The following is a 58,426-nucleotide window of genomic DNA, read 5'->3' on the forward strand; positions in this document are numbered from 1 at the left end:
TTACTCACGATATGGGTTTGTCTATTTGCTCAAACACAAATCCGAGACCTTTAACGTATTTAAGGTCTTTAGGGCTTTAGTGGAAAAGCAAACTGGCAAAATGATCAAAACCCTTCGATCTGATCGAGGTGGTGAGTATATGTCTGGAGAGTTCGATGAATTTCTTAAAGAAGAAGGTATCGCTTCTCAGCTTACCGCACCTGGCACACCTCAACAAAACGGAGTGTCAGAGAGAAGAAACCGAACTCTTATGGAGATGGTTAGATCGATGATGAGTTACTCATCACTCCCGCTTTCCTTTTGGGGATATGCCCTCGAAACAGCCGCCTACATTCTGAACCAAGTTTCGTCTAAAACGGTTCCTGGTACTCCTTATGAGAGATGGACTGGCCGTAAAGTGAATCTTGGCCGCATCCGAATTTGGGGTTGCCCTGCACACGTGCTGAGGCAAAAGACTAGCAAGTTGGCTAGTAGGTCAAAATTGTGCCTGTTTGTAGGATATCCGAAGGAAACCAAAGGTTTTACTTTCTATAGTCCCGAGGACGATAAGACTTTCGTTAGCACGAATGCTCGTTTCCTCGAGGAGGACTTTATGAAAGATGCGAATCCTAGAAGCAAAATTGTGCTTGAAGAAAAGTTGGGTGAGGAAGCTTCTACCTCATCTGTAAGAACTGTTCTTACCCCAACTGAAACACAACCTAACTCATCAGAATCTCGTCAAGTAGTACTTAGACGTAGTGGGAGGGCTACCCAAAAGCCTGACAGGTACATGTCTTATGGAGACTCTCTTGTAGCCGTCTCCGACATGGATGACCCTGTTTCCTATAGCCAAGCGATGGCTTGTTCTGAATCAAACCTTTGGCTTGACGCCATGAAAGTTGAAATGCACTCGATGTATGTCAACAAAGTCTGGAAACTTGTAGACCTTCCTGAAGGGATTAAACCCGTAGGGTGTAAGTGGATATACAAGAAGAAAAGGGGTCCTGATGGGAACGTCGAGACGTTCAAAGCACGACTTGTGGCAAAGGGTTATACCCAACAAGAAGGGATTGACTATGAAGAAACCTTTTCGCCAGTCGCGATGCTTAAATCCATCCGCATACTCCTATCCATAGCTGCAGCTCTCGACTATGAGATCTGGCAAATGGATGTCAAGACAGCCTTTCTGAATGGCAATCTTGACGAGCGCATTTACATGGCTCAACCAGACGGTTTCGTGGATAAAGGTCAAGAGACCAAGGTTTGTGAGTTGCTTAAATCCATTTATGGACTAAAGCAAGCATCTAGGTCATGGAATATTAGATTCGATGAAACTGTAAAGAGCTTTGGCTTTGAACAGTCAATAGATGAGCCTTGTGTTTACAAGTTAATACACGAAGGCAAAGTTGTGTTTCTGGTACTATATGTCGATGATATACTACTCATTGGTAATGACGTGGGTAAGTTATCTGAGGTTAAGGTCTGGCTGGCAAAGCAATTCGATATGAAGGATCTAGGAGAAGCCGCGTACATTCTGGGAATCCAAATCTTTCGAGATAGGAAAAACCGGACCCTGTCGCTCTCTCAAGCATCTTATATTGATAAGGTGATGGATCGCTTCTCGATGCAAGACTGCAAGAGGGGTCAAACACCCTTTAGGCATGGAGTTTCACTCTCTAAGGACCAGTCTCCCAAGACTGCACAAGAGATTGAAGACATGAGGAAGATTCCTTACGCCTCTGCCGTAGGAAGCCTCATGTATGCTATGCTTTGCACTAGACCTGATATATGTTTCGCCGTTGGCGTAGTTAGCCGTTTCCAATCCAACCCTGGACCCGAGCACTGGATTGTTGTTAAGCATGTTCTTAAGTATCTTCGAAGAACTAGGAACTTGATGCTTACATACTCAGGTACTGACCTGACTGTGACGGGATATACCGACTCCGATTTTCAAACGGATAAGGATTCCAGGAAATCCACTTCGGGATCTGTGTTCATCCTTAATGGTGGAGCTGTTGTGTGGAGAAGTATTAAGCAATCTTGCATTGCTGACTCCACAATGGAAGCAGAATATGTGGCTGCTTGTGAAGCATCCAAATAGGCTATATGGCTTAGAAAATTCCTTAAGTATTTGGAAGTTGTTCCAAACGTCGACAAGCCCATGACCCTTTATTGTGATAATAGTGGGGCTGTCGCTAACTCAAAGGAACCTAGAAGCCATAAGCGCTCTAAGCATATTGAGAGGAAATACCATTTGATTCGAGAGATCGCGCAACGCGGAGACGTGGAGGTGAAGTAGATCTCTGGTAGATCTATTCACCAAGGCCCTAGCGAACATGGTCTTCGACCAACATCGTGAGGGATTAGGCATGAAGGACTACACACACCTTCTTTGAGTCAAGTGGGAGTTTGTTGTCAATGGTGCCCACAAGAAGAGTTGTAGTCTTTATTTTGAATATTTGATGTAATAAAGTCTCATGAAGACTCTTGCTTGTAATTGCCTATTCATTCATTAATAAAGTTGAAACGTTCATTCAATCTTCCTTATCTGAAGCTTTATGATAAAACCATAGTCTTTTAGTCCATAAACAAACTTAACAACTTACGAAGAGACAAATGTAGATTTGCATGAACAAACTCTTCGTAGTTTGCTTAAAACGATATATTCGCAATCTTAGGGTCAAAGGACTATTGACCTCAGTATGATTGTTAGAAGAATCTATGATGTCTGGTTATGAGGCATTGAGAGTTGGGGACTCTATAGTTCTTCTAGGTATCTTCCGAAGGTACTGAATTGACCAGTGCACTTCTAGAGACAATATAAGAACAAACCATTTAACCTCTTATGTCTCGAAGTCACTATGTATGAATTGCATCATGCTTACCTTAATCCTGAAATGAGACATGTCATTTCACACCTTAGTATTCTCATTTGAGAAAGTCAAAGTTCGGACTCACTATGTGATTCCGAACAAGGCCTATTGGTGAAGTACTAAGTTGTGAGTCTGTCATGAGTAACTTTGTGAACTTCTCATAGATATGGAATTCATGTACAAGATTGCTGAAATGCAATGTATGTCACCTCATGCTTTGTTCCTTGGAGTGTGAATAAATGAACTGGCCAGTGTCCAAATTGAGTCCTGACTCTTTTGGATGAAACAATGTGACTTGTTAGCTCCTCGTCAATACATTGTTTCTAACTTATTCACAAGCGACAAAGGAGTTGAGGAAATAACAGCTAGAAGGGTAAAATGGTAATTTAGTAAATCCCGACTAGCTGATGACATTCATGAAGGGTAAACATAGATAATATTCAGTGGATCCGCTCATTATAATTAGGTCGAATTCTTGAGTAGAAAACAAATTCATTTGAACCGAGAGATTTTCAGTGTCAGCTCTTTAGTGGAGTCAGTTGGCATTAAGCTAAACTTGGAAAAGGTTTGTGAACTTTTGAGTCCAAGTGTTTAGCTCAAGCTTTGTTCATTTGGGTCCATGAGGTCACTGTCACGAATCACATCGATAGGAATAGTTAAACTGGAAGCTAAGTCAAAACAAGAACGAAAATAGTTAAAATGGTATTTTTGTCTTTTGAGACAAAGGACGAAATGAATGTCAATAAATTTTTTGACAAGTTCATTTGATGACTTAATGTCACTCGGCCATAACTTGTTTATTGGGCCTTGTGAATTAATTTCATTTCATAAAATTCTTATTGGGCCTTTTTCATGTTGTCATGAACAAATGGAAAAGCTTCTAGAAGCCCATTCTAGAAGGACATAGGCGCCCAACATACCCAACCAAGAGAGAATATTTTGTGCATAAATGTATCAAGATACTTGCCAAAAGAAAAAGAGGAAACAAATTTGCATGAGGATGCTATATGGAATTCGGCCAAGAGAGAGACAAGGCAAGGCATGGAACAAAATAGGAAACTATTCCAAGACTTAATGAAGTCTATTTTGGCCGAGCTTCTCAAGGAAAAGAAAGAGGAAATTGGCTCATTTTATAGAAGAGGAAACTACCTTATTGAAGGTGAGACCTCTCCTATAAATAGGAGCCTCATTCTTCTCATTTTAATTCATCCAAGTTTAAGAGATTTGAGAGACTCTCTCTCTAGAACTTTGGCCGAAAATCCTCTCTCTCTCTCTCTAGTTTATTTTCGATTATTTCTTGTCTTGGCACCTAGGTCCTCACTCGACCTAGTGTTTAGCTCTGCGACTTCGAGACTTGTTCTCAAGTCGTAGTGTTTAAAAGTGCCCACTCACTGATTCCTTCTTTTCGAGTGATTTAGTGATAGAAACTTTCGTGGTTGCTCGAGTTGCCGAGGAAAGAAAGAGAGACGTGCTGCGAGGGGAGACGAGCGTTGCAACTTTCCAAAAGCTTCTACAAGGTTCAAGCTTCAAGAAAGGTTAGTAACTTTAATAGCTCATATTAGTTTTTATTTACATGTACATGCTCTTGTCTAGGTTAGTAAAAACTAGTTTTACTTAAAAAGAAAATTTTTAAAATTCCGCCGCTTAACGAAGCGTTAAACTTTTTCTTAAACCCTAGATCGATTCCAACAAATGCGAGGTTCAAGTGTAACTCGCGAGCGCGCTAAGGTGAGCCTAGATAAGCATCAGTACAGATTACACAAAATATGGGAAATATAAGCGTAATCAACGTAGTCTCGACATATTAATGAACCTCGATACTACTTCCCCTTTTTGCCTGAAGACATGCTTGACAAAACGGAAGACAAGGAAAGCCAAAGTCTAAGACAAAAGGAAAGAGTACAAAGCAAGCCAACCAATAAAAAGACAAACCAGCTCATCACCTCCAATACAGAGCAGCAAACATGTCTCAGAACTCATCAGAACCGACGGAAGACTCGTCTGCAGAATCAACAGTGGCTGAGATCGATGCAGAGGCGGTTCCAGCACGTGTAGGGGCAGCGGAAGTGGATGGTGGTGCTGGTGCCGATATTCCTCCTTATTTTCGTTTTTTTTTTCTTTTTTTTTTCTTCTTTTTTTTCTTTTTCTTTTTTTCCTTTCTTTTCTTTTTTTTTTTTGTTTTTTTTTTTCTCCTTTTTTTTCTTTTTTTTTGGGTAAGGGAAATAGCTCACAAATGTGATGACTCAAGATTCGATAACACATAGACCCAAGGCGGATCTAGGTGATTTTCAGTGTGCCTACACCGATGATTTTCCTTTTGACCCCGTCACCAAAGGTAACATGGCGACTAGGACAAGTCTCGATATTCTTCAAAAGATCCTTTTGACCGGTCATATGGCGGGAGCAGTCACTATCAAAGTACCAATCTTCGGTCGTCATAGCTCTGAGTGAAGTGTAAGCGACATTGCATCGGATGTCTGGTTCACGAACTCTCCAAATCTTGTCGGGAGGGGCAACGGTCTTTTTCTGACTCTGAGACTGCTTCTTCAAATCTTTTTGGAGTCGATAGCACCAAGGTCTGATGTGGCCAGACTTTAGGCAGTAATGACAAACCCGACGTCGCTGATTGCGTCTCGTCACATGAGGTGTTTCAGCATATTCTGTGACATCAGCCTCCTCTGGTTTTTTGCTGCCTTTTACAAACGTGGTTATGGAACCAGGTTGTCAAGCATCATAGCCAATGCCGTGATGATTTCCTGCATCTTTCCCCAAGCAAAGAATATCATCAAGATTGGATGTTTCTGAATTGAGCATACGAATATTTCTTTTAAGAGCATTAAATTCAGAGAGAAGCTTATCTTGCTGTGTCTTTTCTGACTGGAGTGATCGTTGAAGAGAGGCAACGGTTGAGGCAAGCACTTCTTTTTCCTTAGAGATGACAGTAACCTTTGTGCGAAGGTTTTCATTCAGCCGTATGACTTCTGTCCATCGACTAAATAGTTCACGATAGGCTTGTGAGACAGACTCCAATGAGATTTCAACATCACTCTCACTGGAAAAAGCATTGTCATAGAATTTTTCAGAGACATTTTCTGTGACATCCTGATGAGACTGAGGATCGGTCGCTTCCTGAGTGGTGAATGCAAGGAGGTTGTTGGGACTATCTTCATCATCTGACTCTTCATCACTCCAAGTAGTATTGTAGCTCTTATTGTTCTTCTTGAGCGTATTTGCACATTCTGCCTGTATGTGACCGAACCCTTCGCATTCTCTGCACTGTATCCCCTAGGATTTGCCTCTCTGGTCAAAAGATGTCTCAGCAGCCTTTGGTTTTCTCTGAGGATTTAGAGCCCGGTTGTTGTTGTGGAATTTGTCTGGGGCAGATTATGTGACATTCCCGCTTGAATTGTGGTTGAGCTTCTTCATGTACTTCCCAAACTTCCCGAAGTTCTTTGCCAGCAAGTCAATGCTTTTAGCCATATCATCATCGTCGGAGGGTGCAAGGTCTCCATGGACATCCGCTTTCAAGGCGATTCCCTTCATTTTGGGCTCCGGATCAATCGTCATCTCAAAGGTTCAGAGAGAACCCATGAGTTCTTCAAGTTTCATGTTTCTTATGTCTTTGGCCTCCTCAATAGCAGTGACTTTGTAGATGAATCGTTTGGGCAGCGATCGCAAAACTTTCCTGACAAGTTTCTCCTCGGGAATTTTCTCACCAAGGGCAAACGATTCATTAGCCAGATCACAAAGACGAGAATTGAACTCATTCATAGTTTCACTTTCTTCCATTCTAAGATTTTCAAACTTGGTGGTCAAAAGTTGAAGTCTCGACATACGTACCGTATCGGTTCCTTCATGGTGGACTTGAAGGATTGTCCATGCGTCTTTGGCAACCACGCATGTGTGGATGAGTTTGAAGGTGTTGGCATCCACAGCGGAGAAGATGGCGTTGAGTGCTTTCGAGTTGGAGTTAGCAAGCCTCTCTTCATCAAGAGACCAACGTTCTTCAGGCTTGAGAGTCGAGCTTCCATCAGCTTCCTTAGTGGTCGGATGAGTCCATCCCGTGAGAATCACTTTCCAAGCCTTTTCATCCAAGGACTTCAGAAACGCCTTCATACGCGCCTTCCAATAGGAGTAGTTGCTGCCGTCAAGTAATGGAGGTCGGCTAATCGACACACCTTCCCTCATGAAATCCATCTCGAATACCAGATCAGTAAACACCACGGATCACACTCAAGGTGAGGAGTGAACCGCTCTTATACCAATTGAAATTACGTGATCTGTGCGTATGTCACAGAATATCTTATGACGGATTCTGTGACAAACACCAAAATTCGAGTGATCAAAACAGAGAAACCTGTAAGTGCGAGAATATAAAGAACACAGAGATTGGTGACCCAGTTCGGCAATCCATGCGTACGTCTGGGGGGCCTTAGCCCGGTGGAAAGCAATCTACTATGATAACGTGGTACAACAAGGTTTTACACTAAACGACTCCCTCGCTAGCTACCCAACCTACGTCTATCCTCTTCAACAGCAACTTAGGCTCCCCCTAAGCACGAGATCCCCTCGATTCTCACAGAAGCTCTCTCCCGAGACTTCTAACAGTGTTTCCCGATAAAAACAAAGGAAAAACCTAACCTCTTGCTTCTAATACAATCACCCGTATATATGCAACAAAGCAGAGGTAACTGACACCTTAAGAGCTTGAACACAGGTCGTTCAATGCTCAGCTAAAACACACAAAATAAAGCTCTCAAACAAGTGTTTCCAAAAGGGTCAAGTAGGTGTGTGAAAGGAGGACGCCTCATATAGTCTTCAAAGCGAATTAGGGCGTGTGATTCAGTTGCTGGCATCAGGGATATCATATCTTCAGATCCCTGGAAAATCTCGCGGATATTTGATGATTTCGAGAAATTCGCAGAATATGTCGCAACAAAATCTGCAACAAATCAAATATTCTCTGCCGCGTGAAGGCTCCACATCAGCAACAAATATCCTCCTTTTATGAGCAATTTTGCCAATTAAACATCGCCAATAAATGCAAAGTAGTTGCATCAACACATATACTCAATCCAAGAAAAATATAAACTATATATATGCCCAATCCGAAAAATTTGATTGTATTTTTTCTTTTATATTTAAATTTTTATTATTATTGAAAGGCCCAAAAATATTATTTCGCCTAGAGCCACTAATGAGTTTGGGCCGACCCTGTTAACGAGCCCCCGCCACCACATTACTCCATTCGATTTGTATTAGATAGGTGGCTCGGTGCGCAGAGTGTCCTGCCCATCTCTTTCCGACACTTTATCCTCTCATAAAAGTATCCTCCATCGATGGAGTTGCTGGAATTGTAGCCGTTGCCCATTTCTGCTCTGAGAAACCCATCGTACGATCATCTGATTGGGAATACAAGTACTTCAATCCCGTCCAGACTCATGTCATCATTGTCCTTTACAACTAGGACGGCAATGTCTTGGTCGCCGCACTGATGGGGAGAGTGGGAAGACTGTCTGTGCAGAGTTTGTTGTTCTGAGGAATCTCCAAAAGGGCTGTGATAGCATCCGAGTGGTGTATATCACACCTGTCGAGATCCACATCCACGGCGTGGATCTGGCCAACTTCGAGGCTATCGTCCAGCTCATCACGAATGTGCTGCAGATGATGTTCCGTCAAAACCGGGCAAATGCGTGATCCTCTTCCACACTCACCGCAAAGAGTACTACATGAAGTTATGTACGGGGAATTCCCAATGGAGAGCCTTTTCCACCGCTACTTGAAAATGGCTTTCCATCGAGTGCTTCAGCTCGTCCCTGACCTCCAAGACGAGGCGTACAAGGTGGCAGTGGCAGTGGCAGTGAGCTCCTTGACATCGCCGACTTCTAGAGGCGTACGAGGTGGCAGTGGGCCCGGGGGACGCGGTGACCCTGGAGCGGCCCGCGGAGGAAGGGTGGTGGGCGACACAAAGGCCAACTCGCAGCTCGTTATCAAGAGGCTCGCTCTGCACAAAAAGTCCAAGGTGAAGGTTGAGTACTTCAGGACGCACTCAGAGTCGGGGACCAATGCCTACACATTGTGCTTCATGTGTAAGCCTATCTGGGATGCGATCAGAAGTACACCTTCATGGTTGACGTCAAAGAGGACGGTGAATGAACGGACGACATGAGTTATTATTATGCTGTTTCTTTCTGGGAATTACTGTTTGTTTTGTTTTAACTTTAACCTACATGGATGTTTACTCATATGCTAGTTGCAATACCATCGTTCGGAAGTTGACATTTACTCACATCAAGTACTCACCGCAGAAATACATTCATTCGACATTAGTGTGTTTCTTGTTCTTTTGAATTTGTGTTGTGCTGAAATATGTGAGAAATATTTAATCGAGAGATAGGCTGGTAAAAAACTCCGGAGTTCTGAAAATTTTCAATCTTTTTTTCTTTTCTTTTTTCACTACCATTGTTCTTTACAAAGAAATATACATCAACACCACACAATCAGGGGCTTGACAAAAAAAAAAAAAAAAAAAAAATCATGTGAAGAAGATGCTACAAATATGCGAAAGCATATCTCATGTCATTTTATAATGATATTACTGTTAGAGAGTTGATCACTCAAGAAAGACGATAGCTCTAGTAGGTGCAAGAGAACTTTATATCTTTAATCTAACATTATTATATTGCCAACAATTTATTCTATAAATAAGTTGCATCGTCATTTATAATCCTTCGGACTTTGACTTTCACTTTGCTTTCAGCTTCACTTTTCTCTTGGCTTCATCCAAGTCTGCATAGTAATTTTTATTCTGGTAAAGAAGTAATTCTAAAAAATAACCTCATTCTTCATCCATCCCAGCATATTCGAAACAATGATTCTCCATAACAATCATTATGATCAGTTGTTGGTGTAATTGAGTGACGTTCATCATCATCAGAAACTGATGTTGTTTTGATCGGCGATTTGGAATCATTCGTTTCGGAACCTAGTATTTTTTAACAAAGATAAATTCGTTTTTTCATAATAAAAAAAAAATGAGAGAATAAATTGGTATATGAATTTTGCGATTTCAGAAGCGAACATTATACTTCATCCTTGTCAACAATATTGTAAGTGTTATTAGTTGAGGGTATTTTGAGAATTTCAAATCTGTCTGTTAGCCTTAATATTTTTTTTATAAATACCATATGCGCCGATGTTTTATTGTAGAGCACAAGAGAGTTGAAACATTGTTTTTCTCCTGATTTGGGTTTTCAATGAGAATCTGCAGCGACAAAGTGAACGTACATTTCTCATTAAAAGTGAATCACTATAAATTCGTGTGTGATAATTTTATTTTTTGTGAATTTTATCTTTTATTTTATGTTGGATTTGTGTGTCGAATCTTAACAAATACGCCATTTGCATGTAAACCTGATAAGTTTCAAATTGGTAACTGTTTTCTACATCCGAACTAGAAATATGTCTTCTGAAATGAAGGTAACGGCCTTCATATATTTCTTCTTGTCAATAATACGTCATTTTCTTGTAAAGCCGATAGGTTCAATATTTTAATTATTATAAAGATCGATATGTATCGGTTTCAAATTGGAAACCTTTTTCCTTCACAACTATAACTTTTTTCAGCCATTATCAAATGACAATGGCTTTCTGACCTGATCTAGACTCGTTGGATGTCTCATGCTTAACCAATTCAATTTTCGAAGTGTCCATTTTGTCTTTAATAACTATTAACCATACTAGATTTCAATAAATGTTAACATGATTTCAATAGTTGTTAACCAGATTTCAATATACCAATATTTTGAACTAGATTTCAATATTTGTTAACCAAATTAAAAAATTGTTGACCAAATTTCAAAAATGGTAAACCAGATTTTAATAGTTGTTGACCAGATTTTAATAATTGTTAACCAAATTCCAATGATTGTTGACCATATTTCAAACACAATGGTATTTTTGTCCGGAGAAAAGAGAAATGATTACTGACAAAATGTTTTGAAAACATGATTGATCTATGAAAAGTGACGCACGTTTTTAGGCTAGTTATGTAATTCTCCCTATATTAGATAAGGTCAGGGCCCATGTGATTAGATTATTATCAATTTTTTTGCAGTTACGTGATCAATTATTGCGTATTTGTGTAAAAGCTCGAGTGATAGAAGTTCCCCGAGTTTTGTTAGAAATTCTATGCAAATAACTACACGTCAATTATTGTTGTGATAATTATTTAATAACTTACATGATTATAAGATTTACTTTAATTTAATTCATGTAAGACCCTACTCATGATGGATAAGATCTTGTGTGTACGTGAGTCGAGTAGACAGATAAGATCTTGTGTGTACGTGAGTAAAATTGTCATTTATAGTCTATGATCGGAGAGGGAGAGAGAGAGAGGGTTGAGCTTTTTCAAATTTATTTATTACTTTAAACATTTTAAAACCAAGAAGGCATATAAAACTTATTAAAAAATAGGGTTTATAAAAAGACAAGGGTATCCTCTTAATTTACTACATTTTAATCGCAGTGTGTAATAGCTAGATGACAATTTAATTGGAATTTTGACGAAATTTTTTGACAAACAGACGGAAAAAAAAGTTGGATCTAACGCGAAGAGATGAAAATGTAGTTTTAAAATTTTCGAGTCACTTGTTAAATATATTATAGTTGATGGGGCAAATACATGATTAATACTATAAAATTATATTTTTGTTGATCTTTGTCATAATTGCACGGCGGCATAAAGAATAACATGGAAACCGCACTTGGATGAAATCCAATGATATATGTTTAGCCCGTGGTGCAAATGAAAAGCCATCTATACAAAATAGGTAATTGAAATTTCGTTAGCCCTCGTGTCTTATAATTGCATTTTTACATATTAATTGTCTTCACATGATCGCCAAAGGACGAACTAACAAATCCATATAGTTTACAACAATTATTTTGATTTTTTTTGTTTGTTTGAAAATATACAATTATTTTGAATTACCAACTTGTATAGGTGCAAATAACCATAACTCTATAACTGTTATAAAAACTATCATTTTTTTTTAAATGATGCGACACATTTTTTAAGAGGAAAAATTTATATAATATTTTCTAAGATGATCGATCTTTTTTTTTTTTTTTTTAATATACAAATAACGTGGAGTATTCTTAAAGTATTCAAAAATACAAATATAGAACATCTTTGAACGCAACGCAAAAGAGATCTATGTTTACATTAGATCTAACATTAAATATGTGTGTTTGCTCAATATGTGCTTATTTCGACACGAAAAAGAACAATAGGCGCACTATGTTTCGGACATGTTTTTAGCTCATTAAAATACCAATAATGAGTAGGATCCAAACAAATACGGCTCGGACTATGAAGAAAAAAAAACAGTTCTTCAAAGTACATAGATCAAATTCGAACATAATCTCCTAAAAATCTAAAGGGACTGTATAAACAATTAATCCGTAAGACGCCAGAATCTTTGGTCTTGCTAATTCTAAGTAGATTTTATAATTTTAGATCGATTTTTTTTTGGGAGCTGTTAAATCACCATATCAATTGAACTAAACAGCCACCATATTAAGTGGTGTGATATAAATATCTCCCAAAAAATATAAGTGGACCTTAATAAACATATGTATTACAAAAGTAGCGGCGTTTGAGAACCGGCAATGCAATTTCAACGATTAACTGACCGGTTCGCGTGTGAGATCAAGAAAAATTTATGGTTCCCAGTTATCGCAACCTCCTTACAGAATTAAAGTTTGCACAATTCATGAACCACTTTTTTTTAGCATCTCTATCGTTAAAAAGAATATGTTTTAACTAATAAAATGGGGACTTTAAGCCCAATTGCATCGTTATGTGAATCTTTACATTGATCTGCGATATTTATAGGGTAATTAGGTCATTAGCTTGATAACCAACCGTTCTTTTAAAAAAATAGTTAAAGTTTTATTTTATTAAAAAAAAAAAACACACCAGACCCGCAATTATTTTGTGTTTATTGTTATTTTTGCCAATTGCCACTGGCCAGTTTTGTTTGTTAAATTAGAAAATTTCCTTAAAATAAAAATTTCTTTGTATCTATAGAATATGAGTTCCAATGCAATGGTACCATAAGCGATAACCTCGATCTTTGTCATCTATCCCATACTAATTTGCTCACAGCAAAAAGGAAAGTAAAATTGCAATTTTTTTCCTATTTATTTATTACTAGTACAATCGCAATTTTCTTTCCTTTCTATTTTTATTATTTTATAGAAATCCCTCACAATTATTTAATTTGTTCTTATTATATTTTGGTTTTGTGGGCCAGTGGGATATGCATGGGGTCGGTGAATCTATACAGTGTACACAATATTAAAGATCTTTACTAATAATAAATTGTCACAACACGAAACTAAACGCATCAAAAAACTCAAAAAGGGCGTCCCTTTTAATTTTATTTTGAAATTTGCTTATAAATAAATACCATCTAGGCTTCGTTTTTTCCATACACATTTCTGACTCACTTTTCTCTACTCGTCAACCCTCGCTCTCTCCGCCTCCTTCAAGCAGCCAAACAACCCCCCAAAACCCTTGTCACTCATCTCTTCAAAGCTCTACTCTTGTAAGTTATCGTACGATCTGTGCTACATGATTTGATCGTTGTTTGCCATCTTTCTTTGATCGATCCTTTTTTTTTTTTTTTACTATATTGGATTTTGTGAAGAACTCACAAGGTTTATCACACTTTTCCTTCTTTCTAGTGTTTTCAGTTTTCACTATTCGTATATTCCCTTTGTCTAATCTTGTTGTTTTGTTCAATCTGCATTTTTAGATTGTTACCATGATGTACCCATTTGCTGTGTGTATGTTTGTTTTTAGTCTTATCATCAGTTTAACGATTTTTGGACTTTTATTTTCCGTTAAATTGTTTTGTCCCTCGACTGTATAAGATTCTTTCTACCATACAGTATTTTGCTGTTGGTATTCAGATATCAGATTACCTCAACCTTTTAGTTAACTTAAACGAAATCTTATGTTATCAATGGAGCCTCGAGTGAAGAGCAGAGAGCCATGAGCTTGCATCTTCTCATAGTGCTCCAGAGATCAATTAGCCATTATGTATGTCACAGAATGTAATTTTCAATGCCGTTTTGTTTTACATATTATAAGGCTAAACACATGTGACATAACCCATTACATCTTGTGTCTATGCGAATCAGTTGGTCATAAACTGAATCATAATTTTTCAAGTTGAAATTGAATCATCTTGCAAGTCCTCAGTTTGAAATAATAATTATAAAAAGTCTTTCAATATGGTATTGATACCTTATATTATAAAGCCAATCACATAACTTGAGAGGGTATAAAAAATAATATGTCGAATGTTCTATATATATATATACATCAACCAGGTGCCAAAAATGTCAACCATGTCTGCGGTCTCGGGCGCGAGCGCTTGCTTATTCAACAAAGCCGCGGCGGCGCGGTGCCAGCTCAGCAGCTCCATGGTGAAGTTCCCGTCATCTCTGCGGTGGGCGAAGAGCGTGTCGAGGTCGTTCGGGGTGAAATCAACGGCGGGCTTGAGGGCTTCGATGATGGCGTCGTACAAGATAAAGCTGATTGGGGAGAACGGGGAGGAGAACGAGTTCGAGTGCGCGGACGATTGCTACATCTTGGACGAGGCGGAGAACGCCGGGATCGATCTTCCGTACTCGTGCCGGGCCGGGGCGTGCTCGACCTGCGCCGGCAAGATCAAGCCCGGCTCCGGCGGCTCCGTCGACCAATCCGACGGCTCCTTCCTCGACGACGGACAGATGGAGGAAGGCTACTTGCTCACCTGCGTCTCCTACCCCACCTCCGACTGCGTCATCTACACCCACAAAGAGGGAGAACTTTACTGACCAAAATGCCCTTCCTAAACATATATCACATATGCCTGTGTCTTTGTTTTCTTTTGCCCGGATCCGAGTTGTGTTGCTTCAACAAGTTTTAGTCTTTGTATCATGCATTTCAATGCGGGATTTCGATTTCCAATCCTAGTGTTTTGTCTACAGTTTCGAGTATTATTGCAGAATTGAGTGGCGTAGCTAGGGAACTTGCAATATTGCATGGATGTGTGTGAATGTATTTATCATCGAGTATGGTTGCCTATCCCATTTGGATTTCAACTTGTGTTTTCCATGAAAAGAGAGGATATAATTTGAGTTTTCAAAGGAACTGTTTTCTAGACAGGTTATATTATGTTATTAATATCCGTTGCAGAGGTAACCAATCTTTCTCAATCTTCATTTGCGCGGTGTTGGGCCATTTGGAGTGCCATGGTTTGGGATGGTAAGAAGATGGATGGGATCACGACCTTGAGTAGCGGTTGTCGGCGCAGAAGCAACAAAAAGGTCAGCCCTGCCATATGGAGCTTTTAAGGTTATTGAACTTGCGGCGATGTTTCATGGCAACTATGGGTTTAGATACGGAATCGTGGTTTGGGAGTGGGACCATCTTCTTGAGGCCGTTACTCCCTTAAGATTGAGAAGGCCCCGGGGATTCGAGAAGCTTTGAGTTGGAAGAAGTGCCATGCCTGGACAAATGTAGTAGCTCAGCCAAGCTACTTGGCATCCCAATTTAATGGTGTCTTCTTTTGGCATAAGTGTTTTAAATTTTATTGAACGGTCTGCGAACTCGGTTGCTCGGACTAGAGCAAGCGCATCCAGCTTCTTCTCAGCCTCTTAAAGTTTCAAATGTAATACTCATCTCCCAACTATAATATTACTTTCATTTTGATGAATATTATAGTATAAATTCATGAGTAAATTGTGTATGTATTTTAAATATATTACTCATATTTTTTCTAAAATAAAATAATATTAAAATAAATATTAAAAACTGCAATATATCAAAATTAGAATTTACGTTCTTCATGTGTAATAATCACATGTTACAAAAACTAAAAGGGGAATTGCCGTAATTACTACCAACTCAATAACAATTTCCAATAATCCACCAAACAATAATTTTGGTCAAATATACCACTTGCCTCTACGTGTAAAACCCTGAATACCCTTAAAAAAAAATTATTCTTTACATTTCATCATTTAATTCCTTCTCCCTCTCTTCCTAACGTCTGATACATCTCCAAAATCTCGTCACTCAAACTCACCCAAAATCAAAACCCTTCTTCTTCTTTGAACCACGATCGAAATCCTTGCCCAAACATTTCAGCGAACGAAACCCTTTTTCTTCTCTACGAATCTCTTCTCCCTGCCCGGATTCTACTTGGTTAGTTTCAGCGAATCTCTTTGCCAAAGACTCAACTTAGTTAGTTTTAATGTTTTTTCTTACCATTTATTTCATTTTTGTGTATGTTTATTTTGGGTATGTTTAAATTTGGGGCAAAAATAAGGTTTTCGTGATTCTGGATAATCTTTGAAGTTGTTCAGCGAAGTTCGTAAGTTTCGTCAGATGTCAACAGTTGACGTCAACAGTTGACATCAATTGTTGACATCTTATGTCAACAGTTGATGTCATCTGTTGACATATATTGTTGATGTATAGTGTCTACAGTTGACATCAACTATTGACGTCAACTATTGACATCAGATGTCAACAATTACTAACTTTGGATTTCTTCTTGATTTGTACGCAATGATGGCAGAAATTTATTGAGGACGTCACTGTAATGGAGAGTTGGCTGAAGTTTGGATTGTTGAAGAAGAAAGATGAGGAAATGCGTTGGTACAAGCCACTAGAAGATAAATTGTCATAGGGATGGAATTTCACAGAAATTGAAATCAAATTGAAGACATTTTACTATGAACTCTGGACCGAAGAAGAATGGCTTGGCGATCAGGTACGACAGTCAATTCTACTTTTGTTTTTAATGGTTTTGACGTCAATTGTTGACATTGATGTCAACAGTGGACGTCAATTGTTGACATTGTTGTCAATTGTTGACATTGATGTCAACTGTTGACGTCAATTGTTGACATCAATGTCAACAGTTGACGTCAACAGTTGACATCAATTGTTGACATCAATGTCAACTGTTGACATCTGTGATTTTTGAGCTCTCTGTTTGTTGATATTAATCCCTCATTTTTTTTGGCAGCATGTTGATATCATTGTACCTCTGGAAGAAGAGAATAACTGGCAAATTGCAAAAATTGTTCACAATTCACTTATTGCCTTCTAATGTATCAAGTTTGGCTGAATTGCAATGACAAGGACAAGTTTGATTGGACAAAGCAGTCTCGGATCTACGATTACATCATCGCGACAACCAAGTCCTTGACCCATTGCTCTATTCATGCGTTTGATAGTTTGGGTATTGAAGACACCAGTTCAGCCCGGTTCACAATTTCCACGTCGTTCACCATGCCACAGCAGAGCAATGGGTACGTATATAGCTATTATTTAATATTACCATATTTATATACTAAAGAAGATGTCTAATCCCAATTTTTTTTTAAAAAAAAGTGGTGATTGTGGTATTTTTGTCATTAAGACCATGGAGTTTATGTCTCATGGCTTAGATATGCAAGATGTCAAACAAGAGGAGATGTACATGCACCGTGAAAAGTTCACGATCGACTTATATCGGCACGGGGCAGTGAAGTTAGTGACCCATGTTGGATCGGACATGGAGATTTATGACAATTAGGAAACAATGTAAATAATAGATAGCAATGTGTTTCACGTACTACTTTTATCTTAATCTTTTGGTATGCTTTTGATAGCAATGTTGTTCACGTACTACTCATATCTTAATCTTTTGCTATGCTTTTGATAGCATGTTTAATGAATATCAACAATATATCAAGGGGATCAATCTGTAGTTGTTTTTTAATGGTTTTGACGTCAATTGTTGACATCAATGTCAACAGTTGACGTTAATTGTTGATACCAATGTCAACAGTTGACATTAATTGTTGACATCTGTGATTTATGAGCTCTCTGTTTATTGACATTGATGTCAACAATTGACGTCAACTGTTGACATTGATATCAACAGTTGACGTGATCAATTGTTGACATTGATGCTATTGACATTGATGTCGATTGTTGACATTGATATCAACAGTTGACGTCAATTGTTGACATTGATGCTGTTGACATTGATGTCAACAGTTGACGTCAATTGTTGACATCAACAGTTGAGGTCAACAAATAGTCTGTACAAAAGAGATTCTCTTTAACAAAAGTAGTTTGAACAAAAAGCATAATGAATTAAATAAATAGACTCTTAAACAAAAGTAGTATGAACAAAGCATAATAAATTAAAAAAAAAAGTAGTCTGAACAATGTATAAACAAGTAGTCATCCAATCCTAATGTAGAACGAATTGCCGATTCATGAGTTGGGACCGAATCACACCCCTCCTCGAGCATTGATGGCATAAGGGGATTTGACGGCATTTTGGTATTGAACAAAGCTAGCGAAGTTCACTTCAGACGGCACCATAATTCCGAAAGATCATTTCTCATGATACCGATCAGGTTCAACCCAAGTACCATTGTGCTTGAATAATAAATAAATTTCCGTCATCACTGTACAAATCAAGAAGAAATCAAAAGTTAGTAATTGTTGACATCAGTTGACATCAGATGTCAACAGTTGACGTCAACAGTTGATGTCAACTGTTGACATTATACATCAACAATATATGTCAACAGATGACATCAACTGTTGACATAAGATGTCAACAATTGATGTCAACTGTTGACATCTGACGAAACTTACGAACTTCGCTGAACAACTTCAAAAATTACCCAGAATCACGAAAACCTTATTTTTGCCACAAATTTAAACATACCCAGAATAAACATAAGCAAAAACGAAATAAATGGTAAGAAAAAAACATTAAAACTAACCAAGTAGAGTCTTTGTAAAGAGATTCGCTGAAACTAACCAAGTAGAATCCGGGCAAGGAGATGAGATTCGTGGAGAAGGAGAAGAGATTCGTGGAGAAGAAAAAGGGTTTCGTTCGCTGAAATGTTTGGGCAAAGATTTCGATCGTGGTTCAAAGAAGAAGAAGGGTTTTGATTTTGGGTGAGTTTGAGTGACGAGATTTTGGAGAGGTATCGAGACGTTAGGGAGAGAAAGAGAAGGAATTAAATGATAAAATGTAAATAAATTTTTTTAAGGGTATTTAGGGTTTTACACACAGAGGCAAGTGGTATATTTGGCCAAAATTATTGTTTGGTGGATTATTAGAAATAGTTATTGAGTTGGTGGTAGTTATGGCAATTCCTCAAACTAAAACTTTTAAGTCCTGTTTGTTTGTCCACTTGAAAAGGCTTTTTGACTTTTCAAACTCTAATACTAAAAAAACAAAATGAAAAGTCAGTTTTTGATATTTGTTTTCAACGGTATCACTTACAAATATTTGAAGTTGTATTTTAAATCAAAAGAATTAGAATATACAAAAAAAGTGTTTTGCATATCTCTCTCTCTCTATCTCTCTCTCTCCTTCCTCATCTTTTTTTTTTCCTTAGTTCACCATCTTCCTCACCTACTTTAATCTTTCTTCTTTCCTTTCCATGCGACCTCATCTCACACTCTCACCCCTCATCGCTCTCTCCTTCTGTGCTCTCACACTCACAGCTCTCTCGCGGCGCTCGACCCTCTCCGATCTCCAATAGGCGCTCTCACTATCTCCGATGTCCTTCTCAGCATGGCCCTCTCGATCTCTCTGGTAGGCTATCTTTCTTTGCGATTTATTTATGAAATTTGAGAAGAAGAAAAAGTAGTCTGAGAAATATGTTCTATTTATATTCTAGGGTTTGTAGTATAGATTTCTGGTATTTGTGATTAAATTTGTGTGCGATTTGTTTGCTAATTTGTATTTGTGTGTTTGCTTATTTGTGGGATATATTTGTTTATTTGCAGAAGGGGGAGATTCAGCGGCAGATTCACGAATATTGCATGAGTTATTATTGGCTAAAAATATAATTTTTTTAATACCACAAGAGGGACAATACTATGTAGTGGATATCAGATATCCTAACGAGAGTACCGCATCGCACGTTATCACCTATCTGAGTTAAAAAAAATATTCAAATGAGTAGACGAGAAGAAGTTTTTAATTACAGGCACTCATCGTTACGCAACATAATAGATAGATGTTTTGACATAATTAAAGCCCGGTTCCCCATTCTAAACCACCTGTCATGTTATCCGTTACATACAAAAGTTCGTATAATTATGGCATGTTTTATGTTACATAATTTAATAAAAATGTTTGCAAACGAAGACCGTTTTACAAGATGGAATCAAGATGTTCCTATTGAGGATGTTGAAGGTGAAGGTTCTGAAAGACTCGGAGGTCAATGTGCGTCAGAAGTTCGTGGACCGCTGTACACAGTCGCAACAACACAAGCTCGACGTTTACATATGAAGTTTAGAGATTACATGGAGTCATTATTCTTGATGTTTATGATGTAAGTAAATGATTGTATATAATTTAGACTAGAATGTCATATTTATGTATTGTGTAGTTATATATATATATATATATATATATATATATATATATATATATATATATTTGATGTTTTAAAAATATTTTTTTTAGTTAAATAATAGAATTATGTACTAAACAGTTATTCTGTTTTTTTTTCATTTTTTGAATAAAAAATATGAAATCTATACCATATAGTTATTTGTAAACAACTGTAAAAATTTATTACACTACAATTACAAAAAAACAGAAAACTGTTTAAATTAACTATTAAACAGGCCTTTAGTTTTTTAAATTTAAATTATCTAATGTTTCGAGGAAAAAAAACTAATTATGCAAAAATTCTAAAATATGGTTACAAAAATTAAATTACATTAAACATTATATTAATGTTGTGGATAATTTGTAAGGATTATATTTACAATATTAATATAGTATTAAAAAAACACTTGAACATTGATACAAAATACTCACCAAACACAAAATATAAGTCATGATAAAATTTTAGGAAATCACTACAGATTTAAAGCACAATTACTACGAAATTGGGCCAATAGGAAATTTTTACAAAGACACAAACTAATTAATGACTTATTATGTCGGATTTCGACAAACCGTGGTCATTTAGCAAAAAAAAAAAAAAGTGCAAAATGTAATTGTTTCTTTATAAATCTCCAATTTTTAGTGTAATGAAAAAAAAAAAATTAAGTATATATAGACATATGTTGTTGGCAAAAAAATACTTGGCTACAAATATGTTGGTATATTTGCAGGACTAGGAAGTGCCGAATATAGCAATAGTTCATGCCGAATTATTTCTAGAATAGACAAAAGTAGTTCTAGAGTGAAAATTAAGTAAATTATATGAGGGTGTCGATTTGAGAAAATCGATGAGAGGTGCAGAATAAATGGAAAACTTTTAAAACTTATTGGTAATTTCTTTTACTTATTAAAAAATTCTTCATTAAGAAAATAGACAACTTAAACGTTTGATATTGCTTAATAGTCAACGTTCAGTAAATTTTAGGTAAATAGCCATTTTCATGTATTTACAGACGTATATCTTAGATAAATAGTCACCTCCATATATTAGGCCACGTCATTATTTACGACTATTTACTTAAGATTTACCAAACGTTGGCTATTTAGCAAAGTCAAACGCTTAAGTGGGCTATTTTCCTAATTTTCTATTAAAACTTTAAGTTCGAGGTTATGAAGCTCATAACGGAAAAATTACAAAAAAAAAGATGTTTTCGTGTTTAATGCAGAAAACATGAATTCAAAACAATTTTAATTATAAAACACGGATAGCTCGATTTAGCTCTCTAAAAAGTCTAACTAGTCATAGATGAGGTGTGGCCAACAAAACAAACATAAGACATGATCAAATAACGAGATTAAAAATCACTTGCATAAGAAAGGCAATTTGCTCAACCTATCCTGATCATCTTCAATGTCTCTCGAGACTTCTGCTTTAAGGCCCACACTTCTGTTTCTTCTCGTGGGGTCCTTGTCATTCGGATGCATCTCAAAAGTTATGAGAATGACCTCATGAGATCATCAAGACTCATGTTTTTCACCTCATGAGCTTCTTCTATACCAGTCACTTTTATAGCAAATGATCTGGAAGAGATCTCATCACTATTCTGACAAGATTTTCATCTTTCATAGCCCCTCCCTCCCAAAGCAAAAGACTCATTAGACATATATCTTATAATCTAGCATTAAACTCAGAAATAGTTTCATCATCCTTCATTTTCATACTCAAGCATCTGCATGCGAGAAGTTCAGACCTTGTCAGTTCCCTCATAAGCAACCCAAAGAATGTTCCGAGCTTCCTTAGCAATCTCACAATTGAAGATTAGCTTGAATATATTCTCATAAACAATAGAGAATAAGGCATTGATGGCTTTGAATTTTTCCATAGCATCATTATGTACTCTTTAGACCACTTGTCTTCAGGCTTAGGACTAGTTACACTATTCTCATAAATAACCACAGGAGCACTACAAACTTTCACAACATCGTTCCAAGCTCTCTCATCAAACGCCTTGAGAAAATCTTTCATCTTGTCCTAGCCATAGTAAATTAGGCCCCTTCAGAAGTGGAGGTTAGCCAATGCTCTCTACTTACTTCATGTTCATCTCAAACAAAATTATTACTAGAGAAACGGGATCACACTCTGTAAGTTAAGTGTCTCGCTCAAATACCAATTGAATTTACTAAATGTGTTATGAGATGGTTATTTAACTATTGATTATGACAACTACTTAAACAACTAATTGTTTATGCACGATCAAATAAACAAACAATTAAACAATAAGAAAGCAGTAAATGACACAGAAAATTGTTAACCCTTCAGTGACAATACACCTAGTCAGGGGGAATGATACGTCCAATGGTGAAAAGCAATCCAGTAATAATCAATCAAAGGTATAAGGACTGAAGCTTGCAGACTCCCTCTCAGATTACCATCTCCTCAACTCTCAGATGAATTGCAATCTAATATAGGTCCATTAGGTAATAACCAACTTAAATGTTTGATACTGCTAAATATCCAACGTTTCGTAAATGTTAGGTAAATAACCCCTGAATTTTATTTAAGAGCGTAATTTTACAAGAATACCCATTATATCATTCCCGCCCAAACCAATTTTGGTTTAATGTTAAATTAAAAAAAAACTAATAACCAAATCAATCGGTATAGATTGCGCAAATCGATGATATTAATTTAACAAATCAATAATCACACGCAATACCTATTTCGACTTCATTACATTTAAAGAAAAAAAAGGAAGCACGAAGGCGATCGAAGACATGTTTTTTTTCTCCGACGATCGAGCAGAGTTTTAGATACGACAAACATCTTCAGTCGCCGAAAAGAACATCACAGGTAAACAATAACCTAGGTTTTGGTATTTACTATGTTTTCAATGAAACTTATTTTTCAAAAGATTTGAATATTGATAAAAATAGGAATAGGGTTATTGGTATTGTTGATTTTTTTGTTAATCGGACTTATTTGTTAATCAATTCTTATCCTAGTTAATTGGTAATGAAGATTTTTGTATTATCTATTATTCAAAATACCGATTCATAATTTTTTTTTACCCAAAAACCGATATTATGACAAAAATAAAATTCTAAATTTTGAGGAGTTCGTGTAAATCTAGTTTCGGAATAAATGGATAAGCCAGTGCTTGTAACCGATTAAACTTGGAATTGATGTGTAAATAATTTTAAAACAGAATTTTTGATTTGAATGACAGTTTGCATATGAAATTGTTTAAACTTGTCAAAAAATTTGAATGCATGTTTATCTGATGATGTTAATATGTAATAGTTAATATGGGTAAATCAATAGTTGAAAACATGTGAAAATTGTAAAAGAATTTTTTAAATAAACCGATATAGTGTTTCATTTAAAAAATCTATTAATTGGGTGTTTTTTTATCGAAACTTTATTTACATCTATTTACAGATAAATTAAGTGTTTGTTTATGTTAATAGGTTTCATTAAGATGAAAAGAACCAAGACTGCCGCAGAAAAAATAAGGCACTAACAAAAACAACAATTATAGAAAAAAGAGGTAATTCACTGGATTATAAGTTTTTTACTTGAAGTGTTTTGGTTGATTCAAATGTATTTACAATAATTGATAACAATTTAAGTATCATAGGACGCCACCTTAGCAACACGAAATATTGTTCGATCGTGAAAGGAAAACAACGACAAAGGTTATGAAATTACAGCGATTGCACCGAAGGTAAATGTTCAATAAAATTCCTATTAAAATAGTGTTCAACTAATATTTACTATTATTTACTATCTTTACATTATCAATGCAGCTTGATGAGCTCATAATACCAAAGAGACCGTGGGATACTCAACAAAGAATCATTGTGCATTCACAATTTGACGTGATGTTCTTGCTTAAGAGTGGTCTTACAACCGACGCGCAAAAAGAATTGTTCAACAAGGGTTCGTTTGGGAAGTTTCAACACTTCCCAGGCTCAACTTATCCGAAAAAGTTGATACATCTCAATGTATTGTCTCAAACATACGCAGAGGACCTTAATGAAATTCTATTCAATATCGGGGGAAGGTTTTCGCATTCAACATTTACGATTTTGAACTATTTTCGGGTAAATTCGTGAACTTTTTAGTTTATTTACATATGTTAACAAAAAAATGAATGTTAACTTTTTAGGATTAAAATGCGGCCCGATACGAGATATTGACGATAAACTTCGTGCAGACAACCCACTAAAGGATGAGTATATAAGGTTAGCGGTACTCAGAATGCAAGATATCTACTGGGAATGTTGTCAGGCAGCTTTGGTGGTAGTGACGAAGACCGAATCGCATTGATGAATGTGTGCATCTTAGAGCTTATGCTATTACCAAAGGAAATCAAGGTTGAAATCAACAAGAAGCACTTCCGAATGGCCACTGATCCAGAGCTCTTTGCAGCTTATCCATGAGGACAGGTCAGCTACAACACACTATGCGCGTCATTGAAGAAATCCAAAACTAGTTGTGTCGGAACGAAGGGGTTCAACGTCGAAGGGTTTCTACAACCCTAGGTTGCATGGGCATTCGTGGTTATTCATGAGTCTGCAGCTCACAGCTTCATGATGCATCAAACAGAACACAACATTCCTCGAATGCTAAAGTAAGAAAATACTATACGTCTATTGCAAAATGTAAGAAAAACTAAAGAAACACACATAATTCCATCAAAGAAAACTCAGCCATCGTGTAACATGCTGCAATTTCCAAATGTTAGATTGACTCAGCGAATCAACGTACTTACAAACTCATGTACAAATAAAGCACATTAGTAACAAGTAAAAACTTGAACCAGTTGTCGATAAAGATATCCAAGGCAGAGAGATTGAGTCAAGAATAAAGTCGGTGTGTATTGACCAAAAAGTTAAAAGTAACAGACCTAATTGAAACCCTGGGAGAGTTATATTAGGTTTGCACAAAATCTTCAGCGAATCTGTATAACCGAAAACTAAATACGATCATATTATCCATAAATCTCAGAACTAAAGAACATTATATTTTTAATTTTATTCGCGCGGGAGAATATGTAACTTAAGTAAATCGAGGACTTGAACAACTTGTTGTTTTGCCAAACTTAAAATCATGCCATAGAGATCCGACAGACTAGCATAACAAATTGGAAGATGAAAAATGGGATGTTCTCGTAAAAAAAAAAAAAAAAAAAAAAAAAAAAAAAAAAAAAAAAAAAAAAAAAACTGTTGTAATTTTCACATGCCACAGTCAACTTTAATTTATTTACTCTCTAACGTAAATTAGTCTATTATCGGTTAAAGTTAGGATAATCTAGTAGCTCGACTCGGTCATTGGAGAATTGTCATAAACAATGTGTCCACCAATGTTTAACACTAGATTAATATCCCGTTTTCAGGTTTGACAAAAACAAAACATAACAGAAAGAGAAGTCAAACAATTTGAGAGAGGATGTCAACATGAGTTTCAAATAATTGACCACTTAAAGTCATTTCGAAAAATTCATACCTTACAATGATAACTGTTTTATAAATTAAAAAAATGCAAGTGTCTCAAGCCATTTATGAATTGATACGTGATATTACGATGTATCCTCGTTTACAGATGTAAATTAGGCAATCTTATGTCGACCTCTGTTTTTGAAATGTAGTTTGCTTAGTTTTTACTCATTTAATAATGATATTTAAAAAAAGCAAGTTCAGATGCAACCGTGTCAATAATAATCATGCCATTCATTTAAAAAACGAGAAATAGCACATGAGAAATCGATATTTAATTAGCCAGTTGCGAATCTTGTAGTTTCCACTTTTGACCAAACTTTCCCATTCGGATTCCAAGGGCTTTTCCGCGAAGTAGACATAGACAAAAGGGCAATATAGGAAGATAAAAAGTAAGTCGGTCGAATCGAGGGCGAGAATTCAATACGTATACGGCAAACCAGCCGAGTCCCACAGCAGTGTGAACAGAGCCCGAACGCAGCGAACCATAACCCAAACCCAAACCCAAAACCCCTTGTAGTTGTTAGTTACCCAATTATAATTTTAAGTTTTTAACTAAACTAAATCCTTATAAATAGTACACCCGAATCGCCAAGTCTTAATTTTAAGAGGTTCCTGTGGCGGTGAGAGAGAGAGAGAGAGAGAGAGAGGTGACAGAAAGAAGAAGAACAAGAACAAGAAAGATTTTGGAAATCAGCAATGGCGGTGGTTTCTTCTTCACGTTCTGTCATCTTCAGAATCATCCTCCTCTGTCTTCTTCTCTGCTTCTCACCAGGTTTCATCAATTTCACATATCTATTATTTATTCACACCTTATCATCACCTTTGTCCTTTTTCTCTCATGTGTACTGAATATTAATACTCTCTTAATTTCGTATAGGTCGGTCGTGGGGGTTCGGGATAAACTACGGCCAGATAGCGAACAACCTTCCGGCTCCGGCGAGAGTCGCGGGGCTTCTCCGGTCACTGAACGTGACACGCGTCAAGCTGTACGACGCGGACCCGAAGGTCCTCTCCGCGTTCGCGAACACGGAGGTTTCTTTCGTGGTGGGGCTAGGGAACGAGAACCTCAAAAGCATGACCGACCCGGCTAAAGCTCAGGAGTGGGTGACAACCCACCTGTCACCGCATCTCCCGGCGACCAGAATCGCCGCCGTCCTGGTCGGAAACGAAGTGTTCTCGCCGGACGAAACCTCGGACCACTCGCTCCGCCCGTATCTCCTCCCGGCAATGCAGAACGTCCACAAGGCTCTGTCGGGCCTAGGCCTCGCGGATAGAGTGACGGTCACCACGGCCCACTCGCTGAAAGTCCTGTCCACGTCATTCCCGCCCTCTTCCGGAACGTTCCACCCGGCGCTCACGGAGTTCATAAAGCCGCTGGTGGACTTCCACGCGGAGATCGGATCGCCGTTCTTGATCAACGCGTACCCGTTCTTCTCGTACAAGGGCGACCCGAACAGCGTTCCGATCGAGTACGTGCTGTTCGAGCCCAACGCGGGGACCACCGACCCCGCCACGTCGCTGCACTACGACAACATGCTGTACGCGCAGATCGACGCGGTCTACGCCGCCATGGCCGCCATGGGCCACCGCGACGACGTGGAGGTCCGCGTGTCGGAGACCGGTTGGCCCTCCGGCGGGGACCACGACGAGATCGGAGCCAATCCGCGCAACGCCGCGCTCTACAACGGGAACCTGCTGCGGCGCGTGTCGCAGCGGATCGGCACCCCCGCCAGGCCTTCCGTCCCCGTCGACGTCTTTGTGTTCGCGCTCTTTAACGAGAATCAGAAGCCCGGGCCCGCCTCGGAGCGTAATTACGGCCTGTTTTACCCTGACGGCGCGCCCGTTTACGACATCGGCGTCCGTGGCTACCTCCCAGAGCTCGCCATGAACACCGACAGCTCCTTCGTCTACTCCGCGGCCCACCTCCCGGGCAATCACCAGGTTCGTCTTAATTTATTTTTTTGAGAAATTACTCAATTTACCATTAATTTCATAACATTTTTTCACTTTCCACTGAAACATTAATTTGACAAAAAATGCCACCATATATCAACAATGTTGACATTTATTTTTGCGGTTAGACATCAACATTGTTGACATAATTGTTGACATAGATGTCAACATTGTTGATATATCTGTGGCATTTTGGATCAAATTAATCTTTTGATGAAAAGTGAAAAAATGTTATAAAATTTGTGACAAATGGAACAATTCTCTTTTTTTAGCAAAGTAATCAAAATTACAATGTCAATTTTTTTTTTTCAATGTTATTAATTATTGAAACTGTTTCGAACCAAATATTCGCTATTGATTTCAATCGACGGTCTAAATCAAAGGCCAGTTGTGATCGATATTGATTTACTAAATGTGTTTTTGGTGTGGCAGGTTATGGCGATCTTCAATTTCATGATACTTCTGGTCACATACTTGATAGGTTGCTAATAGGGCGTCTCGATCGGCGCCGTAGCTTAATTAATTAATTCGCTTAAATTTGTACTGATAATTCATTGAGGTAAATACATATACCTACCTACCTTCACATATACCTGCATTGATATTTTTGTATGCCTCGTCTTTTCATGAATTTTGCCTTTCATTATTATTATTATTATTGCCACCCCAATCTGATCGGTCGTTAGATGTCTAGTGTTGAAAGTGACTGAAAGTTTGCAGCCCCTTTTCGTAGCTCCGTCCACTTGATCATTTAATTCTCATCGCACTTTTCCTTTGGATTCTCTTCTCAATAATATTGGAATTTAAATACTCTTGAATAATTGAACATCTTATTGTCCCTTTTTCTTATTATTTTTCTTAATAGAAGAATCGAAGTACATACTGTTTCATATTATATCAAAAACACGCGTGAATGGATCGGTGCAGATAGTAAGCTCAGGTGTGACACACCTTAGCTGTTATTTTTGGAATAAAGTGAACTCAACTAACAATACATACAGTATGATATGGGCACCTCAAGATTCATTGGTGTAACGTTCTAACTTTCAACGCACATCACACGTCACACATGCCAATTGATTTGATGTATATTAGTATATGACGTTATATATATATATATATGTGTGTGTGTGTGTGTGTGTGTGTGTGTGTATATTATCTGATTATTTGTTTTCTGTCCCCTATATATCGTATATGACGAACAAAAAACCATTATAGTTGGTTATGAGATGATTTCTCAGAGCTGTGCCAAGCTCTTCACACATTTTTTATTAATGGGTCTCTATCGTCTACTTGCGATCGTGCATGTGAATATATATATATATATATATATATATATATATATATATATATATATATATTTGTTTCCTTTTTTTTCTTTTTAGTATACGAAATTATTCTTGTCTTCACCCACACAAAAGTCCACCAAAGTTTCTGTATGTGTAGTAGTACCTACGCTTTCACAATCATTTTCTATATTTTTTCCTTTTTGCCACCCAAACTTGGAGTCTCATCTCGTCATCTTTTTCCTTGATTCCAAAGCACTCTGTAAAGATTTATTATGCAAGTGTTTCTTTCATTTTCTTACAATAATTCTGATTCATGGCCACACGTTAATTAGCGGTCTCAAATTACTACATCGCTTTATATACATCTAATATGATAATAGCACTCTGGTTAACTACTTAAATTTGAAGGCTTTCCCTAGATATATAAACATATAAAGACTCGAAAATTTTCATATGACCAACCTTCGATAAATTTTAAGTAAATAACTACGATAATTTATTAACAAAAGTAAGAAAGATTAATAATTGTAAATATTAATCGTTAATAATTATGAATAACTATCCGAATCCAATTACAGAAATTAAATAATGAAAACGTATAAACAATACCACGTCACCATAATGATTATTTACTTAAATTTTACATAATATTGGCTATTTAGCAAATCTCCAAAATTTATTGGCTTAATTATTAAGTTAGTTGTAAATTAAACGTAGCAAAATTTAGTTCATATAGTAAAATAGTCATTAACTAAAGTAAAATGAATATTGTTCACAAAATTTGATAGAATTATTTCCATTAACTACCAATAAAAACAAAAAAGTAATTTAAATAATTTGAAATCCTTCAAAAATTAAAGAAATCATTCATACACGAAAATAAACTATATTAAGTAATATAAAAAAAAAACACAAATTTACTCTAAAATTTGAAAGGGCAGTGTAGCAAAATAGCCAAAATGAAACTATGAAATTTGTTTCTAGCCTATGCTTCACAATTTTTAGGGAAATAGCCAACAGTGTTACGTGGCAATAATTAAGGTTTGATTTGCCCTTATTTATTAACAAATTCGTCATTTTCTCTCTCCTATTTTTTCTACACTTTTTTTACATAAAAACTTCAAAAAATCATATCTATCTCATATGAACTCGAAATTGAGTTATTCAAAATCATACGGATTCGTGACGTCGAGATCTTCAAAAATAGATCCATTGTGTTTGATTAAAAATCATGTTTAATACCATAAATGTAGAAAAATCACGTTACTACCTTAAATATGGAAATAATTGAAATTTTTTGAAATTATCGAGATAAATATAATTTTTCATCAAACACAATGGGTCTATTTTTGAAGATCTCGACGCCATGAATTTGTAGGATCTGAAATCACTTAATTTCGAGTTTGTATGAGAAAGATATGAATTTTTGAAGTTTTGATGAAAAAAAATTATTTGAAAAAAAAAAATAGGAAAGAGAAAGTGACGAATTTGTTAATAAATAAAGGCAAATCAGACATTAATTATTGTCACATAAGTCATTTGGCCATATCCTTAAAAATTGTCAAAGGTTAAATCCAAAACCACATGTTTAAAGTAATCTATTACTTACAAATCTCAATTTGAAACTTAATAACGGCCAATATCCTTTACTGACGATTTATAAAGGTATATATTAACTAATATCAATTGAGAAAATAAAAAGATAAAATTATAATATAGTTTTTAAATTAATCACATATTCACATAGCTAAAATTTATTATATTGTTTAAATCTTTAATAGTTGATTATTTTAAGATATCAATATTTAGGTGACAGTTTGTAGCAATGAATGGGAAAACCAAAATCAGAATCAATGTAATCAGCCATCGGATTTCTATTAAATATTATGGACTTCGTTGAAGCATCTATTTTTCTAACCACCAATCTTATCTTAGTCTAACAAGACTTGATAAATTATTTGAAAATTGGCCGTCAAAAATATGCGGCATTATTATTATGTAGATATATTGCTTGCTAGGTATGCAATTTTTTCGTGTTTGATATGATATCTCTGCCGATTAAATAAAAAAGAAGAGCCCTTCTTTGGAAATCAACGTAACGTGAGAATCAAAATGTCATTTCTTTTGTTTCCTCTCCATAATAATGTAATACTAATAACGCTAATGTTGAAAAGTGGTGATACGTAACACCAGAGAATTCTATGGTGGGTTTCAACGTCGTGGACCATGTGTTCCCACCTTTCGCATTTGTAGGATTCTCATCGCTTTGGGATAAGATTGCCACGTGGCCGAATCCACTACGTGTATATAACTAACTGCGTATATTGGGGACTAATTAGCCGCCACAGTATATCACCTGTTCTTGTAGATACAGCCATATGCACTTACATACATATCTAGTCATGATATATAGATATGTCACTGTCTAAAACGTATTAGTGATCGGGAGGCCAAAAGACATTTGATTTCAAAAGCGTCGATCGTTTTAAAACGTATTTTGAATGTGGCTTTGGACGCATTTGACTAAATATGTGCAAAGTTGATCCAAATCAAAGTAGCTGAATTGGAATAGTTGACCAGCTTGCCAAATCATCACAAAACGAAAATCACACGAGTTTTGTTAGAGATTGTTGGTCTCTACGAATAAAATATGATGTATTAACATACCTAATCTGAGCGTGCACTTTTTTTTTTTTGGAGCCCACATATATATATATATATATATATATATATATATATATATATATATATATATATATATTTATATATGAGCATTTTAATAAGTTAAAATAAACCAGTTTAAAATTAATTGATTGATTGATCTATATTTTAACCGGTTGAAATTAACCGATCTATTAAATTTAACTGATTATTTTATAGCTAACCGTGATTAACCAACTACAAAGAAATAAAATATTGGTATTAGTGGTTAATATGTTAACGTTTTAAAAAATTATGGTTGATTAATTAAATATTTGATTATTTAGAACAGTTAATCGTTAATTATTTAAGTTAGTCAAAAGTTTATCGATTAGTCGTTTTGTCCACCTTTAATCGCGTATACGCATAAATATATGTGTAAAAAAAGTGTAGAACGATTTGATATAAAACAATTAGAGAAAATGATGATAAAAATATTTATTTTTTGGTCTGCATACACTTTATTATCTATTCTTTTTTATTTTTTGGTCGACGAAAATACCTAATGTTACATTTCAGCTTCACCGTGACTACCTATATCAAATAACGGTCCAGATTTAAGAACTATTTTGTTTTTATTTTTATTATATGATTATTAAAATGAAAAAAATCTCACAATTTCCTCTAAGCCCCAAATCGTTTTCACCTTAAAAACCCGTTGCCAATTCATGCGCAGAAGCACGTCATTGTTATCGTTGCGGCGAAGAAAGTCAACCTACGGCAATTTCATACCCTTTAGGCCGGGACTTTCTCGTCGGAGTTCGATTCTCTCTTCGCCGCCTTCGATCACGACCACGACAGCCTGATCATCTGCCAGTTTTGATAATTATTTTTTCCAAATGGGTTATGTTTCTCGATGACGAATTTGGAGGCATATGAAGAAGATTAAATATAGTTGTTACATTAATTGGCAATTTAATGTTGGCAAAATACTTAAAGAATCATTGAATATAATTTTTGATAGAATTGGGTCTCATTACAATTATTTTCTGGAAGCGTTCACAGCTTCTATTGTAACAGTTTGCGCAACAGTTACGGCCCATTCACTTTTGGGTTTTTCTATTCCGAATTGAAGTAGAATTCCGGAGTGGATTGATGATATAATGAGAGTGCTCCTAATCCGACTTCAAGAATCGTTTTGACCTAATTTTCTCTATAAATAGGTCATAACCACACCGTCTTCACTCACGCCTTTTGTGAGATTTATTCGAATGATTAGCTAAGCTTAGAACGATATGTGTTCAAGATTTTAAGGTGTCTTTTACCTCTTCTTTGTTGCCTATATTGGGGTGATTGTATTAGAAGCACGAGGTTAGATTTTTCATTCATATTTTCGGGAAACACGTTTAGAGGTTTTGGGAGAGATATTCTATGGTAATTGAGTGGATCTCGAGCTTAGGGAGAGCCTAAGTTGCTGTTGAAGAGGATAGACGTAGGTTGGGTAGCTAGCGAGGGAGTCGTTGAGTGTAAATCCTTATTGCACAACGTTGTCGTAGTAAATTGCTTTCCACCGGGCAAAGGCCCTCCAGACGTAGCCACGACTTGCCGAAGTGGGTTACCAACTCTTATATTTATTTATTATTTCTGCACTCATATCGTTTATCTTTCGGTTCTCTGAATTTCAGCCACTGTCGCGCTTTCTGTCACAACACGTTATGCAACAGTTGCACAGATTCAGTAATTTCAATTGGTATCAAAGCAGTTCACTCAGTCCTTTTGACTTCCCTGCCCTTGCGAGTGGGTAAGCCCCTGCTTGCAGAATTGGCCGTCTGCCCCTCCTCGATGGTGGAAACTACTCGTATTGGAAAGCTCGGATGAAGGCCTTCTTGAAAGAACTAGACTGTGCTGAAACCTGAAGTTGATTGGTCTGTGAATGAAGATAAACTGGCAAACGGTAACTCTAAAGCTCTTAATGCTATCATGGTTATCGTCGATCCCAACACATTTAAGCTGATTTCTACATGTGAAGTGGCCAAAGATGTTGGAATTGATCTAGGGTTAAGAAAAGATTTAACGCTTCTAGCAAGCGGCGGAAAATAAAAATTTTCTTTTAAACAAGTAAACAATTTTACTAACCTAGACAAAGAGCAAGCACATGTTTATTATTAAAACTATCTAAAAGCAATTACACGTTTACTAACCTTTGTGAAGCTTGAACATTGAGAAGCCTTAGGAAGGATGAAACGTTCGTCTCCCCACGCAACTCGTCTTTCTTCGTTCTTCGGGAACTCGAGTAACCACGAAAGTTTCTATTACATGAATCACTCGAGAAAAGAAGGAATTAGTGTGTGGGCACTTTTAAACACGACGACTCAAGAGCAAGTCTAAGAGTTGAAGAGCTAAAACACTAGGTCAAATGTGGACCTAGGTGCCAAAACAAAAACGAAAAGAACTAGAGAGAGAGAGAGGGAGAGGGGCGGCCAAGTCTAGAGAGAGAAGCTCTCAATCTCTAAAACTTTGGGATGAGAAAACAATGAGAATGATGGTCATATTTATAGGAGAAGAATTACCTTCAACAAGGTAGTTTCCTCTTGTATAGAATATCACATATTCATGAGCAAAATTTGCCCTTATTCCTCCATTTGGACGTGCAACATAAGCTATGCAAGTCTTTGGATTTGTTTCCTCTTTTATCTTGCTTCTCTCTTGCCTTGAATTGCCGCCCACCTTGCTTTCCTTGTAGAGGAAATTTGTTTCCTCTTTTTCTTTTGGCAAGTATCTTCATACATCAATGCACAAAATAATCTCCATTTTTCTCCTTTGGTTAGACGGCCAACATGCTTCTAGAATGAGCTTCTAGATGTTTCTTCATTTGTTCATGACAACATAAGAAAGACCCATTAAGAATTTTCATGTAAAATTCCATGAAATGAAATTAATCCTCAAGGCCCAAAAATCTTATTATGGCTGAGTAGAATTTGTCATCATATGACAATGTCAAAAAATTTATTGACATGACATCTTCATAACTTAGTACTTCACCAATAGGCCATGTTCAAAATCACATAGTGAATCCAAACTCTGACTTTCTCAAATGAGAATACGTAAGCTATGAAATGACATGTCTCATTTCAGGATTGAGGTAAGCATGATGCAATTCATACGTAGTGATTTCGAGACATAAGAGGTTAAATGGTTTGTTCTTATCTTGTCTCTAGAAGTGCAATGGTCAATTCAGTACCTTCACAAAATACCTAGAAGAACTATAGAGTCTCCAACTCTCAATGTCTCATAACCAGACATCATTGATTCTCCTAACAATCGTACTGAGATCAACAGTCCTTTGATCCTTGGATTGTGAATATACCGTTTTAAGCAAACCATGAAGAGTTTGTTCATGCAAATTTACATTTGTCTCTTCATATGTTGTTGGGTTTGTTTAAGGACTAAAGACTATAGATTATCATAAAGCTTTAAACAGACAAGGGAGAATGAATGAACGTTTCAACTTTTATTAATGATTTAGCATTTACAAGCCAGAGTCTTCGTGAGACTATATTACATCAAATGTACATAAATAGACACTACTATTCTTCTTGTGGGCACCATTGACAACAAAAGACGCATGGAATATCCTTCAGAATGTCTCGTCTCTAGCTTTTTACTACTAAATTCGAGAATTAAGGATGACGGGAGATGAAACAATTAGTGAATTCAATTATAGACTTTGTTACTTATCTAATGAATCGTTTGCCCTTGATGAAAAATGTCCGAGGAAAAAGTTGTCAGAAAAGTTCTCCAGTCGCTTCCGAAACGGTTCGTCTACAAAGTCACTGCCATTGAAGAAGCTAAAGATATATCCACAATGAAGCTGGAAGAGTTGATGGGTTCCCTCAGAACTTTTGAGATGAACGACGAGCACCACAATCCCGAGCCAAAGAGTAATGGAATTGCGTTGAAAGCTGACCTCGACAACAACCACGGCCTTACTGAAGATGAAGACTTGTATAGGACTATCTCTCGTCTAGCTAAGAACTTTGGCAAATACATGAAGAAGGTAACAACAACAATCGTGGAAGTGTTTCAGAAACTGTCTCAGACGATTCAAAAAGCAGATCCAACGCCAGCGAAATTTCCACAGATCTGAAGGTTCGGTCACACCCAAGAAGAATGTGCCAACACCCTCAAGAAGCGTAACAAAAGCTACAACACCTGTACTTGAAGTAATGACAATTCAGAAGATGAAGACATTATCAACATCTTGTTTTCATTGCTCGTGATTCTTAAGACAATCTCTAGCCCTGTAACACTGTCGCAATTTCTGTTAGTGACACTTTCTGCAATAGCGACTCTGAAGTTGACAACAACCAAGCAAATTAATAAAAATTAACACTTGAGTCTGTTATGAAGGCTTATGGAATCCTCTACAGCAAGTGGAATGATGTTATTGGCCTTAATCAGAAAGCTTTATGAGAAGATTGCCACCTCTTCAAAAGAAAAGGATGAACTCCTTGACTTTGTTGCCTCCCTGAATGAAGAACTGAAATCTGAAAGATCTCAACAAGATAAGTTTCAGTATGAAATAACTCTCTTGAAGAAAAATATTAAAATGTTTAATTCTGGAACTTTAAAACTTGATGAGATTTTGTGTATAGGCAAAAGCAATGGCGATCATCATGGTCTAGGCTCATCCTGGCTTGTCGGTACGGAAGCACACGGAAGGACAGGACCTGACGGAAATTCCGAGTTCCGTGTCGCACGGAATTGGCGACTTGATTTCCGTGGATCGACGGAAGTGACGTTGGGGGTTCGAAGGAAGACGACGGAAAGCTGGGTATGTGCGCACAGGTTTGTTTTTTTTGTTTTTTTTTTAATCTGGGCCGTTGGATGTAAAATCCAACGACCAAGACTTGGTCTGCCATTAAAGACTGAATAAGAGCTTGGAAGCTCTTATTTCCGTCAAGCTTTAATTCGGGCGACGGAAATTCCATTTTCGATAGCATGGAACTGTCGTCCTGAAGTCCCGGAAATTTTCCTCCCATTTTGACTCGGAAAGGTTGCGTCGTCGGATACGGTTGTGCCGATACCGTCCGATAGCCAGGACGAGTCTAGGCTATCAGAGAGGAGAGACATCCAGCTCTAAGACTATATTTGTTCCGAGCATAAATTCTCATAATGAAGCTGATGTCTCAAGAACTGTTACAACCGTTTCTGCAACACCTGTGAGGCGAGCCAAAAATCTTGGGTTTTTTTATTACTGTGGGAAGAATGGTCATATTAAACCCTGGTCTACAAGCTCCTGAAAGATATGAAGATGCAAAGATGTCCAATATCAAACCCTCATGCCATGGAAAACGTTTGGAGGGTCAAAGATCCACAACATTACGGTGCTTGTACTCCTCTGAAAGTCCCGACCAAAGACGAGAGATCTATCATATGCGGTAACTTCATCAAAGAGCTCGTTCCTAAGAAGATTGTTTGTTTGGAGGATGTTTGCTACGGAACAACAACTGGCAAATTTTTTCACGAAAGACGATTCAAAGTTCGAATCACTTAGACCTGCCTTGGGTCTTTGTGTGATTGATTCGTGATCTATCATTGACGTGTATTCGAATACAAATATGGAAAATTAATGCTCGAATACACTTTTGTTGAGGTACGATATTTTACCTCAAGTGCAAGTTGCCATGTTAATTTGGATTTTTAGTCTTCGTCCGAGTAGTTGTCTTTGTGTTTTTCGTTTTATTTCCTAGCTTCTTCCCTTCTTTAATAAAAAAAAAATCGGAATTCGAAAAAAAAAGAAGGAGGTAAAGAGTCGAAATTCGAAGAAAAAAAATCGAAATTCAAAAGTCATGGCAACAGTGCTGATTTCCAAAAATTTACAGTTATGATTTTTCACTCGACAGATAAACTTCAAAACCTCAAAATTCAATCTCCACCGTTCCAAATGTACCTCTGTGTGTTACAAACATTCTGTTCAAATTTCGTGATGATCCAACGATTAACGAAGTCATAAAGTCTATTTTTTTACAGGGCTGGTCGGAGTTGCTGCGATTTAATTTCAACAACTGTCGCACTTTCCATCATAACATTTTCTGCAGCAGTTGGGCAAATTCAATCATTTCAAATAGAAAAGAAAAAAAAGAAACAAGAACAATGCAATGTAAATATGATCAAATTGGTGTTGTAGTTGTTACCTCTTAGATTGGAAAATGAGACTTTTAGTTCTATTGAGTTTTATTATATTTAGCTGATGATAGAATGGTCGATGCCCGCGATTTACAGTCCCTCGTTTGCTATAATAGAGCTGAAATGGTAAAAAAAAATATCATTAACTTTCTTTTTTGTTTTTTTTTTTTCCTTATTTTTAATCTTTTATTACTAATTTTATTTACTTTTATTTTTGTTATTAAAAAATTATTCTAAAATTAACAAATCACATGATTGCGACACGTGTATTTCCATAAAAGATAACAGTCAAAGTAGTAACGGTGAAACTGAAATATAACATTAGCTATTTTCGTCAACGAAAAAATAATACATAATAAAGTGTATCAAATCCAAAATATTAAGTATTTTTGTCGCATTTTTATCGAATAGTTATAAAGAAAGATTTACAAAGTATCCATGCAATTCCAGCTACAACTTCTTTTTGGGTATAATAACGATGCTTCTTTCTTGTAATTTCGAAGGGGTACAATGATTAGCTGATGATCATATCTTTTTATACTTCATGATCTTCTGATTTTTAATCATTCTTTTAAACAGGGAGATTAGCTGTACCGTAGCTTTTAATATAGTGAGCATTTAACATTTTCCAGCAGTGGCAGAATATATGGAGATCTTCCTTTTTTATATTATAAATTTATTGCTGCAGATCAATAATCACTGAAGAAGTCCATGTGTAAACAAATGACCTACTATTATTCTAATAAGCACATAAAAGAAATGAGAAAAAGTAGGAATAAGGAATTTTTTTTTTTTTTTTGCAACAAACTAGTACTTGATTCCTATATTAGTGTCTGATATTATAAACGGCTCTTAATGTTTATTACAATATTATTTGAACCTTTGAACTTTGTATCTTTTGATCGATTGGCCTTGGATCTTATTCATCTTTTAGTTGGCATTAGAAGTCTTTGAATTCTAAAACCTTTTCGCCTTCGACTATTTAGCCTAATTGTCATCAATTTTTAATGTAATTTCAAGCCTGCAACTTAAGTGATCTAATATATATATATATATATATATATATATATATATATATATATATATATATATATATATATATATATATATTTGGGTAAAAAGCTCACTCCGTGCTCCACGGGATAATCACGATATTAAATTTTGAACAAAATCTTTAGTGTATGGCCTACTAATGGAAAATAGTCTCAATTAGTAGCAACTTTGATATTTTTAGACAAAAATAGCCGTAATTATATTTTAAGACATTTTTATTAGTAATTGTAAACTTATATATCTACAATTGTTGTTAGTTATAGACTTTTAAGTTTACTGTTGCGTGTCCAAAAATATAGTTACTATTATTTAAGTCCAAATTATCAAACCAGCTCAAGAAAAAAATCCAAACAATTTAGTACTTCACAAGACCATTCATGTCTAGAACGCCAACAAGACTAAGTGCTCGCACTTGGCCCAAACATAAGCACCAAACGAGCATCAATTATCAGGATTTCTCATGTGCCACCCATGAGCCCTATTATCAAGGTGCCACACGGGTGCTAGAAGTAAAATAAACTCTTAAATTATCATTTTTAGTAAATATGAAATAATACATTGTCGTTATTTAATGGGTTATATAGGTATATAGCCCACACCGTTATATAGGTTTTGGTTTTAGCCAACCTTTAGTTAATTTTCCGTAAATAGTCACACCCATCAATTAACAAGAAGTTAAAAGACCAAACAGACCTCAAAAATATCCCGCCCATTTTGAAGCAGAATAATTAAAAAAATTATTACATTAATTCGGTCATAATAACTGTTCGCGCTATTCGAGGAAGGAAATTAAACGTCATTAATTAATTACCATAAATTTCAAACTAAGAAAAAGAAAAATCAAATCTTCCCTCACCCTCTCTGTTCATGCGCAGATCTCCAGGCCGTGCAGATCTCCGATGGCCACAACACGGGGAACGGATACCAAGGTTCGTGCTTGGCCAGCCGTACCGTCGGAGTCAAGGATTCGTGGAAGATCGACTACGAAGCCACGAAGAACAACCTTGTCATCATCGAAATCCATCACCAACACGCAACGAGCAAAACCCATACGTAAAACAAGAGATTCAAACCGGATTTCACAAAAGCCCCAATTTCACAAATCCAAAACCCTAATTCCAGAACCCTAGCCATGTGATTCCTTTCAAATCCGGGCAAAACGAGGAGGAATATAAAGATTATTACCTTTGTATATCTCTGGTCTTTTTTCTGTTCCCGTTCTCCGGCGAAACTTTCTCGCATCGCGGCGGCGGAAAGCTTCGCCCCTCATCGGCCTCTCCGTCGACTCCCTCAACTCTACCTCTCGCTCTCTTTCTTGTTCTTTCTCCGGCTGAAACTCTCTCTCTCTCTCTCTCTCTCTCTCTCGAGTTTCTTCTTCTTCTTCTTTCTTTCTTTCTTTTCTTTTCTTTCTTCCTTCCTTCTCTTTTTTTTTCTCCACGTTCGCGTGCGTATGAAGGATTCGGCAGTGTATTACTCAATGAAGGAGATGAAGTCTATAGTGCATTGATGACGTGGCAATGGTAATGCTTATCTTCCAAATTTACAAATAAACATTTTTCTCTTTATTTTCTTTCAGTTTTTTCCTTTCACACCATGAAGAACAGCCTCGCCGCCGGGAAAAACTCCAGCCTCGTCGTCGGAATCATGGACTCCGCGAAGAACAATTTTTTTTTTTTGTTGTTGCTCACATTAATAGTATGTTCGTGTAAATAGAAAACATATTTATATTATGTCAGATGTATTGGTACAATTGTTTCCAAGTGTGTATTTCTATCAAGTTATTATATTATCAGTTTGGGATCTCTTGAATTTGAGACTTTCGTTTAAGAAATTGACATTCGATCTCATTTTGGAACCGTAATTTGAGAGAAGTTTATGGTTTTTTTTTAATACAGTATGTTCGTGTAAATAGATATCATATTTACAGTATGTTCGTGTAAATAGAAATCATATTTACAGTATATTCGTGTAAATACGAAGCTTATTTACAGTATATTCACTGTAAATACAAAGCTTATTTACAGTATATTCGTGTAAATACGAAGCTTATTTACAGTATATTCACTGTAAATACAAAGCCTATTTACAGTTTATTCGTGTAAATAAATTGAAAAATTCTGAAATATTTTGGGCACGAAAATTCTGGAAATTATGAATATATGGAAGACAAAATAATATCAATGAATGAAGAATATATATACAAATTTTATCCATAATGAATTGCAACGAAAATAGAAACTAATTACCTAAAGTCAACGCTGAAAATTTCCAAATACATAACAATTAATGGGCTGAGAACTTTCAAAATCTGCTCAAAATTCAAATTTCAAATTTGAAAACTTCTCTATTCGGTTTCAATATTTAATTCGAAATTAAAAAAAAAAACTGCCTAATTAAAATAGCGTAAGGGCAAAAAAGTAAAACTAATTCAATTAATAAGCTGCCACATAAGCAAGATGGCTATTTACGGGAAATTAACGAAAGATTGGCTAAAACCAAATTGCTAATGTTTTAGATGGCTAAACAGCTAATTATTTGTTATTTAATTATATAATAAAATTTCTTTGGCGTTACAATTTTTCCAAACTCTCATCAAATTCACCCTTTTTTAAAATAAAAAAAAATTCTAATATCTGTTAATTTATCTTGTTAAAATTAAGTATCGTCTACTTACGATTTGTTGGCCTTTTCATACAATAGTTCAAGATTTGAATGAACAAGTTCAATTCATTGCAACTTTGGAACTTTGTAAGACAAAAAAATTATCTAACACAACATAATAACATCGATAAAATAGAATAATAATCACAGGTATGTTGGAGTTGCGGCCAAAGCAATGGAGTTAGTGGTTATGGTGTGGTGGCACATATCATGAGAGTGTGACGAGCAGGCCTGACTTAACAAATGTAGAGGCCTAAAGCAAAACAATTAAATTAGCCCCTAAAATACATATATGAGTGAACGAAATATATGTGTATATATATGGCTTTAAAGAAAATGAACCCCTCTCACTTTCTTTTATTATTTTATTTTACATCTTTTTTTTTTACATGTTCTTTAGTAAAATAAAGTCAAAAGTGTCATTATAAATTAAAAAAAAAACACTATTTAATTAGGACAATATTTTTCTATCGTACTAATTAAAAAAAGGAAAATTACATAGTTAACCTAAAACGTACGTCACTTTTCATATCTTACTAGTGCTTTCAAAACATTTTGATAATAACTGTTTCCCTTTTTCCGAACAAAAATACCCTTCGTTCCAAATATGATCAATAATTATTGAAATTTGATTAACAGTTATTGAAATCTGATCAACAACTATTGAAATGTGGTTAATAGTCATTGAAATTTGGTTAACAATTATTGAAATCTGGTCAACGCTTATTGAAATCTAGTTAACAGTTATTAAGGGTGAAATGGACACCAAAAATTAAAACGGTCATTTATGAAAAATAAAAAGTTCTACAGCTAATACTGAAAAAAAAAAACGAAAAAACGTTATTGAAAGCTATTTTCATTGCTAGCAAAAAAATTCATAGTGTAAAATATATATATTCTCAAGCAAAGTGACCATGCGAAATCTATCATGATATGTCACTTAGGAACAGGTCTTTTTCTTGCAGACTCGGGCTTTAGCGTTCGACCATATATGTGCGAATATGAGGAAATTTTTTTCACAATAATGACAGTTAGGGAAGAAAAGAAAAAGAATAATTAATATGGTACATCTTCGCTCAATATTTTTCATTCATCTCAGAAAAAAAAAATGGAACTGCAGGATCATCATAATCCTAGCCAGTTCCTCTCCTCCACACGAATAATACAAACTTACAATGTAATGAAGAGAACACTAATGTACAATGAATTTTGGACAAATAAATAAATTAATAATCAAATATTCAAAACTAAGATGATACAAGAAATGGAATGACTGCCAACATGAATTCTTCATAATTAAAGGTTGCGGATCCATTGTAACGTGTATCCTTCTCTTTAAACCTCTCCGTCAAGCACTTCAATAAAAAAAAAAAAAAAGACTCCAACATTAATTGTGTTCTTAATTTAATTAGTTTTAACTAACAATATACGCAATAAAATTTTGGCGGGGAACAGAGATATTTGTACCTTCACAATCATGCCACATTCGAGAAAGCTGTCGAAATCGAGCTCAACCCTAGCCCTAGGAGTGTTGTTATTTCCATCGTCGAATTTCGAAATGAGAAGCTGAAGAACAGAACCCGGAACGGCGTATCCAAGACCGTAAAGAGCATCCCTCAACTCCAACACATCAATTTTTCCACTCTTGTCTTTATCGTACCTCTCAAATGTTCCCTGAAAACCCCAACACCCTCTTCTAATTAATTCCATTCTCACCCAACTTTTTTATTACTAAACTTGCACATACATTAGTACAAATTTCATGTCTATATAAATGCAAAAAATATCAAATTTTAATTTTTATGCCAATTCCAACCATGTACAAGTGACTGTCTGTCAACTTTGTATTTTCAATAATGTAACGTTAGAGATCTTGTTAGACATGTATATGGTATAGGGGAAAAATTGAAAATTATTTATACTCACCCGCCAAATGCCAAGGCAACTCCACAAAGCAGCGAATTCTTTGGGCCCTATAGTAAGATTAAAATAAAATAAAAAATAAAACCGTCTCATTAATAATAATAATGTAATACTGTTCAATGAATAATATTATAAGGAGACCAACTTGATAACGAAACTGTGATTATGCCTAAATATTGGGTTTTGTTTGTTAGGTAGGTCATGCATTGCTTGAAGGAATGTATTTATTAGTCAAAAGTCGTGAAAGCTGAATTGAGCAATTGTCTTTGAGCAAATAGTGTATCCCTTCTTCCTCCATGAACCAAAAACTATCAATTCCGACTTAATTAATATTGGCTGATTTCCATTTTTCAACATAAACCAAACTCTTTTTCTCAAGGTGATCATTATGAATTCATGTCATTCAAATTCCGATAAAGCTAAAATGGTAACTAGAGAAGGAGTTATAGTAGACTATGTTAGTATTGGTAAATTAAAAAAGAGTATATATATAATAGTACCGAGAGTGAGAGGAATGTGATTGGGGCTTTTGAAGAGAAAGATGAGGAAGCGAACAGTCCCGAGGCTAAACCTGAGATTATATCCATTGGAAAGAGCTTTTTGGAGCTCTTTGCCTTCTATGAATCCGCTTCCATCTCTGTCCATCATCTCGAAGCTTCTTATCACTTCCGGATCCGTCCCTGATGGGAAACCATACGAAGAAGAAGCCATTATTTTTTTGTCTGTTTGTTTTGCTGTTGCTATATTGACGACTTTTTCAATTTGGAAAAAGAGACCATCGAGAGCTTATATATACAAAATAATGGCGCTATTACGTACGTGCATTGCATATGCAATTTTGCATTTCCAAGTCTCCTCTCCCCATTCTTATCTCCCACGTGCCTTTTAATATTCTGTTTGTTCCTTTTATTCAGATATTCCAACAATATACACGGCTACTTATCTATACAATAAGTCACTTTCCTACGTTATTTTGATCATACTCGATATGACTATATCCCACCATTTGACAAAACAGATATTTTTTTTTCTTCAAAGCAATATTTTGAGAAGCCGTGTACGTTAATACCATTACTAACTCATTGCTAATTTGCCACTATGAGGCTCAAGTCTACACTCAACCAAACATGAACGATATTAAATTTGGGAAAATGATGGCATGCAAAGTTAAACCATGCATTTGACGTTTGAATTAATCAATTGATTATATGCTACTTTCTATCACTGAAATAGAAAAATCATCAACCAATTAACTTATGAGAAACAAATTAATTTTTTCAGACATATTAGGCTCAATGCCCTGTTAATATAAAGAGTCTCGTTTCAAATAAAATAAAAAAAATATCTTGCTTCGAATATCGACGATATCTGCTACAGGATTCTAGCTAGAAGCAAAAAAATCAAGAGGCTAGGCTACACGACAATATCTGCTACAGGATTCTAGCTAGAAGCAAAAAAAATCAAGAGGCTAAGCTACACAACGATCACGAACATGAGAAAATAAACATAAATTTATCGTATAATTAATATACAATTTTATTCTAAGCATGAAACGTTCTTTTACGGGAATAAAGAGCTAGAAAGGAGGGCTAAAAGCCCACGCCTTGGAATATTCACAAAGTCGTTCATACAAGAAAACCAGTGGTGATATGTTTCCGAAACTCATCAGCTGGCTAAAGAAGGGCCAAAGTACATACATATCGGAGGGTTGATCCTGAAAATCGAGAGGATGGCCGACGGAACGGTCCAAATTCCGTCTCCGCAGATGAGTCCGGACGCGACCGCTCCGGCGAGATCTTCCGACTCCTTCCTGTTGATGCGCTCCCACACGAAGAGTATGACCGTCCCGACAAACATGTCCACGGCAAAGTAGGCCCCGATGTAGAACGGGATCGCCATCGCCATCGGGATCGGAATGAACCGCGAGACCTTGCCGGGCGTCACGTCCTTGAGGAGGTTCACGAGCATGGCCGCCACGAAGAACCCGCAGCACATGGCCAGGCAGTGCCTCGGGAGCTCCGAGAAGCCCTCGACGCCGAGGATGGCCATTTCCCTGAATATCACGGCGTACGGAGCCTTGTAAGGGCTGTCGGGGGACCCGACGTCGAAGGCGGCCCAGAAGAGCCAGAACGTGAGCGGCGCTACGACGCAGCCGATCGCCGTCCCGATCACCTGGCTCACGAACATCGACTTCGCCGACGAGAATGTGAGATACCCCGTTTTAAAGTCCTGCATGAGATCCGCCGCGGTGGCGACGATGGACATCATGACCCCGCAAGCCGCGAGCCCGGCGAGGACTCCGCCGCCGCTGCCTCCGACGAGCGAGGCGATCATGAAGAGCACGATCTTCCCGTACGTCGACGCCAGACTCCAGTCGGTGAGTCCACACCCGTAGGAGTTGCAGAAGGCTAGGGCCGGGGCGATCACGTACGACCCGAGAACGAGGTACCACTTCAGGGCCGGGAATATCAGAGGCATCGTCGCCGTCGATATCGCGAGCAGACCCACGTACCCGGACACTGCGAACCACGTCGGGATTTTGTCCTTCAGAAACACCTCGTCCCTTTTCTTTTCTTCCGCCCGTAACTTCGACGTCTCCGCATCTGCTCCCCGTGAATTTTTGCAGATAATTAGTAACTAATAGACATGCAAGACTTGAGTGGGGTAATTTTCTCACCTGTGACTTCTGTAAGAATAGGAAGGCCTGATGGTGCGGAGCGCCGAGAGCAGATCTCCTTGGCTGTAATGAATATAATCTTGATCAGATTGTAGATTCCGTCGCCAAGGATGAGAGCAATAGCTATGAAAACCTGTGAATGAATGGAACACAAGGCATGGACAGATATCATGTAGTATTTGCAGAGAACGAAAGGGAATCGAGTAGTAGGAGAGAAATAGTACCTTGTACCCGTAGAGACCTTTGAAATCGTTGCTGCCGAGGTCAGCGGGATACCAATCCCCAGCGTGGGTCGAGATGTAGGGCCAGAGAAAACCCCACGATATGATAGCCCCGAGAAGAGTAGAGCAATTGACTATGTGAGGGCAGATTAGACCGCATCCAATATAAGTCGGACTGAAGTCGAAAAAAATCCTGATTAGGTAACAAGAGCAACATTAGCGCATTATACTACTATTAACTTATTATTATACATTAAGCCTAATTTACGACTAGAAAGCATCGGCTAGAAGCGTACGTGTACTTAAAGAGGGTCAAACCAAAGCTGGGGAAATTGTCGAATCCGCACGAGTCCCCAATACCACTGAAGAACCACTTAAAGCAACTCCATACCAAACTTATGCTCAGGTATTTCCCAAGATAACGAACCTGCCTCCTGAGAAAGAAACAAAAAAAAAACTATATATAGAATTGACAGTATATATGCTATCTGCAGAGTTACTAATCTGCCATGCCCACCGCTAAGATCTCTCTCATTGGATAAGTTGGAATTTAAGGCTAACCTAACTGGTTAGAATAAGCAGGAAACATTGGTGTCTGTGACCTTATAACTTCCATATAACAAAGTAATGACACGACATCTTAAATTTCTGTATCTTACGCTGCAAGTTCGGCTCCGGTACTCGTGTGGAAGCTATTTATCAACATAGCTGTGGCGGTCCCACTTGGGTATGTAAGCTTATAATCCATGATCATAACCTGGGAAGTTACAAGGATTAAGATGCGTGGGGACAAATGAAAAATAATCATGCTTTGCCAGTAATGATCTTCCAGCTAATACAAATGAAGTCTCTAATAGTTAAATTGGGCATAAAATAATATAAAAAATGAAGAAAGGCACAACTCTGAATATTACCTTGCGAAGCGGAACAAGACTGAAGAGGCCGAGAAAACTGACCACAAACAAGAAACCAGTCATCCAAGCCAATCCGGGATTCTTCACATCTTCAGCTCTGTTCCCGGGATAATCAGCTCCGATAAGATTGTAGGTCTTTTCGTCCATTGCAATCAAATACGAACCGAAACCCCCTGATAACATCAAACCAAATCACAATTAAAATAAACCTCTAAAACCCCAGTCTATCTTAGAAGAGTAAAACAAAAAAGATACCGCTAAAGGCGAGGCCATAGCAGGCGACAACGCAGGTCTGAATGACGGTGTTCTCTTGCCTTGTGAAGGGTCGCACGGAGAACCCTAACTTGGACAAGAAGGTAGTCCACGACTTGACGAAGAAGAAGCCGAGCAGCCCAGCGGCCACGTTGAGGGACGGGATAATCCCCACCGTTAGATTGAGCTTGTGGGTGATGATGCAGAAGAGAGCCCCCAGGGCAGTACTCACCACCAGCCCTCTGATCGTGATCTGTTCCCTCCACTCTGGGATCTCATCATCCACGCCGTCGATCTTCTCCGAGCCACTAATCAACGGCTCTGATATCCCCGCAGCCGAAGACACCACCTCAGTTCCCATGGAATTTCCAATCAATCAATCGCCGTTTATTCTGTCGAGTAAAATACAACTCTATCAGATCATTATCATCACCAAAATAGCATTCTCTTATCATCAACCAATTATACCTGGATCTAGATATGAGTCAATGACAAACTATTACGTAGGCACATGAACAAGTTTCTTCCTTACACCGAATTAATGGTTTCTCGAATACGGAATTTCACTGTTTGAGGCTATGAAATTGAAACGTGGCCGAAGTTCGAATACAAATTGCAGATTGAACAGTTTATGAAGGGGGAAAAAAAAGTCAAACAGATTCGAGGAATCTAAATAGTAAATCCTTAAACCTAACAGTCAGATACAGAATCAAATAAAAAGAAATGTGGTATTACTCGCAGAGAAAAATCCAATCCTTTCGTTTCAGACACGCATTTCCGTATTCAGGACCGGCAGATTCGGATAAGGCTTGTACAGTTTATTCGAAAAATAAAACTAAAAGAAAATGGGCCGATATAAGGCCCAATTATGAGCTATCGAGTGTGTTTTTGTTTTTGGGCCTGACATGGCGGGAAACAAAAGTAGAGAGAACAGAGAGAGAGAGAGATCCGAGAGAGAGATGGAAATGGAAAAGGAAAAAGCAGCGGCGTCGTCGTCGGAAGCAGCGGAGCTTCCGAAGGCTATAGTGCGGCGGATAGTGAAGGATAAGCTGTCGCGTTGCTCGGAAGAAGATATGAACATCCACAAAGATGCTCTCACGGCTTTCTCCGAGTCCGCTCGGATTTTCATCCACTACCTCTCTGCCACGTAAAAACACTTTCCGATCATCGATTGATTAATTGCTCTCTCTCTCTCTCTCTCTCTCTCTCTCTCTCTCTCTTTTCTGTTTGCATATGCAGCTATTTACTTCAGTGTACGATTTCCATGTCGTTTTAGGGCAAACGATTTGTGCAGAGAGAGCAAACGACAGACCATCAGCTCCGACGACGTGTTTAAGGCTCTGGAGGAGATTGAGTTCCACGACTTCATCGACCCTCTCAGGGCTTCTCTTGATGGTCAGTTTCAGAGTTAACATCTTCAGTAAATCTTGGATTGGAATTTCAATCTGCATCTTTTAATATATTTGGTGATAGATGGGATTAAGAAATCGCAATAAGCTTCGCTAGGTTTATGGAATTCCTTGAAGGAATAATGAGCTTAGTTTCATTTTGGAACCAGGTCTGTTTTTCACGACACTTAATCTAGGTTTTGGCTGTGTTTGTTCCACAGAGTTTAGGAAGAAAAACGCGGGAAAGAAGAAGACAGTGGATGAGAACAAGAAGAGGAAGTTGGAAGAAGAGGCATCGGCTGAAAAAACCAAGTCCAACCACAAAGACAAGTCACCGGAGGAGGAAATTGTTGCGGACAATGACTGAGCTGCGATTAGGTCTTAATCTAATGCCTAAAAAATTCGTCTTTGCTTTCTAAATCAAAAGAAAATGAAACGTAGTTGCTTCCAAAATATATTGTATGTCTAGACTTTCTTTGTAAGAAGTTGATCCGGTTATTACTAAGTCAAGTTAAGTTATTGAGAATCTTATGGACGCTCAAAAAAAACTATCATTTAAGCTTAGAAACAGCAATAACGACTCAAATATGTTTCGTCAAGGTTTCCATAGGAGTCTCCTGAGCGGAGTGAACAAACGACACAAGGATATGAGATGCAAACACTGAACTAGAAATAATGCATGATAATTTATTTGTTTGGTAATAGTATACAAGAAACAAAAATTGCTCATCATTCCGGGTATAGGGTCATATGAATAAATAAAAAGTACATGGGACGACATAGAGCAAGATGGTTGAATTCAAGGACAGACACTCATTTGGGCAAATCAGTAGGGTCGGTATCGGCGGCCACCATCGTTGTTGTTGTGATGATGATTATGTCTTCCTTTGAAACTGCCTCTGCCTCCGCTACTTCTGTTATTATGATACTGCGGCGGAGGAGACAGTTGAGGCTGTGGGCCCGGCTGTTGCCTATATACATACAAATACATTCACACAAATTTAGCCTCTCCGTATTTCTACACAAATCAGGAAGAAGAAAAATGTGTTTTTCTACTTACAGGACATATCCTATCCGTCCATCAGGAAGAAGCATCGGCATCATCGCCATTCCCGAAGGACTAGGTCCCCGTCCATACATCATTGGCTACAAAATGTCACAAATCATCACAATTGTATTCGTGTTCACGATAGAGGTTAGCATAGTCATGAAAGGATCAGCCAAAAAAAGGAGCTTAAGAAACTCGGTATAATTCTATGACAAGCTAAGCAAAGTGTTAGGACCTGGGTTATTAGGGGTATTAGAGTAATTAGTAGATATGCGAGGGTTAACAGAGAATATCTAGAAATAAGGTTAGTTTATACATAAATAAGAAGAATTAGTAGAGAAATGGTATCAAAGAGAAATCTGAAAAGTCTCTAGTCTTTTGTACGGAAGAAATTCCAATTTGGAGAGCACGGACCTCTCGAACATTCAATACCCTTTGTAGTTCTTTCATTCATATTTGAATCAATACAAGAAATGTCAAGGGGCGTATCACAAAGACAATTCCTTTACAGAAATTGTTGGAGTCTATTAGAGAAGGGAAGAGAATCTGACCTGAGCAAAAGCAGGAGCAGCGAAGCCTGGATTAAAAGGAGCATATGGATTGGCTACCATTCCGTAACTGACACGAGGTGGGAAAGCGGGAAGCAATCCCGCCTTCTGAGAATTCGATCCGCCGGGCTTTTGATCTCCCTGTGGCTTTGCAAGAGAGCACTCCAGAGATTGTCCTGACAGTGTTCATAAGAAAGTTCCACGTTAAGGAAGAAGAAAAACAGAAATGTATGTTACGGGTAAAGAACCAAAGAGATGGCTACCATCAAGCTCGTATCTCTCCGTGCTCTCCAATGCTTTCATGGCACACAATCTCTCTGCAAAATGCACGAAACCAATTCGGTTCTTTTCATGCCCAGTCTTTGCGGGTGGAAGAACTATTTTAGTGATTTTTCCGTGGTGTTCAAAGAGCTTCTTTAGCTGGTCCTGGGTCACATTTTTTGGTAAATTCTTCACATACACAGCTTTCACCTACATGTCCATTCAATGAAGAACAGTAAGCACTTTAATCATACAATTGCTATCTCAAGATGACAGCAAAAGTTTTTGATGTTCCATGATCCAGACAAGTACATAATTCACACAAGCATAATAAACATAAGACTAAGAACCTGAGACGCTGCAGAAGATTCGGCATTTTTGGGATCAGCCCAGCTCACATTGGGAACATTGTCAGCAAGCTTAAATTTCGGGTTCATCATTTTCTGCCTAGAATACTCAGCACATGCATGGTTATGGTAGTCGATAAAAGCAAAGCCTCGATTATTGCTAGCGATCTTTATGTCCTGTAAGAGAGAATTGGATGTAATTGGAAGTGGTACTTAATGAAAAATAATAGAAGGGGAAAGAACCGGAAAAAAAAAAAAAAAAAAAAAAAAAAAAAAAGAGGACTCGAAATTCTAAACAAAACTGCAATGGTGTAATATATAAACATAGGAAAGTACCTTAACAAGTTCTATACCAGTAACCCCCGGTCCTGTCTCTGTCAAACTCTTTCTTAAATCTGCCTCTCCCCAAGTCCTTGGAAGATTACCAATGAACAAGCGGTGCTTTGCTTGAGACGTGGAACACTTCACTTTTTTACCCTGAGCAATCGATAAGAAAATTACCAGAAACGCACGCGTGGGACATAAATGGATTTGACGACTTTAGAAGGGGGACCCATGTGTACCTTGAATTCTCTATTGTTCAACTCACTTATTGCTTTAGAAGCCGTTTCAACGTTTCTAAACGTCACGAATGCAAAACCCTTGTTCTCACTAGAATCTTTGCCCTTCATAATTCGCACCTAGAGCCAATCAATCAACCACGTGAAATTCAATTTTGATAGCTCTTTTTTCTTTTCTTTTTTGGCATAGTACGGACAAAGGTGTCACATTGAAGAGCGTGATATACCTCAACGATTTCTCCAACAGACCGGCAGAATTGTTTTAGCTGCTCTTCCGAAGCATCCTGTGGAATTCCTCCGACATAAACTTCAGAGCCATGTGGAGGGAGAGCAAGAAGCTCGGCTCGCTTTTTCTTATCGTCCACAACATCATTGGCTCCGACAGCATTATTTACATCACTGTCCTCTTCCTCTTCTTCTTCCTCTTCCTCTTCTTCCTCTTCTTCTTCCTCTTCCACTTCTACCTCTTCTTCCTCCTCTTCCTCTTCCTCTTCTTCTTCCACTTCTACCTCTTCTTCGACCTCTACTTCCACTTCTTCCTCTACCTCTTCATACTCAATTTCTTCCTCTTCTTCGGGATCTTCGTCTTCATCGAGATCAACCCTCTCATCGGCCTCGGCTGACTTAGAAGCTGGCAATGGCTGTGCCTTTGGCTTTGGCATGTTGCTCACCTAAAAGTATAAGCTTGCAAGGCAACTGTGAAGAAGGCACAGAGGCCAGAAGAGTTCAAGGGAAGAAGAAGAAGAAGAATATGCATATCGAAATCCGGACGAAACAAAAATGGAAGGCCAAAAGGAGTTGCAGAAATGAATCTCATTCCACAAGAAAAGGGCTCAATGGGATCGAAAATTATTGGGCTGATGAGAACTTCTATAGAGGACAATTTGATTTCACAAGTATCGCAAATTGAGACAGATGATTTCTGATTTCTAATAATGAATGAAGGGATTGATCAAAACAAAGCAAGACTTAAACTTTTCTGAATGAGAGGTATCAAGAAAAAAAAAAGAGAGAACATTTAGGCAAGTTTAAGCCTTTTAACTATCTTCATTGGAGCAGTTGCATTTTATCCCACATTGGGAGGGTAAGTAAGAAAAAGGCAGAAAAAAAAAATAATCAGCATATGAGTATCCGGAAATCAGCCATCAGACATAGTAGCTAAGCAAAAAGTATTCAGAGTCAATAAACACCATATTGATATATGTAGAAAGAGGCTAAGCTAAGAAAAAAACGCTACTCAAAACAAGCTCTAGAAGTGTTATTTGCAATAACCTAACCAGCAGAGCCTAGATGGTTCAGTAAAACATTACAAGAACCCAAATTGTAAACATTGAATCAGGTTCTGGAAACAAAAGAAAAACTATTGTCTTTCCTACAAGTTTAAAGGAAACGATAACATCAGAACGGAAAAACAACAACGAAATATTATTTGTAGTTGAAATTTGCTATCGTAGAGAATCGGAGAGAAAGTGAGTACCGGTCAGTTCCTGGTTTATAAGGTCGATAGTGAAACGAGAAAATATGTGAAATGAGGAGAGAAATCGTTGTAAAACCCTTTCGATGTGAATGATCGTTGAATTGAGAGCCAACCCTAATTTGCCAATTTGGGAATATTTTAATATATTGATGGGAGATAAAAATGATGAGTATTCAATTTCAATGTTTTTTTTATTACGATATAAGACTTGCTTTATCGCTCTTTTTTACCGGTCGACTATCTAGATCTCAGAATTACTCCAGGGGGGGCTCTGGGAATAGAAAAATATTTAAAATAAAAAAAAATAGATAAACATGCATAGATGAATACAAATAAGGGCTATTATGACGGCGCAGAAAAATAGTGAAATCATAAATCGGATCGGATCACTGATTTTTATACCATCGATTCGGTTTAAACGGTTTAAAATTTCATTGATCCGGTTTAGTCCGGTCAAGTTTGTACTTTTAAATGTCCGGTCCGATCTAAAAATTTTAAACCGCGATCTAGACCGGATCGGAGCGATTAGTATTTTAAAAAAAAATGTATATATATATATATATACATATTTTATATATATATGTCCAAAATAGCCCGACCTAAAACGTTATAACGTTCTGAAACGGACCGGACCGTTTTAACCGGTTTGGTCCAGTCCAATTTTTTTCCTTGCTTTATCCGGTCCGGTTTAATTTTCTAAAACCGTTTGGACCAGTCTGGTTTGATTTTTTTATCGGTTTTAGACCGGACCGGACCGTGCACACCTCTACTTCCTAGTCTTGCATGAAAAATAAAAGGGCTTGCTAGCTAATCATTCATTTAATTTAAAAATAAAATAAAATTCTAATTTTTTTTTTTTTGGAATTGTAAAATATTTTGCATTTCACCTAAAGCTTCCTCTCTCCGTGAAAACAAATAACCACCATCACCAAAGTTGCTTTATTGCTTATGTGACAATGTCATATCACTTTTTGTTGACACATTAGAATTATGGATAGTAATGATTGTGGCAATTATGTCACTTTCTAACACCGATGCTCTTACTTTTTTTATAAAAAAAATTAATAAAATAATAACACATCGTTGTTTAAGTTTGTGTAGGACCCACTTCAATCATCTTAACTGTTTCCACAATTGAAGTGGTTTTTATGTAAAGTAATGTGTGTGAATAAAAATATGTATATATACTTTTTTCTATGATGTGTAAAAATTTGGCAATTTATGCATTGGGTTTTTCTTACGTTAATTTTTAAAATGTAGGTAATAGGTACCCTTGAATCTGCTATTCTCGAAGAAGTTGGAAGGTTCGAAGAATTTGAGAAGGTGGAGTCTGGTGATTATTTAATAAGCAAATATTGTGTGTATACGTAGTTTCATCAAACGAGTAAACCGAACAGTTCTGGAGAAATTCAGAATTTTTTTTATCTAATTAATTAACGGTAGTTTTGCAATTTTTTAAGTATAAAATATTTAGTAACATTTATGTAATTTGAAAATTTAAAAGAGCATTTAGTCTGGGCAGTTTTGGAGAAATCCATATATTTTTATCTGTTTACTTAACGGCAATTTTGTAATTATTAAAGTATTAAATATTTAGTAACATTTATGTAATTTGAAAATTTAAAAGAGCATTTAATCTGGGCACTGTAAAATTAGCAGTAAAATATGTACTTTACTTAATAATAATAATAATAATAATAATAATAATAATAATAATAATAATAATAATGATAGTAGTAGTAATAATAATAATAAAAATAATAATTTGTGAAAATCTATTACAATGGTCAATAATTAGATAAGGTGTGAAATTATCAAGTGTATGTAATTTATGCTCGACATAAATATTTAACTATTGGTGTAAAAAATGTAAAAAAAATGAAGAAAACAAAACAAACATAAAATAAATAAAAATCTAGAAACATGCAACGAATTTGAAAGTACAAATCATATTCAATTTAAAAAATGAATAATCTCATAACTTAATTGAAAAATGAGCGACAAACAGAAAACTAAATAAATTAAACTGGATGGACATGTGGAAGACACCTCACCGGAGACAGTGAAGGTTAACATCGATGTAGCTCTAATTGAAGAGGAGAATCGGTGGGAGCATAAATAGTAGCGCGAGTGGCTAGCGGTAGGCTACTCGTAGACAGGTCCAAAATTGGTGTTGGACTTAAATCATCACCTTTCGTCGACACTGCGAGTTGGATCAAATAATAAGGGTGGTCGAACATTGAGGTGGAGACTCTGTGTATTACCATGGTGCATTGTATCAACATTTGTAATAAGACATAATAATATAAGAATTGGAAAAGAACCACAAGATTTGCAAAGGACAATAATGCTAAGGCTTGACCCGTTATCAAGAAGTTATCAAGAGCGGGGGCGGAGCCAGATTTTTATGAAAGTCACTACCTAGCTACCTTATAAAATTTACATTCAAAGACACAAATAATATGAATCTCTAACTTCATACTCAAAACCTCTTAATTATGTGTATTTTTCCTTTACATATTAGTTCTTCCGAGTTTTTAATAATTATAATGGTCAAATCTTATGAGTATTTGGAAGTAAATAGAGAAAATAAATTTAGTTATTACTCTACTCATAAGATGAAGAAAAAAAAACGTTTGGTGTGTTTTTAAGTTAGATGATGTATTTGTTATAATGAATATATATATATATATATATATATATATATATTATTAAAGCAATATATATATATATATATATATAAGTGTGTATATATATATATATATATATATATATATATATATAAGTTTAGTAAATGTCATATTTTACGAGTCATGTGAACTTGTAGATATTTATGCAGTTTTACTTAACAGAACTTCACTAGTACAGTTCGAGAAGTGACTACGTTATTGTATGTTAGATGTTGTAAATCGAGTTACTTAAGATAATATATATGACATGCCATATAACAAACGTGGAGGAAAAAAGTTGTTTCCAATAAATATTTAATTCATCAGACTTTGATGATAAAAGAATTGATTTACCGGGAATATTAATTTAATAGGATCATTGGCTACTAATTTAAAATCTAGAAAATTATGACTATTTTATAATACCCCAAAGTTATGATGTCCATTTTGCTATAGCGCCCTTTTAAAAAAATATGAATAAGTCCATATATAACATAGTTTGAAATGTCAGAAAATCACGTTGTTCGTTGTCGATATTACATTTTTCGTTGCTAAGCGGACCACAAAATTTGGAACATGAAATGATAGATACTCGAATATGTATAGATAACAAAAATTTATAAAAATTATGGGTTATTCCTCTTAACTGCCAATTAGTTTTGAGGTAGAATCCATGATATTTCATAATACATAAATAATAGTGCCTTCTTCTTTCTCAAATCATATTTGAGTATCTTTACAATGTTTACTTCTAGCTGCTGTTTTATATCAATGTAAGAAATGTGTAAAAAAATTCCCATTTAGTCCTTTTATTTTATTTTGAAACTACATATCAAAAACTAACGTTTCAGCCCCTTAGAAGGATCTTGTGCAAGTACTACAACACTAATTAAAACAATATCAGCCAACTAAGGTTGAACCATCTCTCTCTCTCTCTCTCTCTCTCTCTCTCTCTCTCTCTCTCTCTCTCTCTGATCAAGATCATAATAAACAGGATTGACTTCTACCTGCTCTACGAACCTCTTTATAATCATCCTCACCAGAGGCGGCTCGACGTATACGGGGACCTTGAGCGATAAGAAAATAAGGAGCCTCTAAAAAAATTAATTAATTTAAAAATTAGAAATTATGCATCACAAATTCACGATAAATTAAACCACAAAAACGAAAATACACTAGTACAAAAAATAGCAACAGGTGCGACTTTTTTCGCACCTGAAAGTCAATTTTCGCACCCAATGATACCTTTAGGTGCGACTTTGGGTGCGACTTTTCCGCACCCGAAAGTCCGCACCTAAAAGTTGTGGGTGCGAAAATTCGCACCCAAAAGTCCAGACTTTCGGGTGCGACATTTAGGTGCGAATTTTCGCACCTAAAGTCGCACCTAAAAAAGTCCCCAAAAATAAAAAAAAATGGCGACTCGTACCGGGATGGTTCCGGCCTCCGTCGCTGCTCCTCGTCGCTGCCGCTTCGGCAATGAAAAAGAGAAGTCCCAGAGGATAATAGACCTCCGTCGCTGCCGCTTCGGGGTCGGGGTCGCCATCCCGGCCAACTTCGGGGTCGCGTCCCACGTCATCCCCGCCGGGGTTGCCGCCCCTCCGCCGGGGTGGCGTCGGAGGACTCCCCTGCCGCCCGGCCCAGCGTCGGGGTCTCGTCCCACCGGTTCCGCCGCGAGAGCGAGGGCGTCGCGTCGCCGGAGTCCCACTCGGAGGAGGACGCGGGTTTCGCCTTCTTCGCCGGAGCACCGCCCTCGTCCTGGGACAGGTCCCACCGGTTGCGCCTCTTCTCCTCCGGGGCGCCGCCGGTCTTGGCGGCCTCGGCTTGCTCCTCCTTCTTCTTGGCGATGAGCCTCCGGGTCTCCTCCTCCTCTCGCTTCAGCGCCTGCTCTCTCATCACGTCGGCGTAGGTCCGGGGTCTGCTCGCCGGAGACGAAGGCGTCGTTGCAGTCCGGCGAGATCACGCGGTTCAGCCTCCCCTCCTCTGGGAATTCTTGAACCCTAGATCCCCTTTGTTCATTTGTAAAAAAAGAGTAATGATTTTTTTCCTCTTTATTCTTGCAGGTGAGGCGCTCAAAAGAAAAAATGAAAAAAGTGAAAAAAGACCGCTCAAAAATGAAAAAAATTGAAAAAAGACCGCCCAAAAGCTGTCTAGAAGTCGCACCCAAAGGTATGTCTAGAGTCGCACCCAAATTCAAAAAATCAGCGAAATTTTTTGTGCGACTTCAGTGACTTTTGGGTGCGAAAAATCGCACCGAAAGTAGTTTTGGGTGCGACTTTTAGGTGCGAATAGTCGCACCCAAATTCATCCGCACCGAAAGACAGTATTTGTTATAGTGATACATGTTAATAAATATTTCCTAGTACTCAATCTAGTCCATATTTTATGATAAAAATTTGATTTCAAAATCAAATACTAACCAGTGATAAGTTGGAAAAAAAATAATAAGAAGAAGCACAAACTCAAAATTATAAATATAAACAGAAAAGAAATAGATAAATTAGGGATTAACGAAT

The 58,426-nt window shown here is 37.0% G+C and overlaps 5 protein-coding genes and 1 pseudogene across 7 annotated transcripts; 3 read left to right on the forward strand and 3 right to left on the reverse strand.

Annotated features, from left to right (window-relative positions):
* Positions 1-6,428: 6,428 nt before the first annotated feature.
* LOC149376219 (uncharacterized) lies at positions 6,429-7,049 on the reverse strand. Its single transcript, XM_089606541.1, has one exon. It carries the CDS (start codon positions 7,047-7,049, stop codon positions 6,429-6,431), a length of 621 nt encoding a protein of 206 aa, XP_089462667.1.
* A 6,265-nt stretch (positions 7,050-13,314) lies between these two features.
* Positions 13,315-15,059, forward strand: LOC149376220 (uncharacterized; annotated as a pseudogene). The gene is made up of 2 exons (XR_016295413.1): positions 13,315-13,468; positions 14,259-15,059. The product of XR_016295413.1 is annotated as an uncharacterized LOC149376220 (transcript).
* Positions 15,060-26,412: 11,353 nt separating this feature from the next.
* On the forward strand, positions 26,413-28,606 carry LOC149376221 (glucan endo-1,3-beta-glucosidase 14-like). Its single transcript, XM_089606536.1, has 3 exons — positions 26,413-26,615; positions 26,721-27,784; positions 28,229-28,606. The coding sequence occupies exons 1-3, from the start codon at positions 26,540-26,542 to the stop codon at positions 28,283-28,285; spliced, it is 1,197 nt and encodes a 398-aa protein (XP_089462662.1). The 5' UTR covers positions 26,413-26,539; the 3' UTR covers positions 28,286-28,606.
* A 14,075-nt stretch (positions 28,607-42,681) lies between these two features.
* On the reverse strand, positions 42,682-44,385 carry LOC149376222 (putative calcium-binding protein CML48). 2 transcript variants are annotated; one of them, XM_089606537.1, is made up of 5 exons: positions 44,371-44,385; positions 44,052-44,231; positions 43,555-43,601; positions 43,096-43,302; positions 42,682-42,983 (listed from the first exon to the last, which is right to left on the reverse strand). In XM_089606537.1, exons 2-5 carry the CDS (start codon positions 44,197-44,199, stop codon positions 42,876-42,878), a joined length of 510 nt encoding a protein of 169 aa, XP_089462663.1. In that variant the 5' UTR covers positions 44,200-44,231; positions 44,371-44,385; the 3' UTR covers positions 42,682-42,875. The 2 variants fall into 2 exon arrangements, with proteins under 2 accessions (XP_089462663.1, XP_089462664.1); XM_089606538.1 differs by lacking the exon at positions 44,371-44,385 and having other exon boundaries at positions 44,052-44,330.
* An 831-nt stretch (positions 44,386-45,216) lies between these two features.
* On the reverse strand, positions 45,217-52,781 carry LOC149376223 (putative metal-nicotianamine transporter YSL6). The gene is made up of 17 exons (XM_089606542.1): positions 51,995-52,781; positions 51,771-51,887; positions 51,544-51,684; positions 51,211-51,384; positions 50,863-51,070; positions 50,603-50,775; positions 50,064-50,149; positions 49,833-49,974; positions 48,928-49,066; positions 48,351-48,423; positions 47,619-47,992; positions 47,364-47,536; positions 47,109-47,206; positions 46,746-46,883; positions 46,453-46,642; positions 46,229-46,361; positions 45,217-46,154 (listed from the first exon to the last, which is right to left on the reverse strand). The coding sequence occupies exons 1-17, from the start codon at positions 52,427-52,429 to the stop codon at positions 45,217-45,219; spliced, it is 3,732 nt and encodes a 1,243-aa protein (XP_089462668.1). The 5' UTR covers positions 52,430-52,781.
* On the forward strand, positions 48,529-49,522 carry LOC149376224 (DNA polymerase II subunit B4-like). The gene is made up of 3 exons (XM_089606544.1): positions 48,529-48,762; positions 48,892-49,010; positions 49,225-49,522. Exons 1-3 carry the CDS (start codon positions 48,575-48,577, stop codon positions 49,368-49,370), a joined length of 453 nt encoding a protein of 150 aa, XP_089462670.1. The 5' UTR covers positions 48,529-48,574; the 3' UTR covers positions 49,371-49,522.
* Positions 52,782-58,426: the final 5,645 nt, after the last annotated feature.

Source organism: Urtica dioica, unplaced genomic scaffold, assembly GCF_054948205.1.
Source record: "Urtica dioica subsp. dioica isolate 48M unplaced genomic scaffold, U.dioica_male_clone48M_v1_H2 Urtica_dioica_male_H2_contig_33, whole genome shotgun sequence".
Classification (NCBI taxonomy): domain Eukaryota; kingdom Viridiplantae; phylum Streptophyta; class Magnoliopsida; order Rosales; family Urticaceae; genus Urtica; species Urtica dioica.

What these genes read in the sequence shown, in the direction of transcription:
- LOC149376221 (XM_089606536.1), top strand. Translation starts at nt 26,540, where the DNA reads ATGGCGGTGGTTTCTTCTTCACGTTCTGTCATCTTCAGAATCATCCTC. An exon ending in TCTTCTCTGCTTCTCACCAG is followed by an intron (nt 26,616 to 26,720) that starts GTTTCATCAATT and finishes AATTTCGTATAG; the next exon opens with GTCGGTCGTGGGGGTTCGGG. An exon ending in ACCTCCCGGGCAATCACCAG is followed by an intron (nt 27,785 to 28,228) that starts GTTCGTCTTAAT and finishes TTGGTGTGGCAG; the next exon opens with GTTATGGCGATCTTCAATTT.
- LOC149376219 (XM_089606541.1), bottom strand. Translation starts at nt 7,049, where the DNA reads ATGGATTTCATGAGGGAAGGTGTGTCGATTAGCCGACCTCCATTACTT.
- LOC149376224 (XM_089606544.1), top strand. Translation starts at nt 48,575, where the DNA reads ATGGAAATGGAAAAGGAAAAAGCAGCGGCGTCGTCGTCGGAAGCAGCG. An exon ending in ATCCACTACCTCTCTGCCAC is followed by an intron (nt 48,763 to 48,891) that starts GTAAAAACACTT and finishes ATGTCGTTTTAG; the next exon opens with GGCAAACGATTTGTGCAGAG. An exon ending in TCTCAGGGCTTCTCTTGATG is followed by an intron (nt 49,011 to 49,224) that starts GTCAGTTTCAGA and finishes TTTGTTCCACAG; the next exon opens with AGTTTAGGAAGAAAAACGCG.
- LOC149376222 (XM_089606538.1), bottom strand. Translation starts at nt 44,262, where the DNA reads ATGGCTTCTTCTTCGTATGGTTTCCCATCAGGGACGGATCCGGAAGTG. An exon ending in TCACATTCCTCTCACTCTCG is followed by an intron (nt 43,602 to 44,051) that starts GTACTATTATAT and finishes ATCTTACTATAG; the next exon opens with GGCCCAAAGAATTCGCTGCT. An exon ending in AATGTGGCATGATTGTGAAG is followed by an intron (nt 42,984 to 43,095) that starts GTACAAATATCT and finishes TTTTTATTGAAG; the next exon opens with TGCTTGACGGAGAGGTTTAA.
- LOC149376223 (XM_089606542.1), bottom strand. Translation starts at nt 52,429, where the DNA reads ATGCCAAAGCCAAAGGCACAGCCATTGCCAGCTTCTAAGTCAGCCGAG. An exon ending in CTGTTGGAGAAATCGTTGAG is followed by an intron (nt 51,888 to 51,994) that starts GTATATCACGCT and finishes GATTGGCTCTAG; the next exon opens with GTGCGAATTATGAAGGGCAA. An exon ending in ACACGTCGTCGGAGCTGATG is followed by an intron (nt 48,424 to 48,927) that starts GTCTGTCGTTTG and finishes AAACTGTACAAG; the next exon opens with CCTTATCCGAATCTGCCGGT.